The sequence below is a fragment of the Nicotiana sylvestris genome, chromosome 5, assembly GCF_000393655.2.
Source record: "Nicotiana sylvestris chromosome 5, ASM39365v2, whole genome shotgun sequence".
Classification (NCBI taxonomy): Eukaryota; Viridiplantae; Streptophyta; class Magnoliopsida; order Solanales; family Solanaceae; genus Nicotiana; species Nicotiana sylvestris.
Genome location: NC_091061.1, coordinates 42,548,601 through 42,620,689, shown reverse-complemented (window position 1 = coordinate 42,620,689; position 72,089 = coordinate 42,548,601). Strand labels below are relative to the sequence as shown.

At 39.1% G+C, this 72,089-nt stretch overlaps 2 protein-coding genes across 2 annotated transcripts; one reads left to right on the top strand and one right to left on the bottom strand.

Moving 5' to 3' along the window:
• Positions 1-10,945: 10,945 nt before the first annotated feature.
• LOC104229208 (protein OPI10 homolog) lies at positions 10,946-14,214 on the bottom strand. The gene is made up of 3 exons (XM_009781792.2): positions 13,825-14,214; positions 11,721-11,854; positions 10,946-11,644 (listed from the first exon to the last, which is right to left on the bottom strand). The coding sequence occupies exons 2-3, from the start codon at positions 11,821-11,823 to the stop codon at positions 11,184-11,186; spliced, it is 564 nt and encodes a 187-aa protein (XP_009780094.1). The 5' UTR covers positions 11,824-11,854; positions 13,825-14,214; the 3' UTR covers positions 10,946-11,183.
• A 31,124-nt stretch (positions 14,215-45,338) lies between these two features.
• On the top strand, positions 45,339-69,880 carry LOC104210500 (SKP1-like protein 3). The gene is made up of 2 exons (XM_070146117.1): positions 45,339-45,408; positions 69,429-69,880. Exons 1-2 carry the CDS (start codon positions 45,339-45,341, stop codon positions 69,878-69,880), a joined length of 522 nt encoding a protein of 173 aa, XP_070002218.1.
• The last annotated feature ends 2,209 nt before the right edge of the window (positions 69,881-72,089 follow it).

Sequence of the window (72,089 nt, the reverse complement as noted above, 5' to 3'; positions counted from 1 at the left end):
TGGAGGTTTTAGTTCTTTTCTGAAACCTCTAAACATGTTTCGATTCGACTACTTGCTTTCTCATCTCTGCACTTGATTCAAGGTGGAAATCCTAGAATTTGGGGATTCTGCCAAGGTTTGATTGAACTAGGGTTTTATTTTAGAACCCTTAACTCTTTCAGACTGACTTTGAGTATCTAAACTGAGTTTGGACATCTTTGTTTTCATACAATGCTGAACTTTTTGCTAAACTCTTCTACACTGGATTTTTTCTACTGATTTACACGGCAGTCTTCTTTCACGCTCACATGCTCCTTATATATGATGAATTTTCCTCTAAATGGTTTTCAAATTTGAAATTAGTGCAAACTTCCTTCTGAATATGGCTCGATTGATTTCTTTCCATTGTTTGCTGATTCTCCCTGTTACTCGGCCTAAGTTAAAACCCTTCTTCATCTTTTCTAACTCGGTTCATTCATGCAAAATCTTGGACCCTTTTGATTTACTGTTTGTTAATTGATTGCTTACCTTATTTGCACAAATCGTGTATTTCAAAACCTTGTCCTTAAATAACTTTTTATGTATTTGTCCCTGATTGCATGCTGTGCACAAAGTGCTTACTCAATTTCTTTCCTTAAATGGTTTTCACCCGTTTGAATCTGAATCCTTTAATTAAGGGAAGCCTTATGTAATTGATTGACAATCAGTTCCTCAACTATTTTTCTTGCCTTATTTCTGCCTGATTTTTTACACAATAAAAGGCACGACCCTCTTCACACACTACAACATCAGAATCCTTCTAAACTCACACTCTCTCTTAATAATATTCTCTTCTTGACTGCAATGTGGCCTGTTTTACAAGACTTACTTCTTTCCTTTACTTGTTTCCCTGAAAACTGATATGTCCTGATTTAATTCTTAGCACCACAACAATGTGTAATTACTGCTTTTGTATCCATGTTCATCTGCTATTTCTGTATATCTCAGCACTTAAATTGGTATACTGATTTCCTTATGTGTGTTTTGTTATGAACCCCCATTCCTCTATCACCCCTATGTGTTTTGAGTGGTGACTTAAGGCATGGCAATGTAAGTTGTTGTCCATGAATTAAGTTTGAACCATTGGGGTCTTGACCTCTAAGAAAACAGGCCAGAGGGTGTGCCAGCATCTCCCATTACTGGGTATGCCCTTTAGCCCGCTTTTCTGTTGCCTTTTGCAACTTCCCATTCCCCTATACCCTTATGTGTAATGATGTGAGCTGCTTCCCTTTTCCCTTTTCCCCTTTCCCCTTACAGAATCCTACTTCTGCACTTGCACTTTCTCTTAGTCCCTAAGGTCTGCCCTCCTCTTGTGAGCCTTGCCTTGGGACCTCGAGCTCCCTCTGAACTTGGACACCTGAGGGATGGCCCTTCCACACTATACCATGGCTTAATCTGTGATACATTTGGGTGTAAGCACTACCCGGAGTTCATATGAGACTCTTAGGGAACTATGACACACCCCAAATAGGAGAAAGGCTTTGAAATATGATCTCTTGGAGTTGGTTTACTTCATACTTCAGATAGGAAGTCTGAACCAGGCTCTCCTTGGTTGTAATTTTCAACTTCTGATGTATTTTATTTACTTTATTTTTTTGGACTGTAATAACTTTGTAATAAACTATTGGGGATGGCTAGTGAAAAAGGGGGGAATAACTATGTATGCAAAAAGGGGTAGATATCCTGCCTATAGGAGTTTATAAGATTTATGTATTTTTTCATATAGCTACCATGCCTATAAGATTTCTGCATTTTTCATATAGCTACCATGCCTATAAGATTTCCGCATTTTTCATATAGCTACCATGTATATAAGATTTCTGCATTCTCATGTAGTCGCCATGTCTATAAGATTTTCTGCATTCTCATTTAGTTACCACGTCTATAGGAACTTCAGCATTCTCATTTAGATACCATGACAATAGGGACCCTGCACTTTCATGTAGATATCGTGACTTCTGCATGTGCATGTAGAGAATATGTCTATAGATTCTGAATTCTCAATTAGACGTCATGACTATAGGGTTTCTGCATTCTTATTTTGTCCAAAAGGTTTTTTTTAAAAGAATCAGCAACGCATAGAAAGCATGCCTATAGGAATTAATAACCAAGTCTGAAACGTTTCACTCGCTTATAAGTCTAAAACCAGTAACAACAATGTCTAATATTTGCAGAATTTATGATCTTTTGTCAAAACTTGTCTTTCCTGAATAACTGACAACTTTTTCTAAAATCAGTATACTTCATCTTTTCTGAAATTAGTAGATATCATGCATATAGCTTTTCGTCTAACACTTAGGCAAGCCATAAGACAGTTTATGAACTGAATCAGACTTTTATCAGCTACAACCAGCAGGCAGGCCTGATTCGGGCTTCTTATCTGAACTATGTAATAAATCAATCTGACTCCACCGTTTAAGTTTTAATCAGACCCTAAACAATACATGCAAGTCATGCTACATTATGTGCTTTCTTTGGTTTAAAGGAGGTCTGTTTGAGCCCTTGTATTTGTTTATATGCTTCTCCAAACTTGTTATATATGTTTTGTTTGTTGCCTTAGTGTTTTACCTTTTGAAACCACAAATAAGCCCAATAACTCCTCCCTCCAGGATTAGTAGTCCCAAGTGCCTCCGGGGCTGATAGAATTGGGGCGGGTAATAGCATGCAATAAGTAAACGAAACCATTCCGCACTTTAATACCTTAACGGGGTGGGAAAAGGTAGACATGGATATGATGACCACGCGATAACATCACGTGTAGCCCCTCACTGAGGAGTGATTACCGGATGTTGTGTGGGGTGATCCATATTATTAATAAACCTAAGACCCCTCTTCCCTTTGTTTTCTTTGTTTCTTTAAAATCTTTTTAAACCATTTCTTTTAAAAAATTCAACTCTTTTTAGTTCCTTTTTCTTACTTTTGTTTATTTGTAACCATTACGTAAAAATTCCCTCTTATTTGAAACATTTATTTGCCTATGTGTTATTTGCACTTAAGTCACAATAATAGTTTGGCCGGGAACCACACTAGTGGATCCTGAAGGGTGCCTAACATCTTCCCCTTGGGATAATTTCAAGCACTTACCCAATCTCTGGTTACTCAAAACAAACCCCTCCTAGTGTCCTAATGCACTTTAATCATTAGGTGGCGACTCTTCAATTCAAAACCCAATTCCCAAAAGGGAACGAGTGGCCCTCCCAAATGTTATAAACCCGATTTCACAAGAAAAAGGGGGCGCGACAGCAATCCCTCACCACGTGGCGTGTGTCACCACACTCAAAACAAGCTTTGGGAGGACGTGGCGACTGTGACTGATTCGGGCCAGGTCTGCTGGACTAACCTCTAAAATCACCCCGCGCAGGAGGCGCGCTAGAAACCGGAGGTGCATAATAAAGCTCCTGAGGCCTAGGAAGAGTGGGAGCACTACTGGCTGCTGGAAGAGCTGAATGAACAGGACGACTCATATAACCCTTACCATGACGACCTGCAGCTGGGGATACGGGCACCAGAATAATGGCCCAACCCTCGAGACCTTTTGCCCCCCCTTTCCTCTCTCTCCCTAGCATGCATACCCTCAATCCTCCTAGCAATGCTCACCACCCGCTGATAAGAAATATCCATCTCCAACTCATGAGCCATGCTAGACCTGATGATGGGAATAAGGCCCTCAATAAATCGGCGAACTCTCTCGTGAATAGTAGAAACCAAGGCTGGTGCATGCCTAGCCAAACTAGTGTAACGGACAGCATACTCTGAGACAGTCATAGCACCTTGGCGCAAATGCTCAAACTCTGCGCGCCATGCGTCCATGAGGCTCCGAGGAACATACTCTCTCAGGAACAAATCTGAAAACTGAGTCCAAGTCAGTGAAGCAGCCTCATCCGGACTGTCTAACTCATAGGTGCGCCACCACTCATAGGTGGCTCCTCGAAGCTAGAAAGTAGTGAAGGAAACCCCACTCGAACCTAATATCCCATGGTATACGGTAACTCTCATCTAGAAATCCCAGAGCATCCTCCGATGCTAGACCGCTGAATATAGGAGGCTTGTACTTCTTGAACCTCTCAAGCCTCAACTTCTCCTTCTCGAAAGCCGCTGCCCTGTCCTCGGGCTGATCTGGCACTGCAGGTGGTACAAGAATAATCTTAGGGACCTGTTCAACATGCACTCGTTGCTCAGGAGTGCGGGCGGCGGGAGTCTGTGCTCCTCCCCCGGCCTGAGATATAGCTGCAGCAAGGGGAAACAACCCTGCTTGAGCCAGAGTGGTATACATGCTCATGAACTGTGCCAAAGTCTCCTGAAGGGCTGGAGTAGTGGTAGCAGTAGGCGTGTCAGGTGTCTGGACTCCGACTGGAACTGATAGTAGTACCTCGACGGCAGCTCGCGCAGGTGCACTAGCTGCACCACGTGCGCGTCCTCGGCCTCTACCCCGGCCCTGACCTTTAACGGCTACAGTAGGGGGTGCGGGTGCCTGATCATCTCGGGTAGCACGTGTCCTCGCCATCTGTTAGAGAATAGAAGACTGAAGTTTAGAATTGTGATGTCAAAATATCGCACGACAAGGAAATCAAATAAAGTGGAGTTTTCCTAACAGTTACATAGTCTCTCGTAGATAAGTACAGACGTCTCCGTACCGATCAACGAGACTCTAATAAACCGGCTTGTGATCCATGACTCTTATGAACCTAGAGCTCTAATACCAACTTGTCACGTCCCCGGTTAGCCCTCCGTGAACCATTGTGACGGCACCTAGTCTCTACGACTAGGTAAGCCTAATTTGCAGAAGAAAACCAAAATTTGCGGAAGTAAAACAATTTTTAACAGAAATAAAGTAGTAACAGTGTTTAAATGTACCGCTCGGCTTACACCATATTTAACTCTCAATACCAATACATAAATCCAATACCCGGAAACCCGCGAATCACAAGCTAAGATCAATACTACATAGCTCTAACTCCGGAGTATCTAATAAGAACAGAAAAATACAGAAGGGTAAATACTAAAAGCAGGAATAGAAAGGGACTTCTCGGTCTGCGGACGCGGAAGATGTACCTCAAAGTCTGTAGAGCAGTCGCCTCCTCAGGGATGATAGGCCTGAGTAGCGGTACCTAGATCTGCACATAAAAAACATGCGCAAAAGAGACATGAGTACACCACAACGGTACTCAGTAAGTGCCAAGCCTAACCTCAGTTGGGTAGCGACGAGGAAGGTCAGGGCCCTACTGAGATTAAATAAATATAAAGATGACAGGATAAGATAAGCAATACAATTGAGAATCTACGTTAAGAATCTATACGGGATAATAAAAGTACAATAACGGAAACAGAAATGAAAGCAAATCACAAGGAAGTACCACTCATAACAAGGATGATAACCGAGGATCTCTTGATATCCTCAATATATGCTAGGGATCTCTTGGTATCCCGAAGATCTTTTGGTATCCTCAATATATGCTAGGGATCTCTTGGTATCCCGAGGATCTCTTGGTATCCTCAATATATGCTAGGGATCTCTTGGTATCCCGAGGATCTCTTGGTACGTGTCATGGATCTCTTGGCATTCTGCACCTCAGTTCAGATCATAAATACGTACAGGGGATCTCCTGGGATGCCGTCCCGTAGTCCCAAAGTAAAAAAACACACAACAACAACACAAGAATGCCTAATTAAGCTAAATTTCGTACCAAGTAGACAGTTAATTCTAGCCTAACATGCTTCACGTAATACAATTAAGGCAGTTTAAGCAAATAGGCAATTAAGTCAACTAAACATACTTTTCTAAACTAGCAACAGGCTAAATTCACAAGTAGAATAAAACAGGAAAAAGAACTCAATTGAAATACTTAAGGAAAAACCAGATTTTCAAAAATTAGCTCAAGTACGCGCTCGTCACCCAACATAAAAGGCATTTCAATTATCAAATATGTCATATCCTAAGGGGAAGGTCCCTCCCACAAGGTTAGATAAACCACTTACCTCGAACCGGCTGAAAAATCAATCCGAAACCACGCTCTTGCCACGAGTACTCGACTCCAAATGGCCCAAATCTATTCAATTCAATTTCATAATGTAAATAACACTTCAAGTAACTAATTATACAATTAAATTCTAAGCTAATATGTGAAAGTAGGTAAAATGACCAAATGCCCCTTGGGCCCACTTCTCAGAATTGCATAAAATTTATAGTTTCAGAATTCTCACACTCTCACGAGTCTAACCATATCAAAATTATCCCAATCCGATGTGAAATCCCCAATCAAAACTCAATTTCTTGGTCTAAGAACTTTTCCCCAATTTCCACCAAATTTTCAAAATTAAAGGATGAATATAAGTGTAGATTTATGGGAATTAGTCTAAACCGAGTAGGAATCACTTTCCCAAATCGCCTAGATGAAAATCTCTTCAAAAATTGCAATCTCCCGATCTCACAAGTCCAAAATATAAATTATGGCTCAAACCCTCGATTTTGGGTTTTAAAAATCTGCCCAGGTGTTTCCTTCTTCGTGAACGCGGTCAAACCTCCGCGTTCGCGAAGCACAAATTTACGTTGATCATTTTTCCTTCTTCGCGAACACGTCCCCTTCTTCGCGAACGCGAAGGCTCTGCTCCCAGCCAATCGCGAACGCAACCCCCTATCTCGCGAACGCATAGATCAAGACCCCAGCCCTTCGCAAATGCGGGACCTCCCTCGTGAACGTGAAGGCCAAACCTTCAGCTCCACGTCCTATCCCTTCGCGAACGCGATAGCCAGTCGCGAACGCGAAGAACAACTGGTCTGCAACACACCAACAGTTTTTCTGCAACTTCAAACATCAAGAAATGGTCCGGTTAACCACCCGAAACTCACCCGAGGCCCCCGGGACCTCAACCAAACATACCAATATATCCTATAACCTCATTCAAACTTGTTCCAACCTTCGGAACGCACAAAACAACATCAAAACACCTATTTCTCATCAGATTCAAGCCTAAGAATTCTAAAAACTCTAAAAATACGCTATTGATCAAAAAGTCTATCAAACCTCGTCTGAATGACCTGAAATTTTGCACACATGTCACATTCAACACTACAGAGATACTCCAACTTCCGGAATTTCATTTTGACCCTCGGATCAAAATCTCGCTATCGAACCGGAAACTTCAAAAATTTAACTTTCGGCATTTCAAACCTAAATTAACTACGGACCTCCAAAACTCAATCCGAACACACCCCTAAGCCCAAAATCACCCAACAGAGCTAACAGAACCATCAGATTTCCATTCCGATACCGTCTTCATACTGTTCCGACTACAGTCAACTCTCCAACACTTAAGCACTCATTTAGGGACTAAGTGTCCCAAAACTCTCCGAAACTCAAAACCAAACATCCCGGCAAATCAAATTAGAATAAATAAACTTGGGAAAAGCAGTTAATAGGGGATCAGGGCATAAATTCTTAAGACGACCGGCCGGGTTGTCACAAGTTACTAGGTGGAATTATACTTATTTATACTTAAGATGTTGTTATAAATATGAAATGCCTATAACTGAAGTTTCTAATTCTCATTGTACTGATCCTAACCAATTGTTAACATCTAGAACCACAAATTGTTAAAATCTGGAACTTAGGATTTCATTGAAGATGTTGTAAAATTTTATGTCGCTCACTTGAGTTTTCTGGAGTTACTATTGCAAATGGTTTAGTTCATATTGCTAAAATTTCTCTTTTACTCCATAATTTGAAGAAGAAGCATTTCATGTTGTAAAATGCTTTTGTTGTTGAATCTATGCTAGATAAATTTAAAAAATATCTTTACCCAATTTCACTATTTACCTAATTGGTGCTATTTTAAACCCTTTTATCAAAATGGCCACTTGTCGCCAATTAATCACTGCTTTATATGTTTATTTGGATATTGGACCAATTGAAATCCATAATATTGAAACTTGTATTTCTGATCTACACAAACATTTACGATCTTTATATAATTATTATGCTAACACTGTTGATGCTTCTGCTGCTGTAGATGCAAATATTCCATCAAGTTCAATTTCAACATCTGGGACCGGTGCTTTGGAGGATAATGATGGTGTTGAAGATTATTTGATTTGGTCTACACTAGGAGAGCATCAACAAACCAGTAGCAGGAATATTGATGAACTTCAATTCTACTTGCAAAAGTCACCAAAGACCCCACACAAAGGAATTTCTATCGCTGGATTGGTGGAGGAGCAAATCAAATCATTTTCCTGTTCTTTCAACCATGGCTCGAGGCGTGCTAAATGTGCTGATTTCAACAGTCGCATCAGAAAGCACATGTAGCCAAGCAAAGCAGCAACTAGGAGATACCCGTCAGTTATTTGACATCAACGCTTTGAAAATTCTAGTGTGCTTCAGAGATTGAATAATATCAGAAGGGTTAAATTAAGGGCGTGAAGAGGTAGATGAAGCGGAGGACCAAGAAATTGGAGATATAATGGTTTATAGTTCCGATTCAAGCAATGCCGGAAACCAATAACCTCATGTTGACATGGATGAAGTTACAAAAATGATGCAAATCATGTGATGTACTCTTTCTTATTTTTTATAATTGTTGTAAACTTTTAATTTGCAAGTTCAAAAATTTTTAAAAAAAATCAAAATAGAACTTGCAAATTAATTTGAAGTATTATTTATTCAATAAAAATATAAAACGAAAGCCTTCAAAATTTGATCCTTACATATTGCCTATTGGTCTTATTAAATAATTTTTTGTAGCAACTTACTTTCAAATTTAAATTTTAAAATTTTAAAATTCAAATTTCATATTTAAAACTTTAAACTTCATTCTAAGCCGTAAAAGTTTGCAAACACTTAAGTATCAATAACATTGAATAAGAAAAACAAAATATACTAAAAAAAAATAATCCAACCCGGTCCGGACCCGTTAAGCCCGAAATCGGACGAGCCCACCAAAATCCGGAAAATCCCAGCCCACTACCAGCCCGGAACCCCAACCCACTAACCAGCCCAGAACAATAATCGGACGAGCTATTTTTTCATGTCCAGCCCGGACCAGCCCGTTCGGTTAACACCTTTAATGTTAATAAAGGAAATTCAATTGAACACTAGGAATTACAATAGTGTAAGACATCTTTTTTTTTTTTTTTTTTGTATTGGTTTATAATGAAAATGCATAACCTAGTTTATCTTTTTCTTTAGTGCTAAGTTATGAACTAATAGTACTTATTAGCTATATTTATTTTAACATGACCTATATAGTATTTTCAGAGTATGTTAAGTTTTATTATGGCGTATTAAGTAGTAATATTTTCTTTATGCGATTTTATTATCTTTGTTTTTTAATATTTTAGTACAATGCTATGACTCATCTCATATTATTGTGTTATTTTCTTTAAAAATACATTATATAGTTGTATTCTACTAGGACTAAAGAAATATTTGTAGGACAAGTTACATAGTTTGTGCTATGAAGGCTTTATCGGGGAAAAAACCCCGAAAATCCGAAAAAAATCAAAAAATCCGAGAAAAACCGAGATTGAAAACCCCGACTTTATTGGTTTGGTTTGGTTTATAGATTTAAAAACCTGACACCATTGGTTTGGTTTAGTAATTGAAAAATCCGAACCAACCCAACCTATATACACCCATAAAGTGAGTTCAGTTTTACTTACTAAAAATGAAACTACTTTTCACAAATAGACACTAAGAGATAATTTGTTAAAGTAGTTTGATTAGGCGATGAGAAATTTTGCAAATTCTACCAACAAAGTATATGTAATTTCGACAAAGACTTCATAAATGGAAATAACTAGTTATGCTTTCAACGAAACTTAAAAATGCCCTTCAAAAAATACTTAAAAATCAACCTAATCCAATTAGAGTAAATCGAAGAATAACAACAACAAGTGATTAAGTTCATACAAAATTATTGACTCTAAAGATTAGAGAGATTAGAATAATATAAAAGATAAAATTGTTTCAAGCACTGACAAAATAGAAAGTGCTCTTGCAGTGTGACTAAATCACTAAGTGAGAAGTGAGAACTAAAAGGTAAATTGAAAATCTGAAATAGGAGCTCACAAGTTTTGAATTTGAGAACTATTATTATTCTCTCAACTGTTTGCCAATAATTTAATTTTGAATCTGAAAAAATTAAAAATGAAACGAAGAAACTGGACTTGAATATACTGAGGAGTCATCAGGTTCAATGGTAGGATAGATAAGAATATCTTATAGATCGGCGTAGTGGCGGAACCGTCTGTATTCAAAGGGTGTTAACCGACTCTTCTTCATTAAAAAATAACACTGCATAACTAGATAAGTATTTTTTGATATACACACACAACTACATATTGACATCCTTGGCTTATTCGCGGGTTTACCTTTTTATATTTGATCCCCTTAATAAAATTTTTAACTCTGCCACATGAGCTTAGCTATCACAATTCCACATGGGACACCTAATACTACCATTTTGGTATAATATTTAGGACAAAATGTGTATCGTTATTAGTTAATACTCAGACCCAACATAGAATAAATTACAATCTCAAATTTTATCAATTACAATCTCAAATTTTATCCCAAAATTAGTATTGTCATAAAGTTGCAAGAGAAAATTTAGTGGTGTGAATAGGCCAACGAAGATTTTTTTTTTTGTTTTTGTTTTTGTTGGTAAATTTATAATCTTAGTCATGAGTTTTTTGTGGTTATAAAAGCATATCATTAAAGATAAAATGAGATATATAGAATTAAGTTATTTTCAAATATCATAATGTATTATTTGTTTTGGAACAGATAATAAAGAAGATAATATCCCTGCTCCTAGTGCAACATAAAATGGAACAGAGTGAGTACACTTCATTAGAAAAAAGGATTTTCCCAAATTTCCGACGTTCCACCTCCTTGCTGCTCTTTTTCTTTCTCTTCCCTTTGGAACTCAATTTACGGGAAAACTTTCTGAACATAATCAGTACAACAAAGAGAAGAAACTGCATTACACCCTTCAAATGTAACTCAAATGCTAAAAGATTGACTCACTTTTCCAAGAACCAACATTAGACAGTGGTTGCCGCCCAAAGTTAACCAAATACTGAAAATAACATATCACAATCCTACAACAATCAACTCAGTAAATTCTCATGTGGAACCTTCAAACATGAAATATACTTCTGAGCCGAACTACAACGCGAAGCCCTTCAAATATTCTGGATCTCGCTTTGCTCGTTCCTGGAATTTCTTGAACCAACGATCCAATATATCCATAGGCACCACCAGCTTACTGCCATCCACCCCACAAAACGACTGCATAAAATTGAACAAGTTTTCACCAACTTTCAGTGCCAACCTCTCGATTTTCTTCTCTGCGGTGACATCAAGGGAGGGAAGTGTTGCAAGGTCCTCAACTGAGACACCTATCTTGGCAGAGACTGGAGTTGCATCGGCAGTGAGCTGCAGTTGGCCACCGGGCTCTGGCCAAGGGAGTGACAGCACGGCAGAGGGTCGCGTCAACGTGACTGCACCACAAAAGAGGAAAGGTGAGCCAGGGGATTGGATATACACAGCGAGGGCCTTGTCTGGTGGCAGTGTGAAGTTGTTGATGAGGAATATGCAGACTTCACGAATTGAATCGTATGCTTCCCCTGCACGCGTCACGTTAGAACTGTCAGGCTGGTGAAAAAGCATAAACTGTCTTTGATTGAGTGTGTTGGAACTTACCAACAAAGGTGTTCATGTCCAGAACCCAATGGGTGGTGTCAATTTGAGCAAAGGTGGAGATATCCATAGGGAAGCTTCGGTTTGGGAACACTACTCCAAACATTGTTAGTTACTTTATCTCTTGCGCCTCTTTCCTAAGGAGAAGAAGAAAAGAACTCGCTTAGAACATAGACCAACCAAAAGCAGACGTTTCGAATTGGTTCAAACTCAAACAGCCATAAGAAGTTTGAACTTGCCAGAGAATTGTCTAGACTTTAGTTTTAGGTAAAGATCATAAACTAATTCAAAGTTGCTACTTTGCGAACGCTGAATAAAATTAAGTCATACTTGCTCACAACCTTTGAGATTGAAAAGAGAAAAGCTCATATATTCTTAAAACCAGCCCTAGAAGAAGCATCTGATACTGCTTCACGGCCTAATCTTACTTTAAGAACATAAGTCAAAGACTGCAAGAAAGGAAATTAGAGAGCAATCTAAGATCAATCACAGTAAGCAATATCAGAAAGCATATAAAAGAACATAACTGGAAAACACAGAAAGAAAACTTAACCACACACGATGTTTACACCAAACTAATTGATGCAACATGTGTCTTGCATATAAGCTTTTATTACTACCAGTGTTATCAAAGGCAAAAAGCTCTAAAAAGCATTATAGGTCTATTAGGGTTTTAAACCGCAAAGTGTGGATTTAGTAAAAAAAAAAAAAGGCGCAACTACAACAACAACAACAAAAAAAACTCTGTGAAATCCCACATGTGGGGAAAAAAGCGCAACTACGGGAGAAAATAAAATATATATGTAATTCAAGAACAAAGTAACAAATTCATTTATAATGTTTTTCTTTACAGCTAAACATTTATTTTCTGATTAAATTTGTTGTTTACTGCCACTTGATTCCCGATAAAACTCATGGGCAACGAGGCGCATGTCTTAGTGCCTTGCCTTATACCGAAGCCCAGCTTAAGCGAGGCGAAACGCCCTCCTTTAGCTTTTCTAAGCTTCAGGGCTTATGCGCGCCTTAAATGAGCCTTTGACAACACTGATTACTACGCCATGATTAAGTGATATATATTCTCAATTTAATATTTGACTCCAAAAGTTAAATTGTTTAGTTTGGCATAAACAGGTGCGTGTAAATATACCTAGGAGAACACTTGGGAGCAATCCTCTTGCACCAACTCTATTAGATTAACTAAATAGTGGACAAACTACCTCTTCTTCTTTTTTCTAAAGTACAAAATTATATTTACATATTCCCGGGACAACATTTGGGAGTCATCCTTTTACACCAACTCTATTAGATTATATAAAAGGGTGAAAAAACTACCTTTTTTTTTCTTTCTATAATACAAAATTAGATTGGACAACCAGTTTGATTTACAGTCATACGTCATAAACTAATAATATTAATCCTTGTTCACTTTTCAACTCTGAAAACATCAAAGCATGTGGAACTAGGACATAGAAGTGTAAACGTGAAAGTCGAACCGACTAAAAGATGCAAATAAACACCAAAGACATTAAAAAGGGAATGCTGATTCGATAGAAAATGCTGTGTTAAACTAGTTTACAGGACACTGGAAAAAAAACCCATGAAAACTCATCTGTGATCTGCCTAGGAAGGAAAATTTCTTTAGCAAGATAGACCCTGGAAGGCAACCAAAACAGGGTAGTGAACTTATCACATCCCGTTTTGGCTTTTACAGAATCCAGATTTTAAACCTAGCTCTAGCACAAACTCACAATAGTTATGCCATACTAGATACTACCATAGCTCTATGAGGAGGTTTTATGGGAAAGCCATCAGCTAAAGACAAAGCTTAATCAGCCAAAACCCACAAAATTTCCCCTGGAATCACCATAAAAGTAAATCAATCAACTAAGTCTCAATTCCAAATTAGTTAGAACCCACCATATGAATTATCTGTATCCAAATCATTCTATTCGGGGTCATAATTACTCCCAAACTTTAAAAAATGATTCTTTTGCCCATTTACGGACTAATTCTGACACTTGCATACAACACCAAAAAAAGGAAAAAAATGACAGTTAATAATAAAAAGAGAATGTAGAGGGTACTAAAAATTGAGTTGATTCTGTACCTGAAGTTGTGAATTTGTCCCAGCTATACAGCGACGGAGAAAATTAATGGGTACCTTTCGATTTTAACATATATGATAGGGTTTTTGGTGGGTTTATGCAGACGGAAGATAAGGGACGAAGATGGAGGAACAACAGATTGAAGATGTTATGTAGAAATGACGGGAAGATGAAGGCATAAAAATCCAGAAAGATCTAGAACATTTGCAATCGACTAAGTTTTTTTTCCCCTTCATTTGCAGTCGACTATTAAGTACTTACCAAAAAAGAGATGCAAGTATAGAAAAGAAAAATGCATTAGAAAGCCTTTTTAGAAACTAAAAACTACTTTTAAATTCCAAGCTTAAGCATCTTCCTGGCCTAAAACCCTAAACTAAAACCTCTTGTTTTGTGAAATTTTTATTCCTATAGGTTGGAATTATAATTTATGACTTACCGGTATGATTTAGGTTGAGACCTATAAAGTTTAAACGCGTTCTCGGTCAAGTTTAAATTTAAAATTTGAAAGTGATAACATGTCTAGTATGAGTAAATAAATTTATAATATGATGTAAATATTTCATTTGAAAATAGTTGGTGAAAATGTGCTTAATGGTACTACGTCGCGATTGCGCCTTTGGTTGGTTACGGGTTGGCCATCGTGATGGCGAAGGACAGGTCGCGATAGCAAGGGATAGTCAACTTAGTTGACTCTCGCAAATGCGAGATCTTGAGTGTGAATGCGAGCAAGGCCCAACCAAGTTCTTCCACTATAGTGAGGGCTTTGTCATAAACAATAGCGAAACCAGAAACTTCGCGAAGGATGTTCAAAATTTAATATATATATATATAAAATATGTTTGACCTATATACACAATATAAATTTCTATATACGCAGAATAGTTTTTCGAAGAAGGGTGTTCGGTCGACTAGGGCTGGGCATATATCGGGTATAACCGATAGCCCGAACCGATAAAATGCTATTGGGTTATCGATATCGGTTATTGGGTAAATGGTTCGATAACGGTTTAATGTTATTTGACTATTGGGTTATCGATTCGGGTCTCGATTTACCCAATTTTATTAATGGTTTAACCGATAGCCCAATAAATTTTAACAAAATTATTATTTTACTCACTAAGTATATAAAGCCACCTTATGGTTTCATTTCTCAACTCTCTCGGCAGTTACTTTTCATCTTTAAACCTTAATCCTTAGAGTAAGTTTTAAACTTTTTTGAATTTCTCATCTTAATTCTTCAGTTAAGATTTTTAGTTTTATACTTTAAAGAATCAATTGTTTAGATTTTTAGTCTTTTCTATTTGTTTTTTTTTGTTGCACTGATTCTTTAGTTTTTACAAAATTAGGATTTTATTATTTTCCTATTCATTTGCCCGCCCACAGTGAGATAGTTTGAAATAGTTAGTAAGATTAGATTGATAAATGTTTTATTCCTTACTCTAACTAACTTATAACTTAAAAATTGAGATCATATTGGGATTTGCAAATGTAAATAAAGAAAGTTTCTTTTTTAAAGTTGAAATTTAATCCATATTCTCTTATGAGGCAAAATTCAGTTCCTTTCTCTTAGAAGTATGATCACGATTTCTTAAATAAAAACATGAGTTTTTTGGATATTTTTTTATTCTTATTGTGAGCACGTGATTTTTGTTTTACGCGACAATCGCTCCAAAAGAAATAAAAATAATAACAAATGGTCCCGCTGTACAACTTTGGATTTTACATGGCACTTTGTTAATTATTTATGATTTTTGCCCATTTTTATTTTTTATTAAAACAAAATACAAAAATGTATGTGTCATGCGTAATTTAAACCGTAATCCGTTTGTTAAATGGAGAATCACAAAATACGCATTTTTTGTCCTGATTTGTTGCCTTGTTTAATTTTACCTACTTCTAACATTTTTATATGCGTGTAATAAATACGTTAAGTATTAATTAATGGTGTTTAGTTTTATTTAATTAGTTTGTGTGTTTAGAAAAATTAGAAATAAAGAAAAGAGGTTAAAACTCGTTTTAAAAGAGCTTGGGCCAATTCCCATTTTTAAAATCAGGAGGCCCAAATGAACAGCCCAAACGACCCAGTCCCAACAGGCCCTCTGCAAGACGCCTAAACGACGTCGTACAGGCACCATCTCTGTGAGTCGTTGATGGATTCAAAGGAACGGCCCAGATCTGGCCAATCCTTTACTTAAACGACGCCGTATGAGGCCTTTTAATCATAGCCGTTAATCCATTCCTCATCCTACAGTCAAGGTCACTTCCCCATAACCCATGATGAACCCGACCCATTTCCACCCGGACCAACCCAAACCCCGTTTAGATGAAACGACACCGTTTCTCCTAAGCCTTCAGATCCAAGCCGTTGATCTCGATTGATCCAACGGCTGAGATCAACCCACCCATTCCATATATAAGCCTCCTACCATACCTTGCCCCCTATCCAAGACCCCGCCTTCGTCCTCATCCCCTTCCCCTCCAAACCCTAGAGCCGCCCCCATCTCCCTTCACCGGAAACCCCGGCGGCATGGACGCCGGTGACCCCATCCTTAACACCATAGAACCCCCTTGCCACCCTGAACATGGATCTGTTAACTACTTAGCTCGAATCCCCTCCCACCTCCTCGAATCTTCATTTGAAAATTCGAGTCGGAACCTAACTTACACCGATTAACCCCAGTTTCATACGAGATAGTCCCCGGACCCCCTCGTGACCAAACCATGCTTGGTTTGGTCCGAATCTGACCAGGGAAACACAAATCCCAGATCTGATGTTTTGAACCCTAGGGTCCTCGTGTCTGTCCCTTGCCTGTTCCGTGCATGTCCTCGTGCCTGTTCCGTGCCTGTTTTAAACCAAGAGATTAGGGTTAACCTCGTGTCTGTCCCGTGCCTGTTTAAACCAAGAGATTAGGTTTAAACCTCGTGCCTGTTCCGTACCTGTTTAAGCCACAGAGATTAAGGTCTAATGGACCTTAATCGAAGTGTTTCTCATCTGAGAAACACTTCGATTAAAGTCCGTTCAGCCTTAAGAAAGGTCTGTTCGAATCCAAGCTAAGGCCTTTGATTTTTCGGGATTTAAGGTGAGTTTTTGTTTTCTTTTTCATTATTTTTAGTCCAGGTGTTGTTTAAGGAGGCTGTTCATGTTTTGTGAAATTTATGTTTTGAATTTTATCAATTGTGTCCTGTCCACCTTGCCTGAACCTCTGTGTTTGATTGAGTCCTTCTTCTACTTGTTCTAATAATGTGTATGTATGTATGTGTTGTGCAATTAGCTAAATTTCAAATTTGAACTGACCAACTGATTCCTTGAGTACAATTTTGGTTAGTCAGTACATTTCGAATCATGTGTTCGATACTGTTAAATGTCTGATTTTGGTTTCGATTGTATGTGTTATAACTTGTATAGTCGAGTCGACATATGTCGTCAATTAGTTTTAGTTGTCCGAACAATAACAAATCAACTTACTTCTGCTAAGCATTTGCTTGAATCAATTAGGAACTGAGTTTGTTTACTTATAGTTGTTAATTTGAATCAGAAATGTAAAAGGAATGTTTTGTTTAGTTACAGTTCTGAATTGGAGGGCATGTGCACTTGTGCACAACATGTGCACTTGTGCACCTCATGTGCATTGTGCACAACCTGTGTCCTGCATAAAGGCTTTTGTTAAGTTTAAAATAATTTGACAGCACATGCTGTCAGATTACATTCTGCTGCCCATATTCTGCTTTAAGTTTCAGAAATAATAAACATTACTCAAAAGCCTGCCAAGGGAATATCATGGGGTTTGCTTATACTTAATTAGTTAAGTGGAATCTGAAAGTAGGAGAGCACATGGGAGGGGTGTTGTGATGGTCTAAACAGGCTGTTAAAGGTTTGATTTTAGGCTTATAAAAGGCAGACTTCCATCAGTTTGAAGGGGAGAGGACATCTGATATTAGAGAGACATTAGGAGATCTGAGAAGAGGGAAAGGATAATATATACACACACAGACAGAAATAGATAGAGAGAGGCATAACACAGGAAAGAGGAACTGCATTTTTCATCTTTGTCTTGATTCTCACTGGCCTGGATTTCCCTATTCCATATTGATTTCTTCTGAGTCCTGTTTGAGATTTTTAGTTGTGTGTAGCATCAGTGCATTCCTAGATCTGTTTTGCCTAAATTCTGATTCATATTACTGGAAACTTGCTACACTCTGCCATTTTTCATTGGCTCCAAACTGCATCTTGCACTGGGATTTTGTTTCTATTGGTTACCTGCTGTTGCTGCTGCTGCTATTCTGCTTCTTGCTGCTGCTGACCTTTCTGCTTCACTTCTTCTTTGCATTTCAGTATTCAGGTACACATTTCGAGTCCTATTTTGGTGTCAACTGTAACAGTTCGAAAGCATGAAATGAAAGGAGTTTGAAGAAATTTAAATGTCTGTTTGTAATGCTCATGGTATATTGACTTCTTTTGTATAAATTGATTAGTGCGTAATTCAGTAGCGAAAGATTAGTTAGTTAATATTTAACCAAGTTTTAGCCTCTTGCATCTTAGTTTATAGTTGTTTGTTAGTACGAGATGTAATGGTACAATATGTAGAATGCATGGATAATTGACATAGAATTTTCGACCGGATTCCTGTTTAACTATAATGACATGCATAGGATAGAATATTTCCACCTTACACAATGATGTTCTGTTTTACTTTAGTTCTTTTATCAGGACCCGCTAGGCAGTATATAGGAGCACGTTCGAATCCCCATTAGCAATAATGCCTAGTGTTCAATTCCCTTAATCTAGCCTAAAATAAGTCTAGTTAAGTTCAATTCAAGAAATGTTTGGATACAAGTATAGCATTTGGTCAATCTCGCATGTTTCACAAGGTATGACGCCTCTTCACTTTGTAAATAATTAATCAGAAATTGATAAGAATCCGGGTTAGGCCAAAGCATATAATTAAATTAGCATGTACCTTTTCTTCTAGTTTTAGAGACAAATGCATTAGAAATGTAGCCACTTTAGGATACCCTTTCTAAAATAGAGACGAGCCTCGCCAAATAAAAAATGCGAAATTGCGGGGCCCTCAACAAATAACCATAACAAATATTTAGAATTCAGGATAGGCCGTTTAGTGAATTTCATGGCCTTCTACAAAAATAATAACGCGCTAGGCTTCTTTAGGCACGGCTTAATTAATTTAACCTTCTTAAACACGGGTGCACATTGATGTGACCCAAATCCAAATCTCAACGGAGTCAAAATGTGTCGACGACCACGGGTGCATTGATTGTGACGTGGTTCGAGATGCATTTCCACGACGTTGCAATTCTATAAAAATAAATGATAATAATAAAAGCGGTTTAAACTTAATAAAAGCACGTAAGTCATAACATGTATTTAAATCAGATATTTAGCCATTATAACAATTTAAGCGACCGTGCTAGAACCACGGGATTCGAGGGTGCCTAACACCTTCCCTCGGGTCAACAGAATTCCTTACTTAGAATTTCTGGTTCGCAGACTTCATTTGGAAAAGTCGAAAATTTCCTCGATTTGGGATTCAAGATAAATCGGTGACTTGGGACACCAAAAACCAAACCTTTCCCAAGTGGCGACTCTGAATTAAATAAATAATCCCATTTCGAATATTGTCGCTTAAATTGGAAAAACTCCCTCGCGCATTTTAACCCTCCGGGGCGGGGCGCGCAAAAAGGAGGTGTGACAGCTCTGGCGACTCTGCTGGGGATGCAAACCCAGAACCACTGGTTCAATAATTTTTATATTTGGCTTTATTATCTGATCTTTATTACATGTGTTTTGCATAACGTGCTAAATGTTGTCTTTTACCGCTTTGATATTATCTGAACTGTATATAAACTGTGCCGAAACCCTTCTCTTCTTACCTCTGGGGAGAAGCTCGCTGGTCGAGACTCCCTATTCTGTTAGTGTCAATACCTGAAATAAGAAAGAGGTCAGACAAGTTACAAAGCCGGACGATCTCGCGGGTCCCCGGTACGTAGCCCCTCCTCGACTCGAGTTGTCCGCTCGGGTACACAGTCTAGAACAAATACCCAGGTTACGAACCTAGAATAACTTGACTTCATGCCGGATCCCTAGTAGGAACGTTTATTTGCATCATGTTGCATTTGACTTAGGGGACTCAACACAGGGGTTGGGTCCGTCTAGGACTAGCAACCTGAAATGAAAAGACCATCCTGTTGCATCCTATTTGTTTCCGTGCATTTATTTGTCTCGGACATGCATGCTGCCTGACTTTGGAGTATTTGAAAATATAAACAAAAAAAATAATAATAAAAAATAACAGTGTATAAGGCTAATTTTCTACTTTGAAAAATAGCAATGCCCAATTACTGTCAAAACTCTGCCGAAATTTTGCGATAATAAAAGGGGAAAATGTTTTATTTACTAAGAAAAAGAAAAACAAAAAGATAGAAAAATAGTCTTTTATTTTTGGGAAGTTGTTTGTTGAAAAATAAAAGGAAAGAATTTTGTTCTAAATTAATTCGGTTAATTTGACCGAACTACGCGGGTCTGATTCTCACCGGATGTGAGATACGTAGGCAAACCTCATCGGTTCCGGCCCCAATTTTTAAAAATCCAAAAATATATATTTTTCTTTAGTTCTTTCTTTATAAATGCTTCTTTAGAAAATACAAAAAAAGAAAAAAAAGAAAAAAAAAATAATATAGAAGTTTTCTTTAAACTCAAATAAAAAAAAATAATAAATAAATAAATAGTCTCCTTCTTTCTGAAGTCTTTCATATGAAAAAATGAAATAAGAATTAAAAAGCAGCAACAAAAATCCAAAAAAAATACTCTTTGCTTTTTAGTCTCTTTTTTGTAAAATGTCCAAAAAAAAAATATTTGAAAAATTGAATTCCAAAATATTAGGATTTTTCTTTAGAAGTGCTTTTGTAAATAAATAAAACTCAGAATTCCACATCATTTTCCCTCTTTCAAAATTTAAGAGGCAACATCATATACATTCTTTCTTCCGTAGAAAAGGTAAAACAAACAAAAAAAATCAACCAAACACATTTTCTTTTTATTTAAAAAATAATAAAGAAAAAAAAACATTTCCAAAGTTCAAGTCAAAAGCAAATAAATTTTTAGAAGTCTTTCTTTAAAAAAATAAAACAAAAATCAAAATAAACAAAATTTTCTTTCTTCTTTTAAAGCATTTCTTTTAAAAATTCCAAAAAAAGGGTTAGTCTAGTTACTCCATTTTCGATGCCCGAACTACGCGGGTTTGATTCTCACTGGATTGGGTTCAACCCCACCTTTCGCTAAAATAGCCAAAAATTAATAAATAAATAAAACGTGTCAAATTTAAAATGTTGCCATAAATAAGTTGGGTGGTGTCCAACCTTCCCTTTTGCTAAAAATAGCCAAAAATATATGTCAAATTTTAAATCTGTCATAAATAAGTCAGGTGATGTTGTTTTGTCATAAATAGCCGAATGTTCCCGAAAGGGACGCCGGAAGGCTGACTTTGCATAAACAGCCACCTTTGGGTCATTTTTTAAGGTTTGGTCCAGTTGACCCACACAGCCTTAAAATCTTCGTCACCGAGGCGTTGAAAGGCCGTGTTGGCAATATTGAGTTTTCTAATTTGAAAAAAACGATAAAAAGAGTCATAAATAAGTCAGGTGATGCTGTTTTGTCATAAATAGCCGAATGTTCCCGAAAGGGACGTCGGAAGGCTGACTTTGCATAAACAGCCACCTTTAGGTCATTTTTTAAATTTTGCCATAAATAAGTTGGGTGGTGTCCAACCTTCCCTTTTGCTAAAAATAGCCAAAAATATATGTCAAATTTTAAATCTGTCATAAATAAGTCAGGTGATGTTGTTTTGTCATAAATAGCCGAATGTTCCCGAAAGGGACGCCGGAAGGCTGACTTTGCATAAACAGCCACCTTTGGGTCATTTTTTAAGGTTTGGTCCAGTTGACCCACACAGCCTTAAAATCTTCGTCACCGAGGCGTTGAAAGGCCGTGTTGGCAATATTGAGTTTTCTAATTTGGAAAACGATAAAAAGAGTCATAAATAAGTCAGGTGATGCTGTTTATCATAAATAGCCGAATGTTCCCGAAAGGGATGCCGGAAGGCTGACTTTGCATAAATAGCCACCTTTGGGTCTTGTTTAGTATTTTTTGTCCAGCTGACCCACACAGCCTTAAAAACCTTCGCCCCGAGGCGCTGAAGGGCCGTGTTTGCAACACCAAGTTTTTACTGTAATTTGAAAAAAAAAAACAAACAAAAAAACAAAGAGTCAGCGGTCGGGTGAATACCGTTTGAATTTTGTCATAATAAGCCGAGCCAGCTTCGGTCGCGTCTTAAACCGTTCTTGCCGAAGTAGCCTTAGAGTATCTTTCAGTTGTCGAAAGGTTATTTTCGTAAAAGAACGGACAAGTTTGTAAAATGATCCTCCCCGGCCTCAAAATTCATGGTTGTGTGTATGAGTAAATTAGCCAGGTTCTGTTCAGGTGATTGGTTTTGTTGGTATGCAGTGATAAGCAGCCTTGCACGCGGCCACAACATTATACACAAAACTGAGCTCCACCTCCCAGAAACGCCCATCCTTACCAAGCTCCATATAGTCCCCCAATCAAATGTTCATCAGTACAATCCTCACCCAAGAAGAGTCTTTCAAAAGGAATCAGTTCACCTCTATTGGTGAATCATACTCAGGCTTGTTCCAAAAGCTAGTCAGGCGAAGTCTGCTGCAGCCAGTGGCCCCAAATCGGCCAAACACCGAGTTCCCCCTCCCCGCATCGAGCTGATACTAGATGTGAATGCCACTCTGGGGCAGTGGGGCACGTTACAAAGGACTGTTAGTCATTGGACCCTCAAAATAGCAGTTGAGGACTTGATTGAAGCTGAAAGAATCGTTCACCGGGACGAAAAGGTTCATAATATGATGAACATTCCCCTGCCTACTCTCACAAATGGGCCAATAGATGGAATGATCTGTGAAGCTGAGGAATTTGATCCGGCACTGAAGGCTATTGCAGCCATTGCCGAGACAGAAGAAAAGCCAAAAAAGAAAAGCCGTTCCCCATCAGACGGGAGTCTCGGTAGCCAGTCTTGCTATCCTTTCTGCATATGTATTGTCTCAGGGTGTGATCCAGATGTTTTACTTTATTGTCTTACTTTCCAATGTAAACCCTTCTATCTTCAAAAAATAAAAACAAAAAAAAATCATCAAAAAAAAAATCAAAAAAAAATCAAAAAGAAAATCAAATGAAATTGATATTTCATTTTTCCGGAATGTCTCTTTTCTTAAATCTTGTCAATTTTCTCATTCTCTTTTAGTTCTGTTAAATGCAGATTTCAAAATATGACATGCTTGCGGACTTCATGCCCGGATCTTAAAACTCTGTCAGACCTCGAAATAATGAATCAAGAATTGGGTTGCAATGAAGAATAGCTTAAGGAAACAAGACAAAGAGTTGGAACAACTGAAGGAAAATTGATTCCCAAAATTGGAAAGGTCCATACATTACAACAAGAGTACTGCCAGAAAGAGTGCGTTGTACTTGGGACACGTCGAAGGAAATGTCCTTGGAATAACTGTCAATGCAAATGCAGTCAAAAGGTACTATGTTGGATCCTTTATATAATAAAATCTTTTCCGGTTGAGATGACGAAGGCTTTCATTCTCTCTACCCAAACACTATCAACCCTTTGCAAAACCCATTTGAGCTGGTTACTCTTCTTTGATTACCCTCTTTGGAACCTAAAAATATTATTGAAAATAAAATGAGAAAAAAATTGAAATGAAAAAGAAAAATGAAAAAAGAAGAAGAAAGAATTGGAAAAATAAGAAAATATATATACAAAAAAGCAAATCAGAAAAAAATCCAAAAACAAAAGTTGCCTGAACTACGTTTGACTTGATTCCGAAAGGATACGTAGGCAACCTCTCCTTGGGGTTCATTCACACCAAAACAAAAATCCAAGAAGTCCCCCAAAAGTGAAACTGGGGTAGAAGTTATAATGGTTCGGCAATGATCCCGCCCAAAAGGTTCCAAAGTTGTAGTTCAACCCCAATTCCTTTTACCCCAAACCTTGTTCAAGTCCTTCTGATCAATCGGCAAAGCGGTTCAAAATGGGAGGATGAAGTTATTTGGACCTGATACAACAAAATGAGAAGAATAAAATGAGAGAGTCTTATTGGTGAAAACCCACACGGGCACCGTAAGACGACGGTAAGCAGAGAAAATCAAATGAGAAGTCTTGTTAGTGAACACCCACACGGGCACTATAAGGAGATGGTAAGAAATGAAATGAAAATGCCAGCTCGTGAAAACCCGCAAAGGGCGCCCATGATCGAAAATGAGATCCTCACAACCACCGTCATCAATAGAGTCCTAGCAAGGTTCCTCGGTATTCAAGGCAAAGTTGTGATAAATTTTTGGGAGTCAGACGGTTTACACAGATCAGGCATCCAGTCCAAAAGGCATGTCATGTTCATTGAAGTCCGCATGTACTCCGGATAAGTCCTTCTCTCCTTTCCCCGAAAGGGACACTTCTAGTTTTAAACTCTCTCCATTCAATTATTTGTTTCTCTTTGAATCCCTTTTGGTCTAACACTGTTCCAAAACCAAGACAAAGAAAGGATGGCAAGACTGATTTACAGGGCTTTCGTTGGATACACGCTAATGTGCAAAGGGCACCCAGCCTCAGCAGGGGGCATCAAGACGACCTCGACTGGTCATGGCAGCCTATAAAGGCAATTGAAGTTGAAAGGTTTGGGTTTCACATGGTTAATCGCCTCCACGAAGGAAATCCCCACAAAGCCTCCCCTTGTAAAAATTCTCCAGCAAGCTTGCCCCAACAAATCCCCAGCAAGTCCGTTCTGTACAAATCCCCACAGAGTCTCCCCAATATAAAAAAAAAAAAAATCCCTGTTGGAATTTCCCCAACACATCCCCAGCGAGTCCCTTTGTAAAAATTCCCCAACAAGCTTACCCCAACAAATCCTAGAAAGCCCGCTTTGAAACAAATCCCCAGCATGCCCCGTTGTACAAAATCCACTTTGTAAATATTCCCGCACAGAGCTTCCTTTTGTACAAATCCCCACAGATTACCTCCAATAAAATCCCCGTCGAGAATCTCCAAGCAAAACGGGACAAAAAAAAAAAAAGAAGATGCCTTACGAGGAAAATCATCGCAGAATCTGGAAATACAAGCCTGAGCAGTCTAAAGGGTTTCGCCATTCGAATCAAATCAATGGCGGGACTTCACAACAGAAATAAAGATGCAACAAAGCAACTGGGAACGATCAAGGTCACCGAACCGACCGTCATTTCCGAACTAACAATTGTTCTTTGTCTGAAATGTTGAAACAGGTTTAGTCCAAGACAACCGGGCAAGAAGCAGGTGTCGCCCAAAGAAGAAGGTACATGGGTACAAGAAATATTTTGGCAATAAGGAATTCACTCGAAAGGTAAGTTTCCACGAAACTCCCTTTTATCTTCTACTAAAACAAGAAAATTCAAAAAAAAAGAGGTCAGTTGTTGTTCTCGAATTCTGTCCCCAGCCAGTCAGCATTAGGGTTTTAAACCCTAAACTGAATTTTTCCTTTAGTCAGCATTAGGGTTTTAAACCCTAAACTGAACTTTTTTCCATTCAGCCAGCATTAGGGTTTTAAACCTTAAACTGAGCTTTTCCATGCAATCAGCATTAGGGTTTTAAACCCTAAACTGAATTTTTCCTTTAGTCAGCATTAGGGTTTTAAACCCTAAACTGAACTTTTTTCCACATTCAGCCAGCATTAGGGTTTTAAACCCTAAACTGAGCTTTTCCATGCAATCAGCATTAGGGTTTTAAACCCTAAACTGAATTTTTCCTTTAGTCAGCATTAGGGTTTTAAACCCTAAACTGAACTTTTTTCCATTCAGCCAGCATTAAGGTTTTAAACCTTAAACTGAGCTTTTCCATGCAATCAGCATTAGGGTTTTAAACCCTAAACTGAATTTTTCCTTTAATCAGCATTAGGGTTTTAAACCCTAAACTGAACTTTTTTCCATTCAGCCAGCATTAGGGTTTTAAACCTTAAACTGAGCTTTTCCATGCAGTCAGCATTAGGGTTTTAAACCCTAAACTGAACTTTTTTCCATTCAGCCAGCATTAGGGTTTTAAACCCTAAACTTAATTTTTCCTTTAATCAGCATTAGGGTTTTAAACACTAAACTGAACTTTTTTCCATTCAGCCAGCATTAGGGTTTTAAACCTTAAACTGAGTTTTTCCATGCAGTCAGCATTAGGGTTTTAAACCCTAAACTGAACTTTTTTTCCATTCAACCAACATTAGGGTTTTAAACCTTAAACTGAGCTTTTCCATGCAATCAGCATTAGGGTTTTCAACCCTAAACTGAATTTTTCCTTTAGTCAGCATTAGGGTTTTAAACCCTAAACTGAACTTTTTTCCATTCAGCGAGCATTAGGGTTTTAAACCTTAAACTGAGCTTTTCCATGCAGTCAGCATTAGGGTTTTAAAACCCTAAACTGAACTTTTTTCCATTCAGCCAGCATTAGGGTTTTAAACCTTAAACTGAGCTTTTCCATGTAGTCAGCATTAGGGTTTTAAACCCTAAACTGAACTTTTTTCCTTTCAGCCAGCATTAGGGTTTTAAACCCTAAACTGAGCTTTGCCATGCAGTCAGCATTAGGGTTTTAAACCCTAAACTGAATTTTCCTTTTAGTCAGCATTAGGGTTTTAAACCCTAAACTGAGCTTTTTCCTTTCAGCCAGCATTAGGGTTTTAAACCCTAAACTGAATTTTCCTTCCAGTCAGCATTAGGGTTTTAAACCCTAAACTGAACTTTTTTCCTTTCAGCCAGCATTAGGGTTTTAAACCCTAAACTGAGCTTTTCCATGCAGTCAGCATTAGGGTTTTAAACCCTAAACTGAATTTTTCCATTCAGCCAGCATTAGGGTTTTAAACCCTAAACTGAGTTTTTCCATGCAGTCAACGTTAGGGTTTTAATCCCTAAACTGAATTTTTCCTTTCAGCTAGCATTAGGGTTTTAAACCCTAAACTGAGCTTTTCCATTTAATCAGCATTAGGGTTTTAAACCCTAAACTGAACTCTTTTCCATTTAGTCAGCACTAGGGTTTTAAACCCTAAATCGAACTCTTTTCCATTTAGTCAGCATCAGGGTTTTAAACCCTGAACTGAACTCTTTCCTTTAGTCAGCATTAGGGTTTTAAAACCCTAAACTGAACTCTTTTCCTTTAGTCAGCATTAAGGTTTTAAAACCTTAAACTGAACTCTTTTCCTTTCATCAGCATTAGGGTTTTAAAACCCTAAACTGAACCTTTCCATTCAGTCAGCATTAGAGTTTTAAACCCTAAACTGAACTCTTCCCCAGTTGGTCAGTATTAGAGTTTCAACTCTAAAATTGAACTTCCCCCCAGCTAGTCGGTATTAGGACTCCAACCCTGAACTGATCATTTTTATCTTCCTTCATCAATTTTATGAACTTCCCGGCGAATAATTAACGAAATTTTCCTAGTGAAACTGGGGCAGAAAATTTCGTTCGTTTGTTTGTTTTCTCCCGCATGTCTAACCTCGAGCCACACGGATCGAAATGACCCACGAGATGAGTCTCAGCTCAGAATCAAAGAAGAAAAAGACAAAAAAATGATGTCCCGAGATATCGGAGTAAATTGAAGGCAGATCGACTCCAACATTTGATTAAGGTCCCGAACTCTGCCAGTCGCGTTTCACTCAGTATCCCAAAGATTGAACAAGTCGCCGCAACTCGCAAGCATCAAGATTCGGATCAAAGTCTCCAAGCACAATCAGCTAAGACCCAAGATCAAGTCGCAAAAGAATCATAGATAGGAATCTTGTAACTCACAGTTGACATGCATATAAATAGTTAGTTCAGTTCCAATTTTCCTTTGGTTGTAATAAGGCGGTCAGTGACGCAGCATTGACAACAGCAACAGCAGTAACAACAAGCATTGCAATCCCATGGTAGTCTCAGCTACCGAAGCTTCCCGAACTACATTGACCTGATTCCTGTTTAGCCCAGGATATGTAGGAAATCTTTGAAGCAAAGATTCGGTCAAATCTTTCAAAAAAAAAAACATGCTTCACACGGAGTAGTCCATAGGCAAAAATCGCTCATATCCGCTCACTTTATCTTTGCACGAAAATCCTTCGTGTTTTCGAACAAAGAGGGGCAGTTGTGAGCACGTGATTTTTGTTTTACGCGACAATCGCTCCAAAAGAAATAAAAATAATAACAAATGGTCCCGCTGTACAACTTTGGATTTTACATGGCACTTTGTTAATTATTTATGATTTTTGCCCATTTTTATTTTTTATTAAAACAAAATACAAAAATGTATGTGTCATGCGTAATTTAAACCGTAATCCGTTTGTTAAATGGAGAATCACAAAAGACGCATTTTTTGTCCTGATTTGTTGCCTTGTTTAATTTTACCTACTTCTAACATTTTTATATGCGTGTAATAAATACGTTAAGTATTAATTGATGGTATTTAGTTTTATTTAATTAGTTTGTGTGTTTAGGAAAATTAGAAATAAAGAAAAGAGGTTAAAACTCGTTTTAAAAAAGCTTGGGCCAATTCCCATTTTTAAAATCAGGAGGCCCAAATGAACAGCCCAAACGACCCAGTCCCAACAGGCCCTCTGCAAGACGCCTAAACGACGTCGTACAAGCACCATCTCTGTGAGCCGTTGATGGATTCAAAGGAACGGCCCAGATTTGGCCAATCCTTTACTTAAACGACGCCGTATGAGGCCTTTTAATCATAGCCGTCAATCCATTCCTCATCCTACGGTCAAGGTCACTTCCCCATAACCCATGATGAACCCGACCCATTTCCACCCGGACCAACCCAAACCCCGTTTAGATAAAACGACACCGTTTCTCCTAAGCCTTTAGATCCAAGCCGTTGATCTCGATTGATCCAACGGCTGAGATCAACCCACCCATTCCATATATAAGCCTCCTACCATACCCTGCCCCCTATCCAAGACCCCTCCTTCGTCCTCATCCCCTTCACCTCCAAACCCTAGAGCCGCCCCCGTCTCCCTTCACCAGAAACCCGGCGGCATGGACGCCGTTGACCCCATCCTTAACACCATAGAACCCCCTTGCCACCCTGAACATGGATCTGTTAACTACTTAGCTCGAATCCCCTCCCACCTCCTCGAATCTTCATTTGAAGATTCGAGTCGGAACCTAACTTACACCGATTAACCCCAGTTTCATACCAGATAGTCCCCGGACCCCCTCGTGACCAAACCATGCTTGGTTTGGTCCGAATCTGACCAGGGAAACTCAAATCCCAGATCTGATGTTTTGAACCCTAGGGTCCTCGTGTCTGTCCCTTGCCTGTTCCGTGCCTGTCCTCGTTCCTGTTCCGTGCCTGTTTTAAACCAAGAGATTAGGGTTAACCTCGTGTCTGTCCCGTGCCTGTTTAAACCAAGAGATTAGGTTTAAACCTCGTGCCTGTTCCGTACCTGTTTAAGCCACAGAGATTAAGGTCTAATGGACCTTAATCGAAGTGTTTCTCATCTGAGAAACACTTCGATTAAAGTCCGTTCAGCCTTAAGAAAGGTCTGTTCGAATCCAAGCTAAGGCCTTTGATTTTTCGGGATTTAAGGTGAGTTTTTGTTTTCTTTTTCATTATTTTTAGTCCAGGTGTTGTTTAAGGAGGCTGTTCATGTTTTGTGAAATTTATGTTTTAAATTTTATCAACTGTGTCCTGTCCACCTTGCCTGAACCTCTGTGTTTGATTGAGTCCTTCTTCTACTTGTTCTAATAATGTGTATATATGTATGTGTTGTGCAATTAGCTGAATTTCAAATTTGAACTGACCAACTGATTCCTTGAGTACAATTTTGGTTAGTCAGTACAATTCGAATCATGTGTTCGATACTGTTAAATGTCTGATTTTGGTTTCGATTGTATGTGTTATAACTAGTATAGTCGAGTCGACATATGTCGTCAATTAGTTTCAGTTGTCCGAACAATAACAAATCAACTTACTTCTGCTAAGCATTTGCTTGAATCAATTAGGAACTGAGTTTGTTTACTTATAGTTGTTAATTTGAATCAGAAATGTAAAAGGAATGTTTTGTTTAGTTACAGTTCTGAATTGGAGAGCATGTGCACTTGTGCACAACATGTGCACTTGTGCACCTCATGTGCATTGTGCACAACCTGTGTCCTGCATAAAGGCTTTTGTTAAGTTTAAAATAATTTGACAGCACATGCTGTCAGATTACATTCTGCTGCCCATATTCTGCTTTAAGTTTCAGAAATAATAAACATTACTCAAAAGCCTGCCAAGGGAATATCATGGGGTTTGCTTATACTTAATTAGTTAAGTGGAATCTGAAAGTAGGAGAGCACATGGGAGGGGTGTTGTGATGGTCTAAACAGGCTGTTAAAGGTTTGATTTTAGGCTTATAAAAGGCAGACTTCCATCAGTTTGAAGGGGAGAGGACACCTGATATTAGAGAGACATTAGGAGATCTGAGAAGAGGGAAAGGATAGTATATACACACACAGACAGAAATAGATAGAGAGAGGCATAACACAGGAAAGAGGAACTGCATTTTTCATATTTGTCTTGATTCTCACTGGCCTGGATTTCCCTGTTCCATATTGATTTCTTCTGAGACCTGTTTGAGATTTTTAGTTGTGTGTAGCATCAGTGCATTCCTAGATCTGTTTTGCCTAAATTCTGATTCATATTACTGGGAACTTGCTACACTCTGCCATTTTTCATTGGCTCCAAACTGCATCTTGCACTGGGATTTTGTTTCTATTGGTTACCTGCTGTTGCTGCTGCTGCTATTCTGCTTCCTGCTGCTGCTGACCTTTCTGCTTCCTGCTGCTGCTGACCTTTCTGCTTCACTTCTTCTTTGCATTTCAGTATTCAGGTACACATTTCGAGTCCCATTTTGGTGTCAACTGTAACAGTTCGAAAGCATGAAATGAAAGGAGTTTGAAGAAACAAGGTATGACGCCTCTTCACTTTGTAAAAATTTAATCAGAAATTGATAAGAATCCGGGTTAGGCCAAAGCATATAATTAAATTAGCATGTACCTTTTCTTCTAGTTTTAGAGACAAATGCATTAGAAATGTAGCCACTTTAGGATACCCTTTCTAAAATAGAGACGAGCCTCGCCAAATAAAAAATGCGAAATTGCGGGGCCCTCAACAAATAACCATAACAAATATTTAGAATTCAGGATAGGCCGTTTAGTGAATTTCATGGCCTTCTACAAAAATAATAACGTGCTAGGCTTCTTTAGGCGCGGCTTAATTAAGTTACATTCTTAAACTCGGGTGCACATTGATGTGACCCAAATCCAAATCTCAACGGAGTCAAAATGTGTCGACAACTACGGGTGCATTGATTGTGACGTGGTTCGAGATGCATTTTCACGACGTTGCAATTCTATAAAAATAAATGATAATAATAAAAGCGGTTTAAACTTAATAAAAGCACGTAAGTCATAACATGTATTTAAATCAGATATTTAGCCATTATAACAATTTAAGCGACCGTGCTAGAACCACGGGATTCGAGGGTGCCTAACACCTTCCCTCGGGTCAACAGAATTCCTTACTTAGAATTTCTGGTTCGCAGACTTCATTTGGAAAAGTCGAAAATTTCCTCAATTTGGGATTCAAGATAAACCGGTGACTTGGGACACCAAAAGCCAAACCTTTCCCAAGTGGCGACTCTGAATTAAATAAATAATCCCATTTCGAATATTGTCACTTAAATTGGAAAAACTCCCTCGCGCATTTTAACCCTCCGGGGTGGGGCGCGCAAAAAGGAGGTGTGACAGCTCTGGCGACTCTGCTGGGGATGCAAACCCAGAACCACTGGTTCAGGGTTCAAGAATTTGAGCTTAGAATAATTTTTATATTTGGCTTTATTATCTGATCTTTATTACATGTTTTTGCATAACGTGCTAAATGTTTTTTTTACCGCTTTGATATTATCTGAACTGTATATAAACTATGCCGAAACCCTTCTCTTCTTACCTCCGGGGAGAAGCTCGCTGGTCGAGACTCCCTATTCTGTTAGTGTCAATACCTGAAATAAGAAAGAGGTCGGACAAGTTACAAAGCCGGACGATCTCGCGGGTCCCCGGTACGTAGCCCCCTCCTCGACTCGAGTTGTCCGCTCGGGTACACAGTCTAGAACAAATACCCAGGTTACGAACCTAGAATAACTTGACTTCATGCCGGATCCCTAGTAGGAACGCTTATTTGCATCATATTGCATTTGACTTAGGGGACTCAACACAGGGGTTGGGTCCGTCTAGGACTAGCAACCTGAAATGAAAAGACCATCCTGTTGCATCCTATTTGTTTCCGTGCATTTATTTGTCTCGGACATGCATGCTGCCTGACTTTGGAGTATTTGAAAATATAAACAAAAAAAAAAAAAAATAACAGTGTATAAGGCTAATTTTCTACTTTGAAAAATAGCAATGCTCAATTACTGTCAAAACTCTGCCGAAATTTTGCGATAATAAAAGGGGAAAATGTTTTATTTACTAAGAAAAAGAAAAACAAAAAGATAGAAAAATAGTCTTTTATTTTTGGGAAGTTGTTTGTTGAAAAATAAAAGGAAAGAATTTTGTTCTAAATTAATTCGGTTAATTTGACCGAACTACGCGGGTCTGATTCTCACCGGATGTGAGATACGTAGGGAAACCTCATCGGTTACGGCCCCAATTTTTAAAAATCCAAAAAAAATATATTTTTCTTTAGTTCTTTCTTTATAAATGCTTCTTTAGAAAATACAAAAAAAAAGAAATAAAAAATAATATAGAAGTTTTCTTTAAACTCAAATAAAAAAAAAATAAAAAATAAATAAATAGTCTCCTTCTTTCTGAAGTCTTTCATATGAAAAAATGAAATAAGAATTAAAAAGCAGCAACAAAAATCCAAAAAAAATACTCTTTTCTTTTTAGTCTCTTTTTTGTAAAATGTCCAAAAAAAAATTATTTGAAAAATTGAATTCCAAAATATTAGGATTTTTCTTTAGAAGTGCTTTTGTAAATAAATAAAACTCAGAATTCCACATCATTTTCCCTCTTTCAAAATTTAAGAGGCAACATCATATACATTCTTTCTTCCGTAGAAAAGGTAAAACAAAAAAAAAATCAACCAAACACATTTTCTTTTTATTTAAAAAATAATAAAGAAAAAAAACATTTCCAAAGTTCAAGTCAAAAGCAAATAAATTTTTAGAAGTCTTTCTTTAAAAAAATAAAACAAAAATCAAAATAAACAAAATTTTCTTTCTTCTTTTAAAGCATTTCTTTCAAAAATTCCAAAAAAAAGGGTTAGTCTAGTTACTCCATTTTCGATGCCCGAACTACGCGGGTTTGATTCTCACCGGATGTGAGATACATAGGCAACCCTCATCGGGTTCAACCCCACATTTCGCTAAAATAGCCAAAAATCAATAAATAAATAAAACGTGTCAAATTTTAAATTTTGCCATAAATAAGTTGGGTGGTGTCCAACCTTCCCTTTTGCTAAAAATAGCCAAAAATATATGTCAAATTTTAAATCTGTCATAAATAAGTCAGGTGATGCTGTTTTGTCATAAATAGCCGAATGTTTCCCGAAAGGGACGCCGGAAGGCTGACTTTGCATAAACAGCCACCTTTGGGTCATTTTTTAAGGTTTGGTCCAGTTGACCCACACAACCTTAAAATCTTCGTCACCGAGGCGTTGAAAGGCCGTGTTGGCAATATTGAGTTTTCTAATTTGAAAAAAAAACGATAAAAAGAGTCATAAATAAGTCAGGTGATGCTGTTTTGTCATAAATAGCCGAATGTTCCCGAAAGGGACGCCGGAAGGCTGACTTTGCATAAACAGCCACCTTTGGGTCATTTTTTAAGGTTTGGTCCAGTTGACCCACACAGCCTTAAAATCTTCGTCACCGAGGCGTTGAAAGGCCGTGTTGGCAATATTGAGTTTTCTAATTTGAAAAACGATAAAAAGAGTCATAAATAAGTCAGGTGATGTTGTTTTGTCATAAATAGCCGAATGTTCCCGAAAGGGACGCCGGAAGGCTGACTTTGCATAAACAGCCACCTTTGGGTCATTTTTTAAGGTTTGGTCCAGTTGACCCACACAGCCTTAAAATCTTCGTCACCGAGGCGTTGAAAGGCCGTGTTGGCAATATTGAGTTTTCTAATTTGAAAAACGATAAAAAGAGTCATAAATAAGTCAGGTGATGCTGTTTTGTCATAAATAGCCGAATGTTCCCGAAAGGGACGCCGGAAGGCTGACTTTGCATAAACAGCCACCTTTGGGTCTTGTTTAGTATTTTTTATCCAGTTGACCCACACAGCCTTAAAAACCTTCGCCCCGAGGCGCTGAAGGGCCGTGTTTGCAACACCAGGTTTTTACTGTAATTTGAAAAAAAAACAAACAAAAAAAACAAAGAGTCAGCGGTCGGGTGAATACCGTTTGAATTTTGTCATAATAAGCCGAGCCAGCTTCGGTCGCGTCTTAAACCGTTCTTGCCGAAGTAGCCTTAGAGTATCTTTCAGTTGTCGAAAGGTTATTTTCGTAAAAGAACGGACAAGTTTGTAAAAATGATCCTCCCCGGCCTCAAAATTCATGTGAAATTTGGAAGGGGGCACGTTTGCAAAAAATAACCGTTCGGTTGCATTTTGTGAGTGTTGAAACCCAATTTTTATTATGAAGAAAAAAAATGTTTCATTGCTTTTACCTTTCATTCGGCCCGAACTACGCAAGATCTGATTCATGCGGGGTCATGATACGTAGGCAATCTCTATCGGATTCGATCATAGCTATAAAATAAATTGAAAAAAAAAACTGAAAGAAAAGGAAAAAGAAAGTTGAGTGAAAAAGAAAATAGAAAAAAAAGGAAAAAGAAAAAAAAAGAGTGCAAAAAATAAAAGAGCGGCAAAAACAAGATCAAGAGTGATTAAAGAGAGGCAAGAATAAAAGAAAAGAGGTACATAGTGAAGAGGGCTAGTTTAGGGTCGGGATGAAACATGCAACCCGTTCAAACAAATGGTAAAAGCGTTTAACTGTTTAAGTGCATTGCATCCCATTGTGCGATTTCCTATATGTTAAATGCTTCAAAACTAACAAGGTTGTGTGTATGAGTAAATTAGCCAGGTTCTGTTCAGGTGATTGGTTTTGTTGGTATGCAGTGATAAGCAGCCTTGCACGCGGCCACAACATTATACACAAAACTGAGCTCCACCTCCCAGAAACGCCCATCCTTACCAAGCTCCATATAGTCCCCCAATCAAATATTCATCAGTACAATCCTCACCCAAGAGAGTCTTTCAAAAGGAATCAGTTCACCTCTATTGGTGAATCATACTCAGGCTTGTTCCAAAAGCTAGTCAGGCGAAGTCTGCTGCAGCCAGTGGCCCCAAATCGGCCAAACACCGAGTCCCCCCTCCCCGCATCGAGCTGATACTAGATGTGAATGCCACTCTGGAGCAGTGGGGCACGGTACAAAGGACTGTTGGTCATTAGACCCTCAAAATAGCAGTTGAGGACTTGATTGAAGCTGAAAGAATCGTTCACCGGGACGAAAAGGTTCCTAATATGATGAACATTCCCCTGCCTACTCTCACAAATGGGCCAATAGATGGAATGATCTGTGAAGCTGAGGAATTTGATCCGGCACTGAAGGCTATTGCAGCCATTGCCGAGACAGAAGAAAGCCAAAAAAGAAAAGCCGTTCCCCATCAGACGGGAGTCTCGGTAGCCAGTCTTGCTATCCTTTCTGCATCTGGATTGTCTCAGGGTGTGATCCAGATGTTTTACTTTATTGTCTTACTTTCCAATGTAAACCCTTCTATCTTCAAAAAATAAAAACAAAAAAAAATCATCAAAAAAAAAATCAAAAAAAAAATCAAAAAGAAAATCAAATGAAATTGATATTTCATTTTCCCGGAATGTCTCTTTTCTTAAATCTTGTCAATTTTCTCATTCTCTTTTAGTTCTGTTAAATGCAGATTTCAATAATATGACATGCTTGCGGACTTCATGCCCGGATCTTAAAACTCTGTCAGACCTCGAAATAATGAATCAAGAATTGGGTCGCAATGAAGAATAGCTTAAGGAAACAAGACAAAGAGTTGGAACAACTGAAGGAAAATTGATTCCCAAAATTGGAAAGGTCCATACATTACAACAAGAGTACTGCCAGAAAGAGTGCGTTGTACTTGGGACACATCGAAGGAAATGTCCTTGGAATAACTGTCAATGCAAATGCAGTCAAAAGGTACTATGTTGCATCCTTTATATAATAAAATCTTTTCCGGTTGAGATGACGAAGGCTTTCATTCTCTCTACCCAAACACTATCAACCCTTTGCAAAACCCATTTGAGCTGGTTACTCTTCTTTGATTACCCTCTTTGGAACCTAAAAATATTATTGAAAATAAAATGAAAAAAAATTGAAATGAAAAAGAAAAATGAAAAAAGAAGAAGAAAGAATTGGAAAAATAAGAAAATATATATACAAAAAAGCAAATCAGAAAAAAAATCCAAAAACAAAAGTTGCCTGAACTACGTTTGACTTGATTCCGAAAGGATACGTAGGCAACCTCTCCTTGGGGTTCATTCACACCAAAACAAAAATCCAAGAAGTCCCCCAAAAGTGAAACTGGGGTAGAAGTTATAATGGTTCGGCAATGATCCCGCCCAAAAGGTTCCAAAGTTGTAGTTCCCAAATTCCTTTTACCCCAAACCTTGTTCAAGTCCTTCTGATCAATCGGCAAAGCGGTTCAAAATGGGAGGATGGAGTTATTTGGACCTGATACAACAAAATGAGAAGAATAAAATGAGAGAGTCTTATTGGTGAAAACCCACACGGGCACCGTAAGACGACGGTAAGCATAGAAAATCAAATGAGAAGTCTTGTTAGTGAACACCCACATGGGCACTATAAGGAGATGGTAAGAAATGAAATGAAAATGCCAGCTCGTGAAAACCCGCAAAGGGCGCCCATGATCGAAAATGAGATCCTCACAACCACCGTCATCAATAGAGTCCTAGCAAGGTTTCTCGGTATTCGAAACAAAGTTGTGATAAATTTTTGGGAGTCAGACGGTTTACACAGATCAGGCATCCAGTCCAAAAGGCATGTCATGTTCATTGAAGTCCGCATGTACTCCGGATAAGTCCTTCTCTCCTTTCCCCGAAAGGGACACTTCTAGTTTTAAACTCATTCTCCATTCAATTATTTGTTTCTCTTTGAATCCCTTTTGGTCTAACACTGTTCCAAAACCAAGACAAAGAAAGGATGGCAAGACTGATTTACAGGGCTTTCGTTGGATACACGCTAATGTGCAAAGGGCACCCAGCCTCAGCAGGGGGCATCAAGACGACCTCGACTGGTCATGGCAGCCTATAAAGGCAATTGAAGTTGAAAGGTTTGGGTTTCACATGGTTAATCGCCTCCACGAAGGAAATCCCCACAAAGCCTCCCCTTGTAAAAATTCTCCAGCAAGCTTGCCCCAACAAATCCCCAGCGAGTCCGTTCTGTACAAATCCCCACAGAGTCTCCCCTTGTACAATCCCCCACAGAGTCTCCCCAATATAAAAAAAAAAAATCCCTGTTGGAATTTCCCCAACACATCCCCAGCGAGTCCCTTTGTAAAAATTCCCCAACAAGCTTACCCCAACAAATCCTAGAAAGCCCGCTTTGAAACAAATCCCCAGCATGCCCCGTTGTACAAAATCCACACAAAGAATCCACTTTGTAAATATTCCCCCACAGAGCTTCCTTTTGTACAAATCCCCACAGATTACCTCCAATAAAATCCCCGTCGAGAATCTCCAAGCAAAACGGGACACAAAAAAAAAGAGGCCTTACGAGGCAAATCATCGCAGAATCTGGAAATACAAGCCTGAGCAGTCTAAAGGGTTTCGCCATTCGAATCAAATCAATGGCGGGACTTCACAACAGAAATAAAGACGCAACAAAGCAACTGGGAACGATCAAGGTCACCGAACCGACCGTCATTTCCGAACAAACAATTGTTCTTTGTCTGAAAAGTTGAAACAGGTTTAATCCAAGACAACCGTGCAAGAAGCAGGTGTCGCCCAAAGAAGAAGGTACATGGGTACAAGAAATATTTTGGCAATAAGGAATTCACTCGAAAGGTAAGTTTCCACGAAACTCCCTTTTATCTTCTACTAAAACAAGAAAATTCAAAAAAAGATGTCAGTTGTTGTTCTCGAATTTCGTCCCCAGCCAGTCAGCATTAGGGTTTTAAACCCTAAACTGAATTTTTCCTTTAGTCAACATTAAGGTTTTAAACCCTAAACTGAACTTTTTTCCATTCAGCCAGCATTAGGGTTTTAAACCTTAAACTGAGCTTTTCCATGCAATCAGCATTAGGGTTTTAAACCCTAAACTGGATTTTTCCTTTAGTCAGCATTAGGGTTTTAAACCCTAAACTGAACTTTTTTCCACTCAGCCAGCATTAGGGTTTTAAACCCTAAACTGAGCTTTTCCATGCAATCAGCATTAGGGTTTTAAACCCTAAACTGAATTTTTCCTTTAGTCAGCATTAGGGTTTTAAACCCTAAACTGAACTCTTTTCCATTTAGTCAGCATCAGGGTTTTAAACCCTGAACTGAACTCTTTCCTTTAGTCAGCATTAGGGTTTTTAAACCCTAAACTGAACTCTTTTCCTTTAGTCAGCATTAGGGTTTTAAAACCCTAAACTGAACTCTTTTCCTTTCAGTCAGTATTAGGGTTTTAAAACCCTAAACTGAACCTTTCCATTCAGTCAGCATTAGGGTTTTAAACCCTAAACTGAACTATTCCCCAGTTGGTCAGTATTAGAGTTTCAACTCTAAAATTGAACTTCCCCCCAGCTAGTCGGTATTAGGACTCCAACCCTGAACTGAGCATTTTTATCTTCCTTCATCAATTTTATGAACTTTCCGGCGAATAATTAACGAAATTTTCCTAGTGAAACTGGGGCAGAAAATTTCATTCGTTTGTTTGTTTTCTCCCGCAGGTCTAACCTCGAGCCACACGGATCGAAATGACCCACGAGATGAGTCTCAGCTCAGAATCAAAGAAGAAAAAAACAAACAAAAAAAAGATGTCCCGAGATATCGGAGTAAATGGAAGGCAGATCGACTCCAACATTTGATTAAGGTCCCGAACTCTGCCAGTCGCGTTTCACTCAGTATCCCAAAGATTGAACAAGTCGCCGCAACTCGCAAGCATTAAGATTCGGATCAAAGTCTCCAAGCACAATCAGATAAGACCCAAGATCAAGTCGCAAAAGAATCATAGATAGGAATCTTGTAACTCGCAGTTGACATGCATATAAATAGTTAGTTCAATTCCAATTTTCCTTTGGTTGTAATAAGGCGGTCAGTGACGCAGCATTGACAACAGCAACAGCAGTAACAGCAAGCATTGCAATCCCATGGTAGTCTCAGCTACCGAAGCTTCCCGAACTACATTGACCTGATTCCTGTTTAGCCCAGGATATGTAGGAAATCTTTGAAGCAAAGATTCGGTCAAATCTTTCAAAAAAAAACATGCTTCACACGGAGTAGTCCATAGGCAAAAATCGCTCATATCCGCTCACTTTATCTTTGCACGAAAACCCTTCGTGTTTCCGAACAAAGAGGGGCAGCTGTGAGCACGTGATTTTTGTTTTACGCGACAATCGCTCCAAAAGAAATAAAAATAATAACAAATGGTCCCGCTGTACAACTTTGGATCTTACATGACACTTTGTTAATTATTTATGATTTTTGCCCATTTTTATTTTTTATTAAAACAAAATACAAAAATGTATGTGTCATGCGTAATTTAAACCGTAATCCGTTTGTTAAATGGAGAATCACAAAATACACATTTTTTGTCCTGATTTGTTGCCTTGTTTAATTTTACCTACTTCTAACATTTTTATATGCGTGTAATAAATACGTTAAGTATTAATTAATTATTTAATTAGTTTGTGTGTTTAGGAAAATTAGAAATAAAGAAAAGAGGTTAAAACTCGTTTTAAAAGAGCTTGGGCCAATTCGCATTTTTAAAATCAGGAGGCCCAAATGAACAGCCCAAACGACCCAGTCCCAACAGGCCCTCTGCAAGACGCCTAAACGACGTCTTACAAGCACCATCTCTGTGAGCCGTTGATGGATTCAAAGGAACGGCCCAGATCTGGCCAATCCTTTACTTAAACGACGCCGTATGAGGCCTTTTAATCATAGCCGTTAATCCATTCCTCATCCTACGGTCAAGGTCACTTCCCCATAACCCATGATGAACCCGACCCATTTCCACCCGGACCAACCCAAACTCCGTTTAGATGAAACGACACCGTTTCTCCTAAGCCTTCAGATCACCAATAGAGGTGAACTGATTCCTCTATTGACCAACAGTCCTTTGTAACGTGCCCCACTGCCCCAGAGTGGCATTCACATCTAGTATCAGCTCGATGCGGGTAGGGGGGACTCGGTGTTTGGCCGATTTGCGGCCACTGGCTGCAGCAGACTTCGCCTGACTAGCTTTTGGAACAAGCCTGAGTATGATTCACCAATAGAGGTGAACTTATTCCTTTTGAAAGACTCTCTTGGGTGAGGATTGTACTGATGAACATTTGATTGGGAGACTATATGGAGCTTGGTAAGGATGGGCGTTTCTGGGAGGTGGAGCTCAGTTTTGTGTATAATGTTGTGGCCGCGTGCAAGGCTGCTCATCACTGCATACCAACAAAACCAATCACCTGAACAGAACCTGGCTAATTTACTCACACACACAACCTTGTTAGTTTTGAAGCATTTAACATATAGGAAATCGCACAATGGGATGCAATGCACTTAAACAGTTAAACGCTTTTACCATTTGTTTGAACGGGTTGCATGTTTCATCCCGACCCTAAACTAGCCCTCTTCACTATGTACCTCTTTTCTTTTATTCTTGCCTCTCTTTAATCACTCTTGATCTTGTTTTTGCCGCTCTTTTATTTTTTGCACTCTTTTTTTTTCTTTTTCCTTTTTTTTCTATTTTCTTTTTCACTCAACTTTCTTTTTCCTTTTCTTTCAGTTTTTTTTTCAATTTATTTTATAGCTATGATCGAATCCGATGGAGATTGCCTACGTATCATGACCCCGCATGAATCAGATCTTGCGTAGTTCGGGCCGAATGAAAGGTAAAAGCAATGAAACATTTTTTTCTTCATAATAAAAATTGGGTTTCAACACTCACAAAATGCAACCGAACGGTTATTTTTTGCAAACGTGGCCCCTTCCAAATTTCACATGAATTTTGAGGCCGGGGAGGATCATTTTACAAACTTGTCCGTTCTTTTACGAAAATAACCTTTCGACAACTGAAAGATACTCTAAGGCTACTTCGGCAAGAACGGTTTAAGACGCGACCGAAGCTGGCTCGGCTTATTATGACAAAATTCAAACGGTATTCACCCGACCGCTGACTCTTTGTTTTTTTTTTGTTTTTTTTTTCAAATTACAGTAAAAACCTGGTGTTGCAAACACGGCCCTTCAGCGCCTCGGGGCGAAGGTTTTTAAGGCTGTGTGGGTCAACTGGACAAAAAATACTAAACAAGACCCAAAGGTGGCTGTTTATGCAAAGTCAGCCTTCCGGCATCCCTTTCGGGAACATTCGGCTATTTATGATAAACATTATCACCTGACTTATTTATGACTCTTTTTATCGTTTTCCAAATTAGAAAACTCAATATTGCCAACACGGCCTTTCAACGCCTCAGTGACGAAGATTTTAAGGCTGTGTGGGTCAACTGGACCAAACCTTAAAAAATGACCCAAAGGTGGCTGTTTATGCAAAGTCAGCCTTCCGGCATCCCTTTCGGGAACATTCGGCTATTTATGACAAAACAACATCACCTGACTTATTTATGATTCTTTTTATCGTTTTTTTTCAAATTAGAAAACTCAATATTGCCAACACGGCCTTTCAACGCCTCGGTGACGAAGATTTTAAGGCTGTGTGGGTCAATTGGACCAAACCTTAAAAAATGACCCAAAGGTGGTTGTTTATGCAAAGTCAGCCTTCCGGCGTCCCTTTCGGGAACATTCGGCTATTTATGACAAAACAGCATCACCTGACTTATTTATGACTCTTTTTATCATTTTTTTCAAATTAGAAAACTCAATATTGCCAACACGGCCTTTCAACGCCTCGGTGACGAAGATTTTAAGGCTGTGTGGGTCAACTGGACCAAACCTTAAAAAATGACCCAAAGGTGGCTGTTTATGCAAAGTCAGCCTTCCGGCGTCCCTTTCGGGAACATTCGGCTATTTATGACAAAACAACATCACCTGACTTATTTATGACAGATTTAAAATTTGACATATATTTTTGGCTATTTTTAGCAAAAGGGAAGGTTGGACACCACCCAACTTATTTATGGCAAAATTTAAAATTTGACACGTTTTATTTATTTATTGATTTTTGGCTATTTTAGCGAAAGGTGGGGTTGAACCCGATGAGGGTTGCCTACGTATCTCACATCCGATGAGAATCAAACCCGCGTAGTTCGGGCATCGAAAATGGAGTAACTAGACTAACCCTTTTTTTTTGGAATTTTTGAAAGAAATGCTTTAAAAGAAGAAAGAAAATTTTGTTTATTTTGATTTTTGTTTTATTTTTTTAAAGAAAGACTTCTAAAAATTTATTTGCTTTTGACTTGAACTTTGGAAATGTTTTTTTTCTTTATTATTTTTTAAACAAAAAGAAAATGTGTTTGGTTGATTTTTTTTGTTTGTTTTACCTTTTCTACGGAAGAAAGAATGTATATGATGTTGCCTCTTAAATTTTGAAAGAGGGAAAATGATGTGGAATTCTGAGTTTTATTTATTTACAAAAGCACTTCTAAAGAAAAATCCTAATATTTTGGAATTAAATTTTTCAAATAATTTTTTTTTGGACATTTTACAAAAAAGAGACTAAAAAGCAAAGAATATTTTTTTTTGGATTTTTGTTGCTGCTTTTTAATTCTTATTTCATTTTTTCATATGAAAGACTTCAGAAAGAAGGAGACTATTTATTTTTTTATTTTTTTTTATTTGAGTTTAAAGAAAACTTCTATATTATTTTTTATTTTTTTGTATTTTCTAAAGAAGCATTTATAAAGAAAGATCTAAAGAAAAATATATTTTTTTTGGATTTTTAAAAATTGGGGCTGTAACCGATGAGGTTTGCCTACGTATCTCACATCCGGTGAGAATCAGACCCGCGTAGTTCGGTCAAATTAACCGAATTAATTTAGAACAAAATTCTTTCCTTTTATTTTTCAACAAACAACTTCCCAAAAATAAAAGACTATTTTTCTATCTTTTTGTTTTTCTTTTTCTTAGTAAATAAAACATTTTCCCCTTTTATTATCGCAAAATTTCGGCAGAGTTTTGACAGTAATTGAGCATTGCTATTTTTCAAAGTAGAAAATTAGCCTTATACACTGTTATTTTTTTTTATTATTTTTTTTTATATTTTCAAATACTCCAAAGTCTGGCAGCATGCATGTCCGAGACAAATAAATGCACGGAAACAAATAGGATGCAACAGGATGGTCTTTTCATTTCAGGTTGCTAGTCCTAGACGGACCCAACCCCTGTGTTGAGTCCCCTAAGTCAAATGCAACATGATGCAAATAAGCGTTCCTACTAGGGATCCGGCATGAAGTCAAGTTATTCTAGGTTCGTAACCTGGGTATTTGTTCTAGACTGTGTACCCGAGCGGACAACTCGAGTCGAGGAGGGGGCTACGTACCGGGGACCCGCGAGATCGTCCGGCTTTGTAACTTGTCCGACCTCTTTCTTATTTCAGGTATTGACACTAACAGAATAGGGAGTCTCGACCAGCGAGCTTCTCCCCGGAGGTAAGAAGAGAAGGGTTTCGGCACAGTTTATATACAGTTCAGATAATATCAAAGCGGTAAAAGACAACATTTAGCACGTTATGCAAAAACATGTAATAAAGATCAGATAATAAAGCCAAATATAACAATTATTCTAAGCTCGAATTCTTGAACCCTGAACCAGTGGTTCTGGGTTTGCATCCCCAGCAGAGTCGCCAGAGCTGTCACACATCCTTTTTGCGCGCCCCACCCCGGAGGGTTAAAATGCGCGAGGGAGTTTTTCCAATTTAAGTGACAATATTCGAAATGGGATTATTTATTTAATTCAGAGTCGCCACTTGGGAAAGGTTTGGCTTTTGGTGTCCCAAGTCACCGGTTTATCTTGAATCCCAAATCGAGGAAATTTTCGACTTTTCCAAATGAAGTCTGCGAACCAGAAATTCTAAGTAAGGAATTCTGTTGACCCGAGGGAAGGTGTTAGGCACCCTCGAATCCCGTGGTTCTAGCACGGTCGCTTAAATTGTTATAATGGCTAAATATCTGATTTAAATACATGTTATGACTTACGTGCTTTTATTAAGTTTAAACCGCTTTTATTATTATCATTTATTTTTATAGAATTGCAACGTCGTGGAAATGCATCTCGAACCACGTCACAATCAATGCACCCGTGGTCGTCGACACATTTTGACTCCGTTGAGATTTGGATTTGGGTCACATCAATGTGCACCCGTGTTTAAGAAGGTTAAATTATTAAGCCGTGCCTAAAGAAGCCTAGCGCGTTATTATTTTTGTAGAAGGCCATGAAATTCACTAAACGGCCTATCCTGAATTCTAAATATTTGTTATGGTTATTTGTTGAGGGCCCCGCAATTTCGCATTTTTTATTTGGCGAGGCTCGTCTCTATTTTAGAAAGGGTATCCTAAAGTGGCTACATTTCTAATGCATTTGTCTCTAAAACTAGAAGAAAAGGTACATGCTAATTTAATTATATGCTTTGGCCTAACCCGGATTCTTATCAATTTCTGATTAATTATTTACAAAGTGAAGAGGCGTCATACCTTGTGAAACATGCGAGATTGACCAAATGCTATACTTGTATCCAAACATTTCTTGAATTGAACTTAACTAGACTTATTTTAGGCTAGATTAAGGGAATTGAACACTAGGCATTATTGCTAATGGGGATTGGATGTGCTCCTATATACTGCCTAGCGGGTCCTGATAAAAGAACTAAAGTAAAACAGAACATCATTGTGTAAGGTGGAAATATTCTATCCTATGCATGTCATTATAGTTAAACAGGAATCCGGTCGAAAATTCTATGTCAATTATCCATGCATTCTACATATTGTACCATTACATCTCGTACTAACAAACAACTATAAACTAAGATGCAAGAGGCTAAAACTTGGTTAAATATTAACTAACTAATCTTTCGCTACTGAATTACGCACTAATCAATTTATACAAAAGAAGTCAATATACCATGAGCATTACAAACAGACATTTAAATTTCTTCAAACTCCTTTCATTTCATGCTTTCGAACTGTTACAGTTGACACCAAAATGGGACTCGAAATGTGTACCTGAATACTGAAATGCAAAGAAGAAGTGAAGCAGAAAGGTCAGCAGCAGCAGGAAGCAGAATAGCAGCAGCAGCAACAGCAGGTAACCAATAGAAACAAAATCCCAGTGCAAGATGCAGTTTGGAGCCAATGAAAAATGGCAGAGTGTAGCAAGTTCCCAGTAATATGAATCAGAATTTAGGCAAAACAGATCTAGGAATGCACTGATGCTACACACAACTAAAAATCTCAAACAGGACTCAGAAGAAATCAATATGGAACAGGGAAATCCAGGCCAGTGAGAATCAAGACAAAGATGAAAAATGCAGTTCCTCTTTCCTGTGTTATGCCTCTCTCTATCTATTTCTGTCTGTGTGTGTATATACTATCCTTTCCCTATTCTCAGATCTCCTAATGTCTCTCTAATATCAGGTGTCCTCTCCCCTTCAAACTGATGGAAGTCTGCCTTTTATAAGCCTAAAATCAAACCTTTAACAGCCTGTTTAGACCATCACAACACCCCTCCCATGTGCTCTCCTACTTTCAGATTCCACTTAACTAATTAAGTATAAGCAAACCCCATGATATTCCCTTAGAAGGCTTTTGAGTAATGTTTATTATTTCTGAAACTTAAAGCAGAGTATGGGCAGCAGAATGTAATCTGACAGCATGTGCTGTCAAATTATTTTAAACTTAACAAAAGCCTTTATGCAGGACACAGGTTGTGCACAATGCACATGAGGTGCACATGTTGTGCACAAGTGCACATGCCCTCCAATTCAGAACTGTAACTAAACAAAACATTCCTTTTACATTTCTGATTCAAATTAACAACTATAAGTAAACAAACTCAGTTCCTAATTGATTCAAGCAAATGCTTAGCAGAAGTAAGTTGATTTGTTATTGTTCGGACAACTGAAACTAATTGACGACATATGTCGACTCGACTATACTAGTTATAACACATACAATCGAAACCAAAATCAGACATTTAACAGTATCGAACACATGATTCGAATTGTACTGACTAAGCAAAATTGTACTCGAGGAATCAGTTGGTCAGTTCAAATTTGAAATTCAGCTAATTGCACAACACATACATACATACACATTATTAGAACAAGTAGAAGAAGGACTCAATCAAACACAGAGGTTCAGGCAAGGTGGACATGACACAGTTGATAAAATTCAAAACATAAATTTCACAAAACATGAACAGCCTCCTTAAACAACACCTGGACTAAAAATAAAGAAAAAGAAAACAAAAACTCACCTTAAATCCCGAAAAATCAAAGGCCTTAGCTTGGATTCGAACAGACCTTTCTTAAGGCTGAACGGACTTTAATCGAAGTGTTTCTCAGATGAGAAACACTTCGATTAAGGTCCATTAGACCTTAATCTCTGTGGCTTAAACAGGTACGGAACAAGCACGAGGTTTAAACCTAATCTCTTGGTTTAAACAGGCACGGGACAGACACGAGGTTAACCCTAATCTCTTGGTTTAAAACAGGCACGGAACAGGCACGAGGACAGGCACGGAACAGGCATGGAACATGCAAGGGACAGACACGAGGACCCTAGGGTTCAAAACATCAGATCTGGGATTTGTGTTTCCCTGGTCAGATTCGGACCAAACCAAGCATGGTTTGGTCACGAGGGGGTCCGGGGACTATCTGGTATGAAACTGGGGTTAATCGGTGTAAGTTAGGTTCCGACTCGAATCTTCAAATGAAGATTCGAGGAGGTGGGAGGGGATTCGAGCTAAGTAGTTAACAGATCCATGTTCAGGGTGGCAAGGGGGTTCTATGGTGTTAAGGATGGGGTCACCGGCGTCCATGCCGCCGGGTTTCTGGTGAAGGGAGATGGGGGCGGCTCTAGGGTTTGGAGGGGAAGGGGATGAGGACGAAGGCGGGGTCTTGGATAGGGGGCAGGGTATGGTAGGAGGCTTATATATGGAATGGGTGGGTTGATCTCAGCCGTTGGATCAATCGAGATCAACGGCTTGGATCTGAAGGCTTAGGAGAAACGGTGTCGTTTTATCTAAACGGGGTTTGGGTTGGTCCGGGTGGAAATGGGTCGGGTTCATCATGGGTTATGAGGAATTGACCTTGACCGTAGGATGAGGAATGGATTAACGGCTATGATTAAAAGGCCTCATATGGCGTCGTTTAAGTAAAGGATTGGCCAGATCTGGGCCGTTCCTTTGAATCCATCAACGACTCACAGAGATGGTGCCTGTACGACGTCGTTTAGGCATCTTGCAGAGGGCCTGTTGGGACTAGGTCGTTTGGGCTGTTCATTTGGGCCTCCTGATTTTAAAAATGCGAATTGGCCCAAGCTCTTTTAAAACGAGTTTTAACCTCTTTTCTTTATTTCTAATTTTCCTAAACACACAACCTAATTAAATAAAACTAAACACCATTAATTAATACTTAACGTATTTATTACACGCATATAAAAATGTTAGAAGTAGGTAAAACTAAACAAGGCAACAAATCAGGACAAAAAATGCGTATTTTGTGATTCTCCATTTAACAAACGGATTACGGTTTAAATTACGCATGACACATACATTTTTGTATTTTGTTTTAATAAAAAATAAAAATGGGCAAAAATCATAAATAATTAACAAAGTGCCATGTAAAATCCAAAGTTGTATAGCGGGACCATTTGTTATTATTTTTATTTCTTTTGGAGCGATTGTCGCGTAAAACAAAAATCACGTGCTCACACTTATCGGGTAAACCGATAATCGAACCGATAAGGATCGATAACCGACAAACCGATACCCGATATCTTATCGGTTCGGTTATCGGTTTAACATATTTATAAACCGACAACCGATATGCTGAACCGATAACATTTACAACCAGACCGAACCGACTGATGCCCACCCCTACAGTCGACCACCCTCTAATATATATGGCTACGCCACTGGTCATAAACATAGGAGCTCGGCTCAAGCAAGAATGCTGCAGTAGCAGTGGAATGTCTGGATTATGATGGTACTCTTGTATAAACAAATCAATTCGCCATTTTAGACCTTATTTTTACCATTTTTAAGTGTTAACTATTTTGGACTAGGAATTCACCTATCAGATTTAAATCATATACGAGAAAATAATAACAACTGAAATTTAACAAAGCATAACGGGAAGGGGAAACATGTTGAGGGGAATATCAAATTCTGACCGTAATACAATAAAGAAGCAAAATGAATATCAGGCTTTAAACCAACAGAAGTATTAACATAGTAATATGTGCACGACATCACCCTTCGTGCTTTTACTCTCATCCTCACCATAAGAAACAACAGAAACGGCATCACCCTTCGTGCTTTTACTCCCTCATAATCATGCAATGACATCACCCTTCGTACATTAACACTCACAGAATATGGCACGACATCATCCTTCGTGCATTAACACTCAGAGAATATGGCGCGATATCACCCTTCGTGCATTAACACTCACAGAATATGGCACGACATCACCCTTCGTGCATTAACACTCACTCACAATATCGTGCACGACATCACCCTTCGTGCTTTACACTTTTCCTCACCCAAACAATAGAAACAATAACATCCCAGCAAGTGAATCAGCTATAACCAATCTCGTTTCAACTGTTAAATTCAAAATATCAGTCTCAACTTGGGTCAATAATCAACAATTACCCAATAACAAGAAAACATAACAACACTTGTTCAACATGAAGAATAACCAGCTTAAGCATGAACAATACGTAATAAGAGACACAATAGTCACAAGTATAAGACTCACTTGCATGTTATGACCCAACAACAACATATATATACTCGTCACCACACCTATACGTCGTACTCAACAACTAAATATGTAGATAAGGCAACAACACTTAATCCCTCAAGCTAAGGTTAGCCACAACACTTACCTCGATTCCACGACCACAATCAAACCTCAATTACCGCTTTACCTCTTGATTCCACCTCCAATCCGCTTGTATCTAGTCATAATTAACTTAATCACATCAATAAATGCTAAAGAACTCAATTCCAATGCTTAATTATAAGTTTCCCAACATTTTTCCCAAAAAGTCAAAAATCGACCCCGGGCCCGCTTGGTCAAAACTCGAAGTTTGGACCAAAACCCGATTACCCATTCACCCCAAGCCCAGATATGCAATTGGTTTTGGAATCCGACCTTAATTTGAGGTCTAAATCCCCAAATTTTGAAATTTCCAAATTTCACCCAAAAACACCCAATTTCCCATGAAAATCCCAAGATTTTGTGATGAAATCTTGTAAAAAGATGAAATAGATTATAAGAAATGAGTTAGAAATTGTTTACCTATGATTTGAGGAAGAATTGGTCTTTGGAAAATCGCCTCTTGGAGTTTAGGGTTTGAAAATTTGAGAAATGAATAAAAAATCCCGTCTAAAAATCTTTTGAACAGTTGCAAATATCGCATTTGCGATGCGAACCCCGCAAATGCGAACATTTCATCGCAAATGCGAACTATTGTTCGCAAATGCGACCTGTTCTCATCGTAAATGCGATCCTAAGCTTCACAATTGCGAAGGTCCCCTCCCAGCCCCACTGATCGCAAATGCGATGCTCGCATATGCGAGCCAGGCTTCGCAAATGCCAAACCTGCAGACCTGAAACATACCAACAATTTTCTTAAGTCTCAAAACACTTCGCGGCCTATCCAAAGCTCACCCGAGCCCTCGGGGCTCCAAACCAAACATGCACACAAGTCTAAAAACATCATATGGACTTGCTCGTGTGATCAAATCGCCAAAATAACATCTTAAACAACAAATTTAACATCAAAACTCATGAAATTCTCAAGATAGTTCAAAATCTCTATTTTCTCCACCAAGGGTCCGAATCATATCAAATCTCTTTCGTTTTTCATCAAATTTCACAGATAAGGTCAAAATACCATAACGGAACTATACCGGGATCCAAAACTAAAATACAGGCCCGATACCAACAAGATCAAATCTTATTAAATTTCCAAAAACTATTATATTTTCTGTTAAACAATTTTCTTCAAAAATTTATTTCTCGGGCTAGGGACCTCGAAATTCGATTCCGGGCATACGCTCAAGTCCCATATTTTACTACGGACCCCGGAATACGGGTCCGGATTCATTTACCCAAAATATTGACCGAAGTCAACTAAAATTATCTTTTTAAGCCAAAAATCATTAATTCTTAAATTTTTCATATAAAAGCTTTTCGGTATCGCGCCCAGACTACGCATGTAAATCGGGGAGAGATAAAAGGAGGTTTTCAAGGCCTCAGAACACAGAAACGGATTCTAAAACAAAAGATGACCTTTTGGGTCATCACATTCTTCACCTCTAAAACAATCGTTCATCCTCGAACGGACATAGAAAAGTACTTGAGTCGGTAAAAAGATGGGGATATCCGTTTCGCATATCGGACTTAGACGCCTAGGTAGCTGCCTCAGCAGGCTGACCTCTCCACTGCATATGAACCGAAGGATAACTATTCGATCTCAACGGACAAACCTGCCAGTCTAGAATAGCTACCGGCTTCTCCTCGTAGGTCAAATCCTTGTCCAACTGGACAGTGCTGAAGTCTAACACGTGGGATGGATCATCATGATACTTCCGAAGCATTGACACATGAAACAGTGGATGCACAGCTAATAAATCCGTCAACAATGCAAGTCTGTAAGCCACCTCTCCCACTCGATCAAGGATCTCAAAAGGCCCGATGAACCTAGGGCTTAGCTTGCCCTTCTTCGCAAATCTCATCACACCCGAAGCAACACTCGCTCTCCGACCATGAATGCCACATCACAAATCTTATAGTCGGCATAACTCTTCTGCCTGAACTGAGCTGTACGAAGTCTATCCGGAATGATCTTAACCTTATCCAAGGCATCCTGTACTAAATCTGTTCCCAACAACCAAGCCTCTTCCGGCTCAAACCACCAACCAGCGACCGACACCGTCTACCATATAATGCCTCATAGGGAGACATCTAGATGCTCGACTGGTAACAGTTATTGTAGGAAAACTTTGCTAATAGCAAGAACTGATCCCAAGAACCTCCAAAGTCAATAACACATGATCGGAGCATATCCTCCAAAATCTGAATAGTACGTTTGGACTGTCCGTCCTTCTAAGGATGAAATGTTGTGCTCAACTAGACCCGTGTACCCAACTCATGCTGTACTGCCCTCCAAAAATGCGAGGGAAACTGTGTACCTCGATCAGAAATTATAGACATAGGAACACTATGAAGATGAACAATCTCACGGATATAAATATCTGTCAACTGCTCCGAAGAATAGGAAACTGCCACAGGAATGAAATGCGCCGATTAGTCAACCTATCCACAATAACCCATACTGCGTTGAACTTCCTTTGAGTCCGTGGGAGTCCAACAACAAAGTCCATAGTGATACGCTCCCACTTCCACTTAGGAATCTCAATCTTCTAAAGCAAACCACTAGGTCTCTAATGCTCGTACTTTACGTGCTGACAATTCAAACACCGAGCTATATATGCAACAATATCCTTCTTTATCCTACTCCACCAGTAATGCTGCCACAAGTGTGATACATCTTGGCAACCCCCGGATAAATAGAATACCGGGAACTATAGGCCTCCTATAGAATCAACTCACGAAGTCCATCCACATTAGGCATACAAACTCAACCCTGCATCTTCAAAATTCCGTATTCTCCAAATGTAACCTGCTTGGCACCACTGTGCTGCACTGTATCCCTATGGACAAGCAAATGGGAGTTATCATACTGCCGATCTCTGATACGCTCAAATAATGAAGACCGAGCGACTATACAAGCTAGAACATGTCTGGGCTCAGAAACATCCAACCTCACGAACTGATTGGCCAAAGCCTGAACATCTAATGCAAGTGGTCTCTCACCGACTGGAATATATGCAAGGCTGCCCATACTGGCTGACTTCCTACTCAACGCATCGGCCACCACATTGGCCTTTCCGGGATGATACAAGGTGGTGATATCATAGTCTTTCAATAGCTCCAACCACCTTCTCTACCTCAAATTTAGCTCCTTCTACTTGAACAAATACTGTAAACTCTTATGATCCGTGAACACCTCACAGGACACGCCATATAGATAATGCCTCCAAATCTTCAGCGCGTGAAACAATGGCTACTAGCTCCAAATCATGATTCTTCTCGTGAATCTTCAATTGCCACGAAACATATATAATAACCTTGCCATTCTGCATCAACACCGCACCAAGTATAATACGAGATACGTCATAATAAACTGTATATGGCTCTGAACCTGTGGGCAACACCAACACCGACGCTAGTCAAAGCTGTCTTGAGCTTCTGAAACTCGCCTCACACTCGTCCGACCACCTGAACTGGGCACCCTTCTGAGTCAACCTTGTCATCGGGGATGCTATAGATGAATACCCCTCCACAAACTGACAGTAATAACCAGCCAAACCCAAGAAACTCCGGATCTCTATAGCTGATGTGGGCCTAGGCCAGTCCTTGACTGCCTCAATCTTCTTAGGATCTACCTGAATACCCTCTGCCGATACCACGTGACCCAAGAATGAAATTGAACTCAACCAGAACTCACATTTTGAAAACTTAGCATATAACTGACTGTATCTTAGAGTCTGAAGAACTACTCAAAGATGTTGCTCATGCTCCTCTCGGTTGCGGGAGTAGATAAAGATATCATCAATGAAAACAATCACAAATAAATCCAGATAGGGCTTGAACACTCGGTTTATCAAATCCATAAATGCTGTTGGGGTATTTGTCAACCCAAATGACATCACTAGAGAATCATATGCCCGTACCGAGTGCAAAACGCTGTCTTAGGGATGTCAGATGCCCTAATCCTCAATTGATGGTAGCCAGAACTCAAATCAATCTTTGAAAACATTTTGGCACCCTGAAGCTGATCAAATAAATCATCAATCCTCAGCAATGGATACTTGTTCTTGATGGTGACTTTGTTCAACTATCGATAGTCTATGCATATCCTCATCGACCCTTCATTCTTTTTAACAAACAGCATCGGTGCACCCTAGGGCAAGACACTAGGTCTAATAAAGCCCTTATCCAACAAATCTTGCAACTGTTCCTTCAATTCTTTCAACTCTGGTGGGGCCATGCGGTATGGCGAAATGGAAATATGCTGAGTTCCCAGAGCCACATCAATGCAAAAGTCAATATCCCTATCGGGTGGCATCCCCGAAGGTCTGCAAGAAATACCTCTTCAAACTCACAAACAACTGGTATAAAATCCATGTAAGGAGGTCTGGAATTAGGTGTAGCTATATCACAAGCTCATATTTCTACGATCTTAATCTGTATTTACTTGAATGATGCTATAAATCTTCATCAAAGTGCTTCTTTTTTTATAATTGAACAAAAGCGAGTCTGAATGGGTATACTTAGTCGTGGAGCATTCCGAGTATTTGCTTTAGGGATCGTTCCTGCGCATCTCCTTACTTTATAGCAGTTATTGCTCCGGTTAACCTTTGCACTGGAATTGCGAACATAAGCCAAATAAGCCAAACACCCTTTCTCGACCATATGCCGAGCCTTCATATAAGAAATGACCCTACTGGTAGAATAACCATGAGTCCCTCTCCACTCCAATCGAGGTAACCCCGGCAAGACTAAGGTCATGGTCTTGGCATGACAGCCCAATATGGCATGATAAGGTGACAACGAATCCATACCCAAAATGACATTAAAATCGACCATATCAAGAAGTAGGAGATCTACACGGGTCTCAAGACCCCAAATAGTAACCACACACAAACAATAGATACGATCTACGATAATAGAATCACCCACCAATGTGGATATATAAACATGAGCACTCAAAGAATCACGAGGCACAACCAAATACGTAGTAAAATAAGATGACACATAGGAGTATGTAGACCCTGGATCAAATATAACTAAAGCATCTCTACTGCAAACTGAAACCGTACCTGTGAAAATGACATCGGATGCCTCAGCCTCAGGCCTGGTTGGGAAAGCATAACATCGGGGCTGGCCCCCACCACTCTGAACTACATCCCTGGGATGGCCTCCTGCTGGCTGGCCTCCACCTCTAGCGGCCTGACCTCCACCTCTAACAACTCGACCTCGACCTCTAGCTGCCTGACCCCTACTTCTAGCTGGCTGAGTGGGTGGTAGAACACCCGGTGCTGGAACCACGACACGAGAACTCTGATACTGAGAACTGCTCGATTTTCGAGGGCAAAATCTAGAAATGTGCCTTGAATCGCCACAAGTATAACAAGTCCTCGGATGCTAGGACTGCTGACCCTGAAACTGACCCTGACGACCTGGGTAACCACCCTGAAAACTCTGGAGTAGAGGTGCACTAATAGGAGCTGGTGATGCACTGTAGGGTAGCTGATTAGAATACAACATATGAGAACCACGACCACCTGAAGCACCATGAGAAGCCTGAAGTGCTGAATGAAACGGTCTGGGAGGATGGCCCCTACCAAAAGAATCCTTGCCTCTAGAAGAGGCACCACTGAACCGAATAGAATGACGAGGCCTCTTATCAGACCCTTGACCACTCCCCTGAGCTAGAACTATCTCAACCTACCTGGCCACATTGGCCGCATCCTAGAAAAAAATCTCGCTCCCTGTCTCCTTAGCCATCTGCAATCTGATAGGCTGAGAGAGTCCCTCAATGAACCTCCTCACTCTTTCTTTTGGTGTAGAGTCTACGAAGAGCATGAAGAGCCAAATCAACAAACCTAGTCTCGTACAAGGTGACAGTCATAGAACCCTGCTGAAGATGCTCGAACTACCTGCGATAGTCCTCTCTCTGAGTGATAGGAAGGAACTTCTCGAGAAATAGCTGAGAGAACTGGTCCTAAGTCAATGTAGGCGACCCATCTAGTTCGGTCAACACAAAATCATTCCACTATCTCTTGGCGGACCCTATCATCTAGAATACAGGAAAGTTGACCCTAGTGGTCTCTACTATCCCCATATTCCGCAACACCTCATGGTAGCGGACAAGATAATCATGGGGGTCCTCAAATGCTGCCTCATTGTAATGAACCAGGAAAATCTTGGTGAACTTTTCCAACCTCAACGAAGCCTCAGAAGACATAGATGATCCACCAGCGGCCTGAGCCGCAATAACTAGCTGAGCTACTCTCATTGGCTGAGCTGCTGGAGTCTGGAACTGAGGAGCTATCTACTCCGAGGTATGGGTAGCGGGAGTCTGGGCTCCTCCCCTAGCCGGAGAGACGGCTGGTGCTACAGGGAATGTGCTAGTTTGAGCTACGCTCTTCATAAGACCCACTAGTCGAACCAAAACATCCTAAAGTACCGGGGTAGAGATGAATCCCTCGGGAACCTGAGCTAGCCCTGCCGAAACAGTCTGAGCCGGAACCTTATCATCAAAATCCACCTGAGTCTCCGCTGTTGGTACTGCTGCTCGAGCCCTTGGCCGAGCCCTGCCCTTACCTCGACCTCTAGCACGACCTCAGCCTGCCTCGCATAGGAGCTTCCACTGGGGGCTCGGGCTGCTAATCAGCTGATGAAGCAGTACGTGTTCTCTCCTTCTACGAAGGAATAAAGTAGAAGTTCAATTAACATTAAGAAGTCAAATCACACGACAAAAAAGAATAGATGTGAGGTTATTCTTAAACTAAGTATCCTTTGGGGGATAAGTACAAACGTCTTCGTACCAATCCCTTAAACTCTACCTAGCTCATTCGTGAATTGTGAGACCTTGGAAACCTAGTGCTCTGATACCAACTTGTCACGACCCAGATTTCCCACCGTTGGTGTCGTGATGGGGCCTATCTCTAGAAATCTAGGCAAGCCAACAACTACGGTTCTAACACATTAATCATTAACCCAAAACAACAATAAATAATAATTAAATCTAAGCAGATATAAGTGCAGAAATTTCTAGAACAGTTCAAATCTCTAAAACACGAGTACCCCAAATGATCTGGTGTCACAATCCACAAATGTTTAAGAATTTCTACAAATATTGGTTTAAAGGAAAATACATCTATTTTTTGTAATTAAATAAAACAGGAACTAAAATAGAGGGAAGGGGACTCCAGGGTCTGTGAACGCCAGTAGATCTACCTTGGGTCTCCTGTAGAATGAAGGCAACAATCCAAACTCTACTCATGAGGTCCGACACCGAAATCTACACAGAAAGTGCAGAGTGCAGTATCAGTACAACCGATCCCATGTACTGGTAAGTGTCGAGCCTAACCTCGGCGAAGTAGTGACGAGGCTAGGACACGACAACAATATAAACCTGTGTAGTTAAATCACATACGAGAAAGTAATAACAACATAAATTTAACAAAGCATAACGGGAAGGGGAAACATGCTGAGGGGAATATCAAATTTTGACAATAATACAATAAAGAAGCAAAATGAACATCAAGCTTTGAACCAATAGAAGTAATAACATAGTAACATGTGCACGACATCACCCTTCGTGCTTTTAATCTAGCCCTCACCATAAGAAACAACAGAAACTGCACGACATCACCCTTCATGCTTTTACTCTATCATAATCATGGCACGACATCACCCTTCATGCATTAACACTCACAGAATATGGCACAACATCACCCTTCGTGCATTAACACTCACAGAATATGGCATGACATCACCATTTGTACATTAACACTCACAGAATATGGCACGACATCACCCTTCGTGTATTAACACTCACTCACAATATTGTGCACGACATCACCCTTTATTCTTTACACTCTTTCTTACCCAAACAATAGAAACAATAACATCCCGGCAAGTGAATCAGCTATAACCAATCTCGTTTCAACAGTTAAATTCACAATATCAGTCTCAACTTGGGTCAATACTCAACATTACCCAATAACAAGAAAACATAACAAGACTTGTTCCACATGAAGAATAACTAGCTTAAGCATGAACAATACATAATAAGAGACACAATGATCATAAGTATAAGACTCACTTGCATGCTATGACCCAATAACAACGTATAGATACTCGGCACCACACCTATACATCGTACTCGACAACTAAACACGTAGCAAATAAGCTAACAACACCTAATCCCTCAAGCTAAGGTTAGCCACAACACTTACCTCGATTTCACGGCCATAATCAAACCTCAATTAACGATTTACCTCTCGATTCCACCTACAATCCGCTTGTATCTATTAATAATTAACTTAATAACATTAGTAAATGCTAAATAACTCAATTCCAATGCTTAATTATAAGTTTCCCAACATTTTCCCCAAAAGTCAAAAATCAACCCTGGACCCGCTTTGTCAAAACTCAAAGTTCGAACTAACACCCGATTACCCATTCACTCTCGAGCCCGGATATGCAATTGGTTTTGGAATGCGACCTCAATTTGAGGTATAAATCCCCAAATTTCGAAATTCTCAAATTTCACCCCAAAACACCCAATTTCCCATGAAAATCTCAGATTTTGCAATGAAATCTTGTAAAAACATGAAATAGATTGAAATTAATGAGTTAGAAATTGTTTACCTATGATTTGGGGAATAATTGATCACCTCTTGAAGTTTAGGGTTTGAAAATTTTAGAAATGAATCAAAAATCCCGTCCAAAACTCTTTTGAATAGTTGCAGATATCGCATTTGCGATCAATTGCGAACCCCACAAATGCAAACATTTCATCGCAAATGTGACGAATGTCTAGGACCTGCTTTTATCGCAAATACGAACAATTGTTCGCAAACACGACCTGTTCACATCGCAAATGCGATGAGCTTCGCAATTGCGAAGGTCCCTTCCTAGTGTAACGACCCGATCGGTCGTTTTGTGCTCTAGCGCATCGTTCAGCAGTTTGAGGCCATGAATAGCTTTACTTCAGGTATTATGACTTGTACGCTTGGTCGGAATTAAATTTCGGGGAATTCGGAGTTAATTTGGAAAAGGAATTCTTATTTCAGAAGCTTTAAGTTGAAAGAATTGACTAAGATTAGATTTTAGAGTAAACGACATCGGAATCGGGATTTGAAGGTTCCAGTAGGTTCGTATGATGATTTCGTAATTGGGCGTATGCCCGGATTGGGTTTTGGATGACCCGGGAGTGTTTTGGCACCTATTGTGGAAATTAGCATTTTGGAAGAAATTTCATAAGTTTGGGTTGAATTGCATTTCAGTGTTATCGATGTCCGTTTGGGAATTCGAGTCTGGGAATAGCTCCGTATGGTGATTCTAGTATAGGGAGCATGATCGAAAGTGAATTCGGAGGTCCGTAGGTCATTTTGGAGTCATTTGGCTAAGAATAGAATTTTTAAGGTTTTTGGGAAGTTTGACCGAGAATTGACTTTTTGATATTGGGGTCGGATTTTGATTCCGAAAGTTGGAGTAGGTCCGTAATGTTAAATATGACTTGTTTGCAAAATTTAAGGTCAATCGGACGTGATTTGACAAGTTTAAACATCGGAAGTAGAAGTTTGAAATGTTAAAGTTCATTAAGCTTGAATTGGAGTGCGATTCATAGCATTGTTTGATGTGATTTGAGTCATCGAGCAAGTTCATGTTATGTTTTTAGACTTATGCGGGTTTTTGGTTTGGAGGCCCGGGGGTTCGAGTGAGATTCGGGATTGCTTCAGGGTGATTTGCTAAGAAATGGGACTGCTGGTACTGGTATGACCGCATTTGCGGTATTTATGTCGCAAATTCGACATCGCATTTACGAGGGGGGGGGGAGGGCTCGCATTTGAGAACCTAGGAAAGCTGAGTGGGGGATCGCATTTGCGAGGGGGCCATCGCTTTTGCGATGATGTCCTTTTCGCATTTGCGAGGATTCTGTCGCAAATGCGACCATGTCAGAGGAGGGTGGGCTTCGCATTTGTGGTGATTTTGTCGCAAATGCGACATTGCAATTGCGAGCCTGGAGTCGCAAATGCAACTTCTGCATCTGGTGCAGTGGCTTTTTATTCCGAAACTTAGCCATTTCCCTCATTTCTCACTTGGCCTTAGGCGATTTTTGAGAGCATTTGTGGAGGAATTTCATCATCATCAATGAGGTAAGTAATTTTTACCCATCATAAGTTAAATACATGGATTATGGTTAGATTAACATGTGAAAATTTGGGAAAATCAAGGGTTGTAAATGAAAAACCTAGAATTTGGTAAAAACAAGATTTAACCACGAAATTTGTTAGGGAATGGAGTAAAAATCATATATTCTTGATCCTTAGGTTATGGGTAACAATTTTCTTCAAAAATTTCCGGAATCCGGGCACGTGGACCCGGGGATGAGTTTTAGGAACCTTGCATTTAGGGTTGGGAAATTGGTTTAATAATTATAATATGGACTTTTGAGCATGTATTGACTAGTTCTTACCCTATTTGAATAGTTTTGGATTGTTCGGCTCCAAATTGGAGGTTTGAGCATGTTCTTGAATCAGAATAGAGGCTTCGAAGCGAGGCGAGTCTCTTTTCTAACCTTGTAATAGGGAATTGTCCCCATAGGTGAGTTAATTGGTTATGTGCTCCTATTTGTGGGGGCTACATACGCACGAGGTGATGAGAGTCCGTGCGTAGCTACTATTGTGCTATTGTCCGGGTAGTCTAGGACCCAAAAGCATGCTGTACTTGGAAATATTTGTAATCCTATTGACGATTTGAATTGCTTAGATCACATCGGATTAGTAAGTAAATTTCTAAAAGATTGAGCTTCATTTTCTTGAATTGTAAAAAAGAGAATTGGATTTTCCTTGGATAATTGTTCCCTGATGAAGTCTTGATTAACTGTTTGAATATGTGATTCTATGTGGACCTGCATCGCATGTATGATTCGTGAGCAGGGTATTTGTTTATTTTATGTTGACCGCGTTGCACGGATGATTCGCGAGCGGGGTAATAGATGCATCTATGGTTCGGGCCGTTCGACCCTCGGCAGTGCACATTTTACATTTCTGTTGGATCAGGCCGTACGACCTCGGTATGATATGCACATACTTGTAATGTTGCTTGAGATTTATAAATGTTGATATTTGCCTTTTCTGGCCGGAGATAAATTAATAAAGATAATGAAAAGTAAATCTTTGGAAATCCATTATTATTTGGGAAGTTGTTTACATGCTATCTGGTTTTATGAATTATAATTGTTATTTTTATAAAATTCTCTGATCTCCTCATATTTTTACTATATTATCATTGGACCATTAGTAAGTGTCGAAGTTGACCTCTCGTCTCTACTTCTTTAAGATTAGACGGGATACTCATTGGGTACACGTTGTTTTCATACTCATACTACACTTGCTGTGCATTTTTGTTGCACATGTTCATATATGGCTAGCGGCTTAGTGGCATAGTCGCATGGTTGATATAGAGACTTAGGATGATTATGGGGTATCTTGTATTAACTTCTTAACATTTATATTTGATTTGAAACGATTATCTTTTACTGGTAAAATTGAAGGAAAATCATAGTTTTTAGAATTATTAAAACGAGATTTAATTAAGTATCTTGGTTGGCTTGCCTGACAGCGGTGTCCGGCACCATCACGACCGTTAGTGGATTTTGGATCATGACAACATGGTATCAGAGAACTAGGTTCCCTTAGGTCTCACGAGTCTTGAGCAAGTCTAGTAGAGTCTTGCAGATCGGTACAGAGACGTCTGTACTTATCTTCGGGAGGCTACAAGGCTATTATGAGTACTTCCCTTCTTGATTCCTCATCGTGCGATTTGATTCCTTGAGGCTTATGCCCTTGTTTCCTTCCTACTAAATCTTATGCGACGCGAACCACTGGTTATAAATCGAGAATTGAAGGATTGTAATGGCAACACAGATGTGGTGCGGGATGTTTCTCCTGGTATTGTTGATGGGGCTATTGTCATTGCCTTGCGGGAGGATATCTTTTCATTTCAGCTCAGTAACAGTATTCCTGAGAGCTTTGAGACTATGCACAGATCGCTATAATTGCTCATGATTGGTTATCACACAGTATTAACTTGATGGTAGGATACTTGCCTATGTGTTGGGGCGGTGAATAATTTGAAAGGAAGTCTACTCGGTACATGATTCAGAGATCTGATATTTCATTTCCGGCGGAGTAAAAGCAATTGGCCTATAAATGTTCACGTTTGGTTTGATGGAGTAATGAGAGTTGGTATTTTCGAGCGTGGTGGAATTTTCATCTGTGACGTGGTATCGTCGTCCTCGATTGAATATGAGTTCACCGGTGTTATGGTTTTCTTCAATTCGCCTTTTGGGCAGGATATTGTGAAACAATAATGGAGAGGCGACTGTCAGAGATCGCGATATGTGGTGGTTCGGGATTGAATCAGTATATCTAGTGTTGATGGCCCAAGAAAGATAACCTCGGGGAGATTTAAAGTTAGCAACGGTTCGTAGGTTCAAGGGCCACAAAGATGGATTTTATTTAAGGCAACAGCTGAGCAGCAAAGGATGAGGAAGGACATGTGGGGAGTGTCAGGCGGTGGTTAAAACTTCTAGAAGACCAGATATAAGAAGCAAAGGTCGAGTAGTCGATTAAAGGGGTGAGTTTTGCCAAAGTGGGAGTTTGGCGGAGTTGCATATGGGCTTTGCGGTAGAATGACTACGCACCTTAAGGAGAGTTTGGAATGATTTGGGAATTTTAGAGATTGGTGATTGGGGCCTATGGATTTAATTTGGAGCATGGGCTATTATGCGGTAGGAGATTTGATATAACGGAAGGGAGCTGCTTGAAATAAAGAAGGATACAACATAACTTTGAATTGGAAGGATGTTGCCGCACATCTAATTGATGTCCACGAGGGGTGAATGGACTTGTGCAGCTAGAGAGTGAGCTCGGACTTAGGATGGGTTATTGATATCGTAATGATTGTACCCCATGAAGCAGCGTTGGAAGATGTCGGAAGGTGATTTTCACAGGTGGGTTATTCCCTGTGAGCGGGTTAGCGGTCGCGTGGTTGGCGAAGCTTCTGCGGAGGATTTTACTGGCCATTCCGGTAAGAGGTTGAATATATGAATGTTGATGGAAATTTAGGGTGTTCATGAAGTGCTAATGGAAGGATTTCAAGGAAGCTGATGGTTTAATTACGCGAGGTCATGTCAATAAGAGATAAAGAATCTTGGTGAATTCTATAGGTGTGTAATAGTGGATTCAAGCTAAGTGGGAGAGTCTCACCGCCTATGATTAGGTTGCATAGTTAACTACTTGCGAGGTTTCTGGTTATTAGCATATTGATGGGTTATTTCAACTACGGGAAGATGACATAAGTGGTAATTTGAGCAAATGGATTGTTAAAGGTGTGCTATGGTTGGCCTTATTGGCTCTGTTCAGACTTGTGGAAGGATTCGGGATTTATGCCTTGTATAGATGCGGGTTTCAAGGAAAGTGATTCTGCTGGGTGCTTCGTCGAGAGGGTATTCATGTACTAGAAGATTCATAGATTTGATTATATTCGGGGCCAAGTTAGAGCGGGTGGCTCTCAACAACGGTTCTAGTGGATTCAAAGGGGTAAAGTTTGGTGCCTAATGATTTCGAGCCTATAAGTACGGTTAAGAATCACGCTTTTGTAGCAGTTTATGAGAAGAGGCCCAGAATGTTCTATGATGTTTTTACTTGTAGTACAACATTTAGGAGTAAAATGAGAAAGGACTTTGGATTCTTAGAGGGATTATCAGAATGGGCATACCAGTTGAGGATGCGAATGTGCGTACAAGGGAGGTATGAAAAGGTTCATGGGATTTGAGACAACATGGTCACGTGATTCAAGGTCACTCGAGATGAGTGCGGATGGAGTGTGTTATGTGTTGAATGGAGTTATCATTATTTCTAAGGCAATCAAGGATAAATTGGGAAAAGATAGACTGGTTAGCCATAGTTGAATTGGCATATTGGTGGTAGTGATCGGTTCCTTCAGCGTGATCAAGTTATGCAAGTGATTTGTGATGATATGTGTGAGGCTTGTCGGCCTCCGTAATTGATGTTATTCAAAAGGATTCTACTGTTATGGCCTATTATGTGTAGGCGGATCCCGAAAGGGCTATGGTGGCTTAGACCACTACTTAGAGATTTGCATATTCTATGGTTATGAGAATTCACCCGTGTCTTGCTATGGTTCTCCTGAAGTGAGTTAAGTGAAAAGTTTTTATATGATGTAGTGTTAATCTATTAGTGGTTCTGGAATTATGATGAAAATTGTGTTCTATCGTATATCGGCATGTTGGGTGTAGTGAGTGGTATGGAGCTTGAAGTGAGGATCAAGGTTGCAATTCGCTGTTGACAAGGATGTCACGAGCTCGGATGAGTAGGAAAGGAGTTTCGATGAGTAAAGTAAGTGGGTATTATCTTCAGCGTCACCTGAGATCAGTGTTTTATGAAAAAGGCTTTGCATCTTGGTCAAGGATTCTTGATCGCTTCTCAGCGTTAGTGCGACCGATGGTTCGGATGTACGGACCTGTTATCTGTTACGGAAGATTGTGGGAGCGTGCCCCACGGGAAGGTTGTATAAGTGTGGCATGCAGTCACTTGATTGATTGAAGAGTTAAACCAAGTATGAAGATTGTAGTGATGCCGTTAAATTGAGAATTGATGCTTGGAGGGCACTCGGTTTATTGGGTTGTGGACTGTGGAGGATTACTCCAATCATGATGGTTGTTCCTGTGTGTTATGAGGAAAATGGGAGTTATTATGGACCTTTGAAAGGTTATTAGCCTAGTTTAGTGCGATCAGGATCAGCTTGAGGTCTGTGGATGAATTTAGATGTGAATATGGGCTCTATATCAGGCCAGGTGTGTTCATTTTAGCAATGCGCTCCTTATGGAAGAGTAGTCGGGGTGTTATTTTGTCGTCAGCTATTTTATGTAATGATATATTGCGCCGTCTGAGTTGTGAGATGGCTTGGTGAATTTCTTATATGTTAAGGTTCCGCGTAGAGATGATGTTATATGAGCAGGATGGATCTTGAGATTCAGATCGTATATCGCACCTCAGTCGTGCTTGAGTTTTGTAGCTTATGGCGCTATATGTCTCCCCAGGGATGGTATTATGCACTTAGCGTGCTTGCGACCAATATTCGGTATTTTGTTGTGACGAGCAATTTAGCTCGATGTATATCTCCTTATGTGAATTCTATGTGTGGAGCGGGTGGCACGCCGCCATGGGTATGTTATTTGGATCGGGTTGCACGATGCAACAGTGTGATATTAAGTACAGTTCCCCATATCTGTTTTTATGTGTTTTGTTTCCTATTTTTCTGAGGAAAACTCATATTAGCTGTGTGCTCGGGTCGCATGTATGATTTGCGAGCGGGGTAATTGGATTTCCTTTCCAGAGTTCGTTTCTTATATGTATCATGTTCGAATTGGTAGCCTATTGGCACATTATGATGGCATATGAGACCTTTGGATCATGTCTGGGGTGGCTTATTACCTGAGTAGTTCGTACGAGGTGAGAAAAGATCATGGGATTTAAGATTATTGCAATATGATTATATGAAGTATATTGAGGAGCAAATACCATTATCTGGTTTAGAATGAGGTGATGGTTCTTGTCAGGAGTATAGACCCAATGATTTGTTGATTCGGCAGTTAGCTATGAATTTCTACACATCTCTTCCGTCGTGGCGGTATTGTAAGAGTTATAGAGCAAGACCTATGTATGTCATGAGGTGCAATGGGAGCATCAAATTCATGGAATTCAACTAAACTGATCAGAGAATGTTATTGTGGTCCTGTGAGTAAAGTGGTGCAAGGTGTGAATTCAGATAAGGTATGCAGTCATGTTTTGGTGTTGCAGGTAGTTATTGATACGGTGAGCGTATGTTGGAATAGGCCTGCCAGAGAATTCTGGATGTAGGAATTGGGCTGTAAGGCTTATTTGCTTAAGTGAAAAAGGATATCTTCAGATTGATTGAGCTAGGGTGCCCAGCTAAGTTGTGGTAGCACAGGTAGGTGCTCGAGGTGTTAAATAGTAGTTTCGGGCAACTCCAGCACAGTTCTTAGCACATTCGAGGACGAACGTATGTTTAAGTGGGAGAGAATGTAACGACCTGACCAGTCATTTTGATCTCTAGCGCGACGTTGAGCAGTTTTATGCCATGAGCAGCTTCACTTCAGGTATTATGACTTGTACGCATGGTCGGAATTGAATTCCGGGGAATTCGGAGTTGATTTGAAAAGGGAATTCTCATTTCGGAAGCTTTAAGTTGAAAGAATTGACTAAGATTGGATTTCAGAGTAAATGACTTCGGAATCGAGATATAAAGGTTCCAGTAGGTTCGTATGATGATTTCGGACTTGGGCGTATGCCCGGATCGGGTTTTGGATGACCCGGGAGCATTTTGGCGCCTATTGTGGAAGTTAGGATTTTGGAAGAAATTACATAAGTTTGGGTTGAAGTGCATTTCAGTGTTATCGATGTCCGTTTGGGAATCCGAGTCTGGGAATAGCTCCGTATGATGATTCTGGTATTGGGAGTGCGATCGGAAGTGAATTCGGAGGTTCGTAGGTCATTTTGGAGTCATTTGGCTAATGATAGAATTTTAAGGTTTTTGGGAAGTTTTACCGAGAGTTGAATTTTTGATATCGGGGTCGGATTTTGATTCCAAAAGTTGGAGTAGGTCCGTAATGTCAAATATGCCTTGTGTGCAAAATTTGAGGTCAATCGAACGTGATTTAACGAGTTTAAATATCAGAAGTAGAAGTTTGAAATCTTAAAGTTCATTAAGCTTGAATTGGAGTGGATTCATGGTTTTAGCATTGTTTGATGTGATTTGAGGCTTCGAGCAAGTCCGTGTTATGTTTTTAGACTTGTGCGGGTGTTTGGTTTGGAACCCCGGGGTCTCGGGTGAGATTCGGGATAGATTCGGAGTGATTTTCTAAGAAATGGGACTGCTGGTACTGGTATGACCGCATTTGTGGTATTTTGGTCGCAAATGCGACATCACATTTGCGAGGGAGGGCTTGTATTTGAGAACCTGGGAAAGCTGAGTAGGGGATCGCATTAGCGAGGGGGCCATCACTTTTGCGATGCTGTCCTCTTCGCATTTGCGAGGATTCTATCACAAATATGACCTTGTCAGGGGAGGTTGGGCTTCGCATTTGCGGTGCTTTTGTCGCAAATGCGACATCACAATTGCGAGCCTGGAGTCGCAAATGCGACTTCTGCGTCTGGTGCAATGGCTTTTTATTCCGAAACTTAGCCATTTCCCTCATTTCCCACTTGACCTTAGGCGATTTTTGAGAGCATTTGAGGAGGGATTTCATCGTCATCAAAGAGTAAGTAATTTCTACCCATCATAAGTTAAATATATGGATTATGGTTAGATTAACATGTGAAAATTTGGAAAAATCAAGGGTTGTAGATGAAAAACTTAGAATTTGGTAAAAACAGGATTTAACCACGAAATTTGTTAAGGAATGAAGTAAAAATCATATATTCTTGATCCTTAGGTTGAGTAACAATTTTCTTCAAAAATTTCCGGAATCCGGGCACGTGGCCCCGGGGATGAGTTTTAGGAACCTTGCATTTAGGGTTGGGAAATTGATTTAATAATTAGAATATGAACTTTTGAGAATGTATTGACTAGTTCTTACCCTATTTGAATAGTTTTGGATCAGTAGGCTCCAAATACGAAGTTTGAGCACGTTCTTGAATCGGAATAGAGGCTTCGGAGCGAGGTGAGTCTCCTTTCTAATCTTGTAAGAGGGAATTGTCCCCATATGTGAGTTAATTGGTTATGTGCTCCTATTTGTGGAGGCTACGTACGCACGAGGTGATGAGAGTCCGTGCGTAGCTACTATTATGCTATTTTTTGGGTAGTCTAGGACCCAAAAGCATGCCGTACTTGGAAATATTTGTAATCCTATTGATGGTTTGAATTGCTTATATCACATCGGATTAGTAAGTAAATTTCTAAAAGATTGAGCTTCATTTTCTTGAATTGTAAAAAAGAGAATTAGATTTTCCTTGGATAGTTGTTCCTTGGTGAAGTCTTGATTAACTGTTTGAATATGTGATTCTATGCGTACCTGCGTCGCATGTATGATTCGCGAGAAGGGTGTTTGCTTATTTTATGTTGACCGCGTCGCACAGATGATTCGCGAGCGGGGTAATAGATGCATCTATGGTTCAGGCTGTTTGACCCTCGGCAGTGCATATTTTACATTTCTGTTGGATCAGGCCGTACGACCTCGGTATGATATGCACATGCTTGTAATGTTGCATGAGATTTATAAATGTTGATATTTGCCTTTCCTAGCCGGAGATAAATTGATAAAGATAATGAAAAAGTAAATCTTTGGAAATTCATTATTATTTGGGAAGTTGTTTACCTGCTATCTGGTTTTATGAATTGTAATTGTTGTTTTATAAAATTCCCTGATTTCCTCACATTTTTACTATATTATCATTGGACCACTAGTAAGTGTCGAATTCAACCTCTCGTCTCTACTTCTTCGAGATTAGACGGGATACTCATTGGGTACACGTTGTTTTTGTACTCATACTACACTTGCTGTGCATTTTTGTTGCACAGGTTCATATGTGGCTAGTGGCTTAGTGGCATAGCGGCATGGTTGATACGGAGACTTAGGTGAGCTGCAATTATCGAGACGACCCGTAACCAGCAGAGTCTCCTTCAGAGTATTGTACTGTATTTTCATTTCTATCCACTTGTATTCCGGACAATTCTTGTATTTTATTTCATTCCTAGTAAATGCTCATGCACTTGTGACACCGGTTCTGGTATGATTATGGGGTATCTTGTATTAACTTCTTAAAATTTATATTTGATTTGAAACGATTATCTTTTACTAGTAAAATTGAAGGAAAATCATAGTTTTCAAAATTATTAAAACGAGAATTTAATTAAGTATCTTGGTTGGCTTGCCTGACAGCGGTGTCCGGCGCCATCACGATCCTTAGTAGATTTTGGGTCGTGACACCCAGCCCCACTGATCGCAAATGCGATCTTTCTTTGCAAATGCGATGCTCGCATTTGCGAGCCAGGCTTCGCAAATGCGAAGCTTGTAGACCTGAAACATACCAGTAATTTTCTTATGTCTCAAAACACTCTGTGGCCTATCCAAAACTCATCCGAGCCCTCGGGGCTCCAAACCAAACTTGCACACAAGTTTATAAACATCATACAGACTTGCTTGTGCGATCAAATTACCAAAATAATATCTTCAACAATGAATTTAACACCAAAACTAATGAAATTCTCAAGATAGTTCAAAATCTCTATTTTCTCAACCAAGGGTCCGAATCATATCAAATCTCTTCCGTTTTTCATCAAATTTCATAGATAAGGTCTAAATACCATAACAGACCTGTACCGGGCTCCAGAACCAAAATACGAGCCCGATACCAATAGGATCAAATCTTATTAAATTTTCAAAGACCTTTATATTTTCAGTCAAACAATTTCTTCAAAAATTCATTTCTCGGGTTAGGGACCTCGAAATTCGATTTCGGGCATACGCCCAAGTCCCATATTTTACTACGGACTCTCAGGACCGTTGGAATGGGTCCGGGTTCATTTACGTCCCAAAAATATTGACCGAACTCAACTAAAATCATCTTTTTATGCCAAAAATTATTATTTCTTAAAATTTTCACACAAAAGCTTTTCGGGATCGCGTTCGGACTGCGCATGTAAATCGAGGAGAGATAAAAGGTGGTTTTCAAGGCCTTAGAACACGAAAAATGGATTCTAAAATAAAAGATGACCTCTTGGGTCATCACATAACTAGATCACTGATCTTCATTTGTGAATCCACTTGGATTATTGAATTCGGAGGTATTGTAATTTTAATTAGTGAATGGACATGTACCTTTTAGCCCATCTAAATTAAACAATTGTTGGGTCAATTCTGGCAACATTTACCAAGACAACATGTTTGGTTCCCATAAAATAAAGGAATGTTTACCTCCTATAGCAAAGGTTAACACCTTATTTATTTTAAATAAATACCATTTTAAAAAATTATATTCTATAGATACCTTTTAATGTTTATAGTAAAATATCTAATTTGGTTACCTCCTACACCTAAGCCACTAAATATGCTATTCAGTTATACTTTTTTCTTTCTCTCTCTACTTTGATACATGTCCTCCCTGTGCACTTTCAGACGACCCTTCAGATCTTCAACATAAGGGAAGGGAGGTCCAAAACACAGAAACAGAGAGAAAAAGAGAGAGGACGAAGATCTGCTTCCCTGTGGGAATTCCAGTTTTACTTTCGTCTACTTTTAGAAAATCTTGGCCTCAATTTGCTTCAATCAGTGCTCTCTTCTCTTCTGATATCAAAAACTTCGAAGACATCAAAATTTTCGACAAGAAATTCGTGAACACTAGCTTTAAAAACCTATTTGAAGTTCTATTTTTTGCTAATTACCTTAGCATTAAGGGCTTATTTGAGTTTTTATGTCAGACAATTGCTGATAGAATTAAGAACAAGTCGGTGAAGGCTGTTAGGAAGATATTTAATGTAACTAATGATTACACAGAAGAGGAAGAGGTAAAGGTTTATGAGAAAAATAAGTGGGCCTTTGAAGGAGAACGTGACGAATCTGTTGATTAGTTTGTGTTTGTGATCTTTAAGGTTTGTAATTAGTTTCTAGAAACATATCTGGTGGTTATGGTATAGAAAATCTTGGCCTCGATTTGCTTCAATCAGTGCCCTCTTCTCTTCTGCTTCCCTGTGAATTACAACCATATTGTTCTTCATCTTCATATGGCTCGAAATCTTGTTCTTCATCTTCATAAAACTTGGAGACAGTGAATTTTGAGCCGGAGGAAGACAATACGAGGGACGAAGATCTGCTGGGTTTATGGTTTTTGCAAGGAAAAGAGTTGTTGGTTCTTGGTTTTTACGCTGTATTTTCATGTATTTTATTGTATTCATTATTTTTTTCATTGTAATTCAATGTATCTCGCTGTATTTTATGTATTTCATTGTATTCACTGTCTTTTTTTTTTATTGTATTTCAATGTATCCCGCTGTATTCTATATATTTCATTGTATTCACTGTCTCGCTATATGCCATGAATGTATTCATAGGTTTTTTTTTAAATTAATATAATTTATATATTGAGATGTATTATATAATTTCTCTGAAGATTGCTATATTTTTGGGGTATTTTCGGTTGAGAATCTTTTTTATAACTGGAAATACAAAATTTGTGTGTTATAATTGAGTTTGTTGAGTTATATTAGGAGTCTATTATGTTAATTGATTCACTTTCCATTTAAAAACAGTGTAATCCTATGTTTCACACCGTGAATACAGTCGAATACAATAATCTGTCCAGTTGTAATCCCACGTTTCACGCCATGAATACAGTCGAATACACTCGAATACAACAACTGATTAACTGGACTTCCCTGATTCACGCCTATTTTTGCTACTGTATTCATGAATACAGTAGCTTAAATACATCTTATAACAACAAAAAACATATCTATAACCCGTAATATAGCAAATGGTATCTATAGATAGCTAATTACCACCAAAAGATAGTGCTTTATGAAAATTTCTCTAAAGTAAAACTGCTGTAATTACAGTCTACTAACTTAATTTACTAGCTCAACAATCTACTAACTTAATTTACTAGCTCATCTTTGTTTTAGACGATATTCATTTTGAAACTTGAGCTATAAAATAATCAGCGTTCTAGCGTTAACTTATGTATAGTTTTATTTATAATTGTGGCCCAAAAAAAGCTTCTATGATATATTTGTGATTAAAAATTATTTTACATATTTTATGAGAATTGATATGAGATACATATACAAAGCACGTGCCCAAAAACATGATTTTGCATTGAACTTTAAAAGTTAAAAGAAAAAAATATGATTTATAGATAATTTAAAAGAGTTTAACTTATATACGTTGATTATGTAAAGAATTTTTACACTAGCATGTATCCTTTATCTATTGCAAAGAATTATAAATAAAGGTAACTTGATAGTGTAAAAGTTTCTTTTACCAAATAGGTGGAGTATTAGTTAAGCTTGTGAAATAGGCAACAAGGCCACAGAATAGCTGAACCTATTACAGAAATGTTCGATAAATTTTTTGCTAACATAAATGAAAGGTGTAAAAAATAAAAACTCAATAGAAGAAGAGAGGACCGCTTCTTACTATTCAGATCCTTAACCCACATTGTTGTTTTCATCAGTTACGGCCCTTCGGGTTATCTGCAAATGAAGGTTGCATATAAATATAACTTTTAAATTACAGACTACTGGTAATTATTTTCGGCTATGTATTTTAATTATCAAACAGAAAAGGAAAAAAGCAGAAACATATTATAATACCTTGGGGCCAAACTCATATCATGTTGATTCAGCGCAAACCGAGATCGGGGAGTACGTTGCTCTTTTCAGGAGGTATTTCTGATCTTCCACCGGGTTACTAGCATTTCCCGCAACTTCTTCTTGTACTGGAGGAGAATGAAACTCTCTTCTAGACACCGCGACACAATATATGTTCTCGGCTGAAGGAACGTACTGAGGAAGAGGATTCGACGATCGGGGTGCAACTACTAGTGAAGGCGCATTCGGCCTCACACTACGGGGTTGGTTGGCCGCACCCACAGATTGTCTCGCTACTGACGATCCTTCCCCCCCGCAGCCAACATGCTACTCTTGTAGTATTTTGGGAGTAGGTTCTTTTTAAGGTTTTGGACGAGCATGTTGTTTTGCTCTCCAATTTGAAGATCCTCTGTTGCAGTGTTTCGGTCTCTTTCAACCTAATTAAAAGAATGGTAACATAATGATGAAATTA

Bases quoted from the DNA above. Each gene is read 5' to 3' on its own strand.
- LOC104210500 (XM_070146117.1), top strand. From the start codon at position 45,339: ATGCAAAGAAGAAGTGAAGCAGAAAGGTCAGCAGCAGCAGGAAGCAGA. The intron at 45,409-69,428 runs GTAACCAATAGA...GTGCACTTTCAG, and splicing joins AGCAGCAGCAGCAACAGCAG to ACGACCCTTCAGATCTTCAA.
- LOC104229208 (XM_009781792.2), bottom strand. From the start codon at position 11,823: ATGTTTGGAGTAGTGTTCCCAAACCGAAGCTTCCCTATGGATATCTCC. The intron at 11,645-11,720 runs GTAAGTTCCAAC...TGACGCGTGCAG, and splicing joins GGACATGAACACCTTTGTTG to GGGAAGCATACGATTCAATT.